The sequence below is a fragment of the Pan paniscus genome, chromosome 13 (genome assembly GCF_029289425.2).
Source record: "Pan paniscus chromosome 13, NHGRI_mPanPan1-v2.0_pri, whole genome shotgun sequence".
NCBI classification, from domain to species: domain Eukaryota; kingdom Metazoa; phylum Chordata; class Mammalia; order Primates; family Hominidae; genus Pan; species Pan paniscus.
In genome coordinates, this window is record NC_073262.2 from 36,904,009 (window position 1) to 36,964,956 (window position 60,948).

The 60,948-nt window shown below is 37.1% G+C and overlaps 1 protein-coding gene across 3 annotated transcripts; it reads right to left on the bottom strand.

Moving 5' to 3' along the window:
- Positions 1-7,133: 7,133 nt before the first annotated feature.
- HNMT (histamine N-methyltransferase) lies at positions 7,134-57,636 on the bottom strand. Of its 3 annotated transcripts, XM_003822822.5 has the most exons (6): positions 57,054-57,636; positions 51,437-51,489; positions 20,761-20,868; positions 19,588-19,718; positions 16,559-16,652; positions 7,134-8,008 (listed from the first exon to the last, which is right to left on the bottom strand). In XM_003822822.5, the coding sequence occupies exons 1-6, from the start codon at positions 57,188-57,190 to the stop codon at positions 7,653-7,655; spliced, it is 879 nt and encodes a 292-aa protein (XP_003822870.1). In that variant the 5' UTR covers positions 57,191-57,636; the 3' UTR covers positions 7,134-7,652. The 3 variants fall into 3 exon arrangements, with proteins under 3 accessions (XP_003822870.1, XP_063451227.1, XP_008974663.1); XM_063595157.1 differs by lacking the exons at positions 7,134-8,008; positions 16,559-16,652 and adding an exon at positions 19,428-19,499 and having other exon boundaries at positions 57,054-57,498; XM_008976415.5 differs by lacking the exons at positions 7,134-8,008; positions 16,559-16,652; positions 19,588-19,718; positions 20,761-20,868 and adding an exon at positions 40,268-40,571 and having other exon boundaries at positions 57,054-57,536.
- Positions 57,637-60,948: the final 3,312 nt, after the last annotated feature.

Consider the following 60,948-nt stretch of genomic DNA (forward strand, 5'->3'; position numbering starts at 1 on the left):
ATGAAATAACATGTTAAGAATTTTATATAGTCCCTGGCAAATATAAGTACTCAATTCACTGTGGATAATATTATTATTAATTGCAGCAATTCAATAAATACTGGTCGAGATAGGTAAGAGTATGATTTTAATGTTTCTATAATTATTACTATTTTTTATTGTTATAATATTCTTTCCAAACCTCAATATATTGCAGGTTTAGGTGTTTTGGTGAGCCAGAAAATCACCTGGTCAGTTCACAAAGACAGATTCCTGAACTGCACACATGGTTCAGATTTGGGACGGAACCAAGAAATTTACATATCTAAAAAGCCACCCAGGTCATTCTTCAGTCCACAGAAATTTTAAAAGCAGTGCATGGGCACCATTCATAGAATCTGTTAATGTTCATATTTTTGTATTTTATTGAAATCTAACTAAATACCATGATGAATGACTAAGTCATCTGCTCATCTTTTGGGTATTTGACATAATGCAGATTAAATATCTAGGACTCAGGTGATTGATAAGATGAGTGCACTTCTCATCTTGGTATTTTGGCCCCATTTGAAAAAATGTTTTTCTTCCAATGCAGTCATCCACTTTCCTACCCTCAATATAACTTATGTTATATTTTCCAAGGTTTTTTTTTTTTTTTTTTTTTACCATTTTCATAATATTTCTTGTGGCTTCCTTTGCAGATTAAAAAAAAGATTCTGAAACAGATGGGAAATACATGGGTCAAATTAAGCTACCTATGGTAGTTTGGGCATGGTTTCAGTTGCTATTACTCTAAAAAAGTTAACATTGTACGTACAAGGTAGAATGTCCTTTCTCTCTCAGGTGACACTCAGAGGGTAGGTAGTCCACCCCAAAATGGCAACTCTGCTCCATCAGGTCCAGGGATGTGGCTCCTTCTACCTTGTTTCTCCACATTTCCTAGGGTGTTGCTGTCCTTGTCTGCATGGTCTGGCATAGCTGACTACCACATTCCAGCCATCCAGAAGGAAAAAAAGTAGAAGAGGAGAATATATCTCTTTCTTTGTCATCATGTTCCACAAATTGTGTTATTTCTTCTCACATTCTATTGCCTAGAACTTAGTCATATGGCTATATCAAACTCCAAGGGCGTATAAGAAATGTAGTCTTATCTGGGCAGGCTTGTACGTAGTTAAAAATTAGACATTCTATTACCATAGAAGGAAGGCAGAGGGGGCTAGTCTCTGCCACCTCACCTCACGACTCTGTCCAGCTGGAGCCACACTGGGCTCAATGTTTGCTGTTAAAAAGCCTTTTGTTATCAGATGCTCAGTAACTGAGGATATGTTTATACAAGGTCAAAATAATGGATCAGTTCACTGGGATTGTTCTCTCTTGCCCAAGAGACCAAGCCACAATCATACAGGAGTAGCCTCTTGAAGATAATGTATTTTGCCTCTTGAAGATAATATATTTTGGGCCAAAGTTGATCAAGTCAAACAGGTACTATCTTTATGCTAGAGTCACCAGGTGAGATCCGTCCCTGGGAAATAGGATAAAAATTAAGAAGCTAGGAGATAATTCCTATATGAAACTTAAAGAGGAAGTAAAGGGACAGAGAGTCAATGAAGGTCAACATTAAAGACAGCAAGATGTAGTGGTTATGAACATGGTCCCTGGGGTTAATTCGTGTGTATTAGAATTCTGGCTCCACCAGATGTAAGAATGAGGTACACATTATATAATTTAATATATAATTTAAACCTCAGTTTCTTTCTTTGTGAAATTGGAATAGAAATTGTAACTAACTCACTCATAAGCTTGTTATGAGGATTAGGTTGTATAATGCCTATAAACACTTAACATGAGCACAACACGTAATAAGCCCTCAAGAAATGTTAACTATTATTAAAATGGGGTCTTTTAAATCCCCTATGGTCTGTTTTATTTAGCAAAGAATCTTCCTCCATGATTAACTCTTTTTCAAGCTGGAAACTGTGAATTAGAATGGCCAAAGAAAACAGAGGGAAGCAGCCAAGCTGAAGAGCCAGTTTTTGCTCCACCATTCCTAGGACACACAGATGGGAAACTCATAAGTTGCCAACCTTGCCTAAACAAATCCATCCCATGAGGCTTCTACTGATGCAGTAAGCCCGGGCTAATTTCCTTGCCTGGGTGACTTATACAATGAAGAATAAGTCCAAACTCTTCTCCCAGTCAGTCCTGGAGAAATAAAAGTAATTATAAAAAAAACACAAGGAGGGTAAAGCACCTTCCATTAAAGGCTATTGTGGGGTAGATGAAGTCTGTTGGGAAATGTGTGGCATGAAGCAGCAATATCTTGATAAATAAGCTAAGGCTGCAATGTGCTCCTGCTGATAATAAGCAGCATGGAGCAACTGCCTCTTCTACAAAACCCTGGGATTTATGTCCAGTCTGCCTGCATTGAAAACCAGAGAATTAACTCATGAAACCCATATATCAACACATGCAGAAAAAGGAATCACAGTATAGAAATGAAATTAGCATGAAATTAGTTAGCTGTAGAACATAAATAAAGGTACTGACGCTTTTCTGCATCTTCTATAGCAAATGTCTTTGGAGAACTCACCAAGGTTGGACTATACGTCATGGCCCCTGTGATTTATTTCAACATTTTCTATCCTAAGCAGGTTGTTTGCAAAGTCCTTCAAGTATCATTAAGACAAACCAGGAAACAGATAATTCTTCAAGAGAAGAATATGATCATGGAAAGACACTGCTTATACAGAGTATCCCCATGTGTCAGTGCAGCCTCCAGAACAGTGTCTTGCTGTATTTATTAATCCATTGCCACAGAGATTACTACGATCTGACTCAGAGCCCTAATTAATTTTTGGCACATCTAGAAATTGTGACTGTCGTTACCCAGAGAGCCCTTAAATCAACCCCCCTTTTACTGCAGTTGCCTTTTTATGGTATATATCACACTGAGAAATGGATTACATGATCCTTAGCTTTAACTATCCTGCATTAGTTGATCGTGTACTATGGATGTGTATTGCACAGTTTATGAATCATAGGGGAGCTAGGGTATGGATGACAGATAATTTAAACATGAAATTGGTGATGTCTGGGACCTGGTAGGAGGTGAGGCAGAGAAATACAGGCAAAAGTTAAGGCAATGGGATGGAAAAATCAGATATTTATGACAAGCTTAAAATGAACTTGTTAGTGAAGTGTAGTATTTAGAAAGAGTACTATCTCATTATTCAAGGAGGTGATTTTTTCATAGTACTCTGATCCTCTGATTGCTTCTTCTTCCCTTTTATAATCAGATCCCCTTCAATGTACAAATGGATATTTGGGGGCAAAGGTGATTTAGTTCTATGAAGTCATACTCTGCATCTAAGATGAATGAAGATCACATATTTAACTTGCCCAATATGCAGACATACAGTGTGAGTCGGCAGGTATAGGGTTTGGCTAACTTCCTGTTATCAACTTGCTTTGGGAGCTGGGTTAAATTATTCAGTGTATTAGTATCTCAGTTTCCTCACCTATGAAATAGGATAATAATAAATAATCTTTCTAATTCATGAGGTAAGAATCAAATAAGATCTTCTATTTTGCTCTACCTAAGACATTTGGGAGGCAAGAAGCAGACACCCACAAGGATACCTGGAGTAAAATGGTATTTGTTTTCAGGTTAGACACAGATGGGAATAGAAATTGCAAGAACCCTTCCTTGAGACAGCCAAAGCTCATCTCCCATTCAAAGGCCACGTGGTCTTACACTCCTGGCATCTCTCAATCTCTCTGCAAGTTGGTTCCATGCCTCACCTTCAAACCATGGCATCCCAGTGAGGTCCTCCCACATGTGGCCCACAGTGGCAACTCTAGACTTGAATCTATCTTAGGACCTTTCAGCTCAGCTACTATAGAAAGCCACCTCGCCTTCTGATTGTCCTTTAGATATGTAAAGCTTATTTCCACATCAGGGCCTTTGTATTTGTACTTCTTCAAATGCTTTTCTCCCAACTCTATGCATGGTTTGCTCCTTCACTGCATTTCAATCTCTGTTCAAATCTTGTTCTTTTAAAGAGAGCTTCCCTGATCACTCCACTTAATATTTCCCCATCTGGTACTCTTTTCCCCTTATTTACTTTTATTTTCTTAATACCACCTATCATTCTCTGGCATATATTTATTTTTTGCCTATTTCACCCGCTAGAAATCAGGTCACTGAGGTCTGGAACTTCGTTGTTGTTGTTGTTGTTATTGTTTTGCTGTGATATGTCCTTTGCTTAGAAAACTCCCTCACACCAAAGAGGTACTCAATAAATATTGATTAATTGTATATATCACGAATAAGTGAATGAATGTCTCATTGCCCCAGATTTGTAATTTCACATTTTTAAGAGAATTTTTGATGGATGCATTTCATAATTTTCAGAAAGACTGTTTCATCAATTTCTGCCTATAGGTTTCTATCCATGTGCCAGCTGGATAGTCTCATCAGGCAGGATTGAGATGGGGCCATTTAACATAGTACTGAGCACAGGCACTTAGAACATGGATAGCTCAGGAAGGCAGATCCCTTAAGGTGGGGCTTGGATGGTGGAATCCTGATGGCACCTTGAGTCTCTTGGAGGACCAGCTTAGCTCTGAAAGACACAGAGGCCATCTTCCTGTGGCTAAGAATCACAAGGTCAGAAACTAGGTCGGCTCCTACAAGTACTAGCTCTCTGGCCTTAGTTGTAATTTTCCTTAAACTTTTTATTTACTCTGCATTTTGTATTGAGTTTCCATGAGTAACTAATAACAATGGTGGTTAATATTTTTGAGTATTCCTGATGAGTCTAATACTTTACGTGCATATTTATGAAGCTTAACTCCTGGGCTTCTCGTAACCATCTTCTGAGGTAGATACTATGATTCACTTCATTGTGCAGATGAAGAAATATGAGAATAGAGAGAAAATAAGTTACCTAATGTCACTTGGTGAGTAATTAATACAACCGGAATTTGTACCCAGTAAGTCTGGCTCTACAGCTTTATTTAACAAGGTTATTTTAATCCACTCACTCCACTGTGGGACTTCGCAAGGAGCTCACATTTTCTTAGAAGTAACATTCTGATGAGGTGACATATAAATATGATTTCAATAATAAAGTATTATGTGCCAGCTATTCTCATTAAACAAACATTTAAAATACATTAAATATACATTTGGGTCTGTGCAGTTCCACAGACTTAAGATCTAGTATTCTCCTATGGCCCTTGCATCTCTTTTTATGGATGTGCATTAGAAATTACTTAACTTTTATGGCCCAGAATGGCAGGGCCATAAAAAAGTCACCAATTTTTATAATAAGCAAATATCAAGCCCTAAAATGCTGTGCTCCACATCACGCTTTCTCTTTGGGTTTTGGCAATATGCCCCAACAATACATGCAAAAAAGTGTCTGAAAGAGTCCTAAATAAGTTAAGGTTTACACTGGCAACACATAACTTTATTGGGTTTCTTGAGCTCTGTTTATAATAATAATATGAACACACAAGGTATAAGATAAATGTTTGAGAAGGAAATAATTAATTGATCCCCCTTTACTTAGCATTTACCATATGCAAGGCACCATGTTAAACACTGAGAGATCCACAACGATACATAAAACAACATTCCAAATTCATGCTGGGCACTTTTTTCTGAAATACAAGAACAAATCTGAAAAGTTAGTATGTGACTGTCCCAAATTTTGGTATTATCATACAGTGCAAGAATAAAACAGGGATAGGTTTATCCCTTGAATTTATACAACTTCCCATTGCTAACTAGTAGGTTTTCATGGGAATTTCTCTCTTTAAAAAGGCTTGTGTGTTTCAATTGCACTAAAATTAAGCAGGTGAGAATTTATTTATCCTTGTATACTAAGGGTTTAATAAGGACGAGAAAAAGGCCATATTTACAAACACCAATCTATGGACTGCAATTCTTTTGTATCTTTCAATAGCATTGTTAGTTCTAATTTTGTTTGTTTTTGCATGTGTGCTTTATACAAAAGACTCTGTAAAGTCTTGATTTCCATACTTCTGGTGAAGCTCTTCAAGGTCTTCATGGCCCCATACCCATCAATCATGTGTGCCTCACAGATTTCCTTTGTCAGCAGTACATATCAGTATGATTAATGGTTCAGTGTTCATGTTCAGGAATCTGATTGGATAACTGTCGTTTCATTTGTTGAAACATATAATTCAAAAAGCATTGATGAAGTTGTCCAAAAAAGAGAGCAATGCAAGTCCATTTTACTTATTATGAACAACAAAGCTTGGTAGTTTATTAGCGTAAATAGGCTCTCTATGCCGGTGTATTCCCTGGGGATAAACTAGGTGATTGAGATGGGTCGTTTAACTTTTTAAAGTGATTATACAGCAACATTACATGGAAGCCCTATTGCATGAAAGAGTGAGTATCACACGGGGTTGAAGGCTTCCTCACTGGCAGAATGAGGGCTCATGAGCTGTTTAGTAAAACCTTACTTTTGCTTTGTTTGTGACAGGGAGTACTAATTATTTACATACTTAAAATATTTATTTATTAATTATTAAATGTACTGTTTATGTCAAAAATAACAGAGGGTTATTATTAAAAATAAGAAACATCAAATTTGTTTTCAAAACCCCCCTGAAATCCTACAGTCCAAAGATGAGTCTTGGTCTTATAGGAGGTCTTGAGAGTGACATAAGAAACTATAAAGTATCAAAATGCATTGAAGGTTTTCTAGAACCTTGCATTTACCCAATTCCTAGAAATCTGGTAAAAGGTGCATTTTAAGCTAGAACAGGTTTAGTTTTGTGTTTTTTTGTTCTTCAATAAATTTTGTTTATACATCTGGCTATTATTTTGAGGGGAAACAGTTTGTTCTCACTGTTTATACTTGTCTAAATTTCAAACATATTAAAGATTTCATTTTTTAAAAAAAGCAAAACTATAATATTATTTTGATAAAATGTTAGTATTCTAAAACCTTGGTTTTAGAAGGTCTTTTAAAATGTATCAGAAGCCCAGACTTAAAAAAAAAATCTGGCTGAATATAATAGAAAACTTCAGGATATCAAAAAGACAAACAAAAAGCTATTAATTCACAGATAAAATTACAAGAGAAAACACAATGGGAAGAAATGACAACACGTGATAAAGAATTAATTTTTAATATTCTAAAGGTGCTTACTCTTACAAATTAATAAAAATAAGATAGCACAATAGAAGAACGTACAAAGATAAATGTTTCTTCACAAAACGGCCAAATCAGTAACACAGGCTTTGTTTTCAAAGTATTGATTAGTGCATACTTCACTAATAAAGAATCTATAGTATGTATTTTATTAGTATTCTAGAAAATTTCAGACAATCAGCAAATGGAATGAATTTTATTATCAATATGCCATAGAAATTCAGTCGTCTAATTTTTCTAGCTTATGTTATGTTGAGCCTGCATGTGGTCTCTCTACCTGGAGGAAGAACAGGGTAAGACCAGCAGTATCCCATATGATTCCAAATGGAAGTCCAATAATGTCTTGGAATTTGCTACATCTCATATCCAAACAGTGCTTTATCTACATTAATGGATGAATTTGTGATTTTAATATGGAAATAAATGAGTGATTCAAGTTGTTCAAAATATAATTTTTGAATATACTTTTGTGATTGATAGTTATGCCTCAACCACTATGAAACTCAGAGTATTATTAAAAAGAACCTTCCCCTCTTTCTTAGCACTAAATTCAGGCTCTTGTAGATCTTTCCCAAGCTCTGCTCTGAGATCAGGTGGTGCTGTGGCATTAAAGTTGCAGGTTTCAGTCAAAAAATCCCAAAGCAGGTCTCCATTTTCATTACCATCAATAAAGCAGTCAGATATATCCATGGTGGACAAAAGGTCATAGCACTCATACTTAAGCCCTAGGTTGTCCAGCATCTGAGTGAGGTCATCTGATGTGACATACTGGCAGAGGTCATCCTGGGGAAAGCGTGATCCGTACTTTTTCCACAGCTTGTCCCAGCCACTGCTTCCTGTGCAATAAAACACAAGTCAGGCTTTCATTTATTCTTTCTTTCATTTGCAATCTGCCAGAAAGTACACTAGATGCTTAGAATAGAACAAAATAATAATCTTGTCCTTTGTGCAGCTCATATTTCAAGGAGTACAGGAGAGAGAAAAATAAGTAAATATATGGTGATAAATGCTAAATGAAAAAGTAATCTGAGTAAATGCTAAGAGGGTTAAAGACTTTGATGGGCTGCTGTTTTAACTAGGGTGGTCGCAGTCTGTCTAATAACCTGACATTTGAGCAGAGACCTGACAGCAAGACATGGAGATATCAGGGGGAAGATGACTCCAGGAGAGAGATGAGCAGCTGCAAAGGACCTGAATACAGGATGATACTTGGCCCGTTAAAGAATTAGCCAGGAAGCCAGTGAAATTGGAGCTGAATGAGTGAGGGCAGAGGGGAAAGAGATGAGGTTGGAAAGATTAGGGGTGGGGAGTGGATGAAGGAACCAGATCACTTGGGGCCCAATGGGAAACCACTGTAATGCTGTCTGATAGAATTTTCTGAACCAATGGACACGTTCGATATCTGCATTGTCCAGCAGGATTGTCACTCACCACTTGTTGCTATGGAGCACTTGAAAGGTGGCTTAGGACTTGAGTTTCAAGTGTTACTGAAGACCTGAATTTTAAGTTTCATTCATTTAAATTAATTTCAGTTTCAACTTCACTACTAAAACATGGTTTCTGTATGTAACAGCACATTAGAATGACTCAATATACATTTAATAAGGTCACCCTGGCCTCACCGATGGGAAGAGAGTACTGGAGCATAAGGGCAGAGGTGGGGAGAACAGCGAGAAGGCTACTGTAATCACCTGGGGGATAGGTGGGGGTGGGTCCCACAGACCAGTGAGCTGGGAGGTGAAGAGAAGTGATGGGAGTTTTTATGTGTTATACTCCGAGATCCAACAGGGCTCGCCAACAATTTGGATGTAGGATATGGGTAAAAAGAAAGAATCAGTGATGACCCCAGTAATTTCTGTGAGGGCACCTGAGAAGACAGAATTGCCATTGTTGGAGAGAAGAATGAAGACGAGCAGTTTTGTATCATCAGGCCTCTGGTTTCAGGAATATAAATTTGAGATACCTACTGGACATTCAGGTGGTGATATGAGGAAGGTAGTTGTTAGTCTGGAATTCAGACAAGAATCTTTAACAGTGAAAATTAAAATGGAAAGAAAGAGCACAGTAAATGGTGATTTACTCAAATCAATGATTTTTTACTCTCATCTCTATATAAAAAAAGATGCTGCCTTGGACTGACAATAACTAGGTGGATTTCTATAAATCTTGTCCCCAAGTTTAGAAGACCTTTTAGCAATGTTTGTAGTATTAAATTGAAATTCTAGCCCTGCAGAGAAGCTACGGAATACCTTATCTGAGGGAGACAGACATGAGCTGAACTCTTCTTCTGATGCTTTATGAATGAGATGAGGCTTGTTATCTAGCCTCTCAGAACTTAAATTTCCTCATCTGTAAAATGGGGATTATCAAACTTACCTTGAATGCAACTACAAGCATTACATGAGATAATTTAAGTGAATTATTGCGTAATGGTACGCACATGAAAGATGTGTAGTAAGTGCTTATAAAATACATGAATTAGTTTGCTAGTGTATTTCCACTGATTGCATTCTTGAGACTAAAAAAGCAAGCCTGCTATTCAGAAATCTATAATAATAATAATGAGTTTCTATTTATGGGCCTTCTAATACATGCATATTACATATATAGTCAGTACAGGGCAGTAATAAAGACCATGGTCTCTAAAACCCAACTGCCTGAGTATGAAGCCTGGGTTTCCTTCTTACCAACTTTATGAACCTGTGTCTCAGTTTTATCATCTGTAAAACAGGGGTGATAATATAATCCATTTATAGACTGCTACAAGGATTCACTGAGTTAATAAAGTAAAGACCCTTAGAACCATGACACAATAGTTAACGTTACTGAAGTGTTAAACTGGATTTGGCAAAAGCAATATAAGAGACAACTTATACTTCCTTTGTGCTTCTAGGATTAAATGTCTTGAGATACTTTTGGTTCCCAAGTCCCCTTTATGATCTAGTGAGAGTAACTGACTCTCCAGAAAAATACACAAACAATACATACCCACACAGTTCTGCATAAGATTATAGAATGCTCAAAGACCCTTGGCTCTCATGCATGGATTAAGCTAAAGTTCGTAGATTTAATTTAACTCAAGAGATGAACCAAGACAAATAATAGGCTAAATAATAAATAGCCTAGGATAATTGATGTTCTACTTATATTTCAGAAGAGGGAGAGGTAACTGCAGGATATGCTCTAGGAGAAGGTGGAATTGGAATGAAGCAGAAAGAATAAAACCTCTGTTCAATGAAAATAAATGAGGGTTGTGAGTATTTATTTAAAAATCTTTTATTCCAAAGACAGTGGATTGTCTTCCTAAATAAGAGTTTGCCGGCAAACAAGACATTACAAGAAAATCAGCATTTCAGTGGTTGAAGAGAGGCTCTGTTATCATCATTATTATTATTTTTAACCTGGCAGAGAAAAAAGAACCAAACACTAATTGCAGAAAATTTGCTGGTGTCAGTGCTGTGACTCGGTGCCATTTCTGAGCTGAGCAATTATGCACTTCCCGACTAATGCATTATCATAATGGCTCTCGGTGGGCACAACATATGGTGTTACTTTTGTTTTCAACATGATATAAACCAGATTTTCTTTTTCTCACTGCACTAAAAATAACACACAATGATTTGCCTCCTTCCTTACTCAGGTAAGGAGAGGACAGACAGAAAGCTTCAGTGATCTCCTTCTGGCTCATCTCCCTTAACTAGACAGGCTGCCTTTTAAACAGCAACCCTCCCAATTGATGCTTGGCTATCACATTTGCAGAAAAAAACTTTTCTTTGATACCATTTTAGTGTGGGATACTCCACATTTTTTAAAGAAATCCAACTCTCTTGTTCTTATGTCTCTTCTTTTTTATCCCCAAATCAAATTTATTTCATCTCCATTATCAGGAACTTCTACTAGTTATCACTAAATGACTGTCTCTTGAGTTGGGGTAATTCTGTAATGGATATTTAGAAACACAGAGGAAAGGTTGATTTCCATCAAGCAAAATATATTTCCATAAGCTGACCAGTAAATGTTGTCATTTAATTCTGATTTCAATTTCTTTTTCTTTCCCTAAAAATACACAAATAGTTTTAGTTGTTTGCTCTTTATTGCTTTTGTCTGGCTGCTTCCATTTGCTCTGTGTGTGTGTGTGTGTGTGTGTGTGTGTGTGTGTGTGTGTGTGTGTGTCTTTTTCATTGAGCCTTTTATTCCTATTTATTAAACTCCATCTGCAAATATCCAGAACTTCCTGTGTTCTCTGATTTCGTCAAGTCAGTTTTAGCTGAAATATATTCTCTTTTTTTGGATGTATATTCAGAGCTTATTGTAGTTCTGATATCATAAGGCAGAAATAATAAACAATTATTCAGTTCAATTAAAACATATTTACTGAGTATTGTCTCTGTGCCAAAGTCTTTACAAAGATCTAGGAACAGAGATGAATCTCCCTATATGCCTCCCTATATACCATGAGTACTCAGTTTTGTGCATTGGAGAGCAGCTATGGATGACAATATTACCCTGAAACAAATGAACATACACAGAAGCATCTTCCCTTTTAGGTAATTATGAGGCAAATTCCATTGAGAAAGTGACCCAAAGAATCTTAATAAAAACAGAACTTAGTGTAAACCAATGTGGTATAGACATTCCAAGTTCTGGGTCAATATTCAACTTTAGGAAATGTTTCAATCTGTTGAGTAAATGAAAAATGGGGTTTAAAGAATTATAGCTCTGGTGGAGAAGGCAAGCTAGGCAATGGTTCCTAAACAGGGGTAAGGAGGGATGTAGATGGAACACCTTGGCTGATGAGGTTTCTCAAACTTGTTTTCTTTCCACTGACTAGTCTATCAGATAGGGATTTGAAGCTACATCATTGAAAGAAAACAATGAGTAGTAACTTTGTGGATCATTCCTATGTGTGTTCACTGACATCAATATGAAAATGTCTGATTGGAAATTTCTTGTGATCAAATTTGTTTCCAATGTTGGAAACTAGACTTGATCTATTTTTCCAAAAGCTGACCAATATATTTCTATTGGGTATGTTAATACAACAAAGCAACTATTGCTATTTTTTTTAAATAGGAAACTACCATCACCCTCATCATACCCTGAGGGGGGCAAAACAATTTATCTCAGGGAAATGTGTTGTTGTTAAGACAAGTTCATGTGTGCACAGGTTTATCTAGGTGATAGAAATAGAACAAAAGGGATTTAAACTACTCTATAAGAGGGTTGCTGGGTCAACTGGTAGTTCTGCTTTTAGCTCTCTAAGAAATTGCCATACTGCTTTCCACAGTGGTTGAACTACTTTACACTCTCACCAACAATGTATGTGTTCCTTTTACTCCACAACCTCATCAGCATCTGTTATTTTTTGTCTTTTTAATAAATAGTCATTCTGACTGGTATGAGATGGTATCTCATTGTGGTTTTGATTTTCATTTCACTAATGATCAGTGATGTTGAGCTTTTTTTCAAATGCTTCTTGGCCACATCTCTGTCTTCTTTTGAGAATTGTTTATTCATGTCCTTTGCCCATGTTTTAATGGGGTTGTTTCTCTCTTGTAAATTTAAGTTCCTTATAGATGATGGATATTAGACCTTTGTCAAATGCATACTATGCAAATATTTTCTACCATTCCGTAGGTTGTCTGTTTATTCTATTGATAGTTTCTTTTGCTGTACAGAAGCTCTTAAGTTTAATGAGATGCCATTTGCCAATGTTTTTATTGATTTTAGTGTCTTTGTCACAGAATCTTTGCCTGTTCCTATATGCAGGATGGTATTGCCTAGGTTGTCTTCCAGGTTTTTATAGTTTTAGGTAGTCTTTAAGCCACATTGAGTTGATTTTTGTATATAGTATAAGGAAGGAGACTGGCTTCAATCTTCTGCATATGGCTAGCCAGTTATCCCACCACCATTTATTGAATAGGAAGTCTTTTCCCCATTGCTTGTTTTTGTCAGCTTTGTCAAAGATCAGATGGTCGTAGGTGTGCGGCCTTATTTCTGGTCTCTCTATTCTGTTTCATTGGTCTATGTGCTTGTTTTTGTACCAGTACCGTGCTGTTTGGTTATTGTACCCCCCTATAGTATAGTTTGGAAACCCATTACTGGGTATATACCTAGAGGAATATTAATCATTCTGTCATAAAGACACATGCACATAAATGTTCATTGCAGGATTATTCACAATAGCAAAGACATGGAATCAACCTAAAAACCCTTCAGTGACAGAGTGGTTAAAGAAAATGTGATACATATACACTATGGAATACTATGCAGCCATAAAAAATAAAGAGATCATGTCTTTTCTGGGGACATGGATGGAGCCAGAAGCTATTGGCCTAAAAAACTAATGCAGAAACAGAAAACCAAATACCGTATGTTCTCAATTATAAGTGGGAGCTAAATGATGAGAACTGATGAACACAAAGAAGGAAACAACAGACACTGAGGTCTACTTGAGGATGGAGGGTGGAGGGAGAAAGAGGAGCAGAAAAAATTATTATTGGGTAGTGGGTTTAATACCTGGGTGATGAAATAATCTGTTTAACAACCCCCACCGGACACATTTACCTATGTGACAAACCTTCAGATGTACCCCTGAACTTAAAATAAAAGTTAAAAAAGAGGGTTGCAATAGAAAATGAGGAGGTGGCATCTTAGCACTGAATTAAGAGGATATGAGGGAAGACTGAGAGAAGTTATGAGAGCAGGTTCAACGGAAGTGTGTCCAGATTGAGCAAGAGAAACGTGAGAAAAAGAGTCACAGTGGGACCTTAATGCTGAATTCTGTTCTTTGTTCCTCTTTCTCCCCCACAGGTCTCAAAATCTGTCAAAAGCAAGAATGGTGTTTTGGAGAAGGAAGGAGGTAGGACTATGTCCATGTTTAAGACAATGTGAAACAAGATGAGAAAGGGCGGCTGCAGCACATGCAAGATTTGGAGAGAAGAAATCAAAAGTTGAACTTGGGGCACCCAGTGGATGGCAATCACCAGGAACATTTAAGTCTGACCCCCAGGAACCCTCAGGAGTAAAGGAGTGATGATGAGGGGATGAATTACCCAAGTTACTGGAAATGAGAACTCCGTCATTTATTCTGGATGTTTAAGAGTTAAGTATGACATGCCAATAGGACTGGAGAATCTGGGGACATTCCAGTTCTACTAAATTGATGACAATGATCAACATATTTCACAATTCTATTTCTCTTTTCAGGTAGAATTATTTTTCACTGCAAAGTATTCATTATTGGGAAAAGTAGGTTTTTTAAAAAATTAACTTATATTTAATTTATTTATTTTCTTAGCATTCTGACAAATAGAGGCAAAAAAAGCCAAGACATTCTTAGGCTTAGGAGAGAGAGACGTAGAAAGCCCCAAATAAAATATCGAAATCTTTCTTCTACTTTTGCGAAGTGGTTTTTCTTTTAGGAAGAAATAGATGGCTATAGCTGTGTAAATCTCTTCTCAGAAGAAGTGATATGGTAAAGGAAGGAGATCATCAGAATCTCTTTAATAATCTGTCAAATGTTATGCGTTGCATTCTATTAACAATGTTTTCCTCTTTGGAACAGCTGTCTCCTGTGCTATAAGCAGTAATGAAGAATTGTTAACTGCATATTGAGAAAGTGAGTAAAACATTTCCATCATCAAATACTTCGGTTAAATAATTTTTGACTAAAAATACTTTTCAAAAAAAGCTAACTGATTGTTGAGTCTTTACTCCCTTTCTTTTGATTTTTTTATGATGAATGCTTATTTACAGATGGTACTTATGAGCCACATATATGAAAAGATGTAATATAATGCAGAGAAGGTTGTCCAGAAATAGCCCTTGAATAAACTGAGATGCAGAGACCAAATTCACATAGCTAGAAGTGCCTCAGTATTCTTGCACCATGTATTAACATACAACACATTTCATTGGGTTTATTTTGGTCTTCAAATTTCTTGATGCCAATAATCATCAATTAATTCATTCATGATACAGCCAGCAGAATACTGTAGCCATAAGGGCACTTAATCAGTTCTCAGTTACTTGTGGACTATTCATGTTCCCTTCTAAACTTCAGGCTGGCTTTGTCTTATTGGTAATATATACTCATAGAAAGCTAACTTCTGGGTGCTCAGATACTTAATTTCTGAAAATATGTTAGAATAAACCAAATATAAATAAGAGATTAGACCTACCATTGAGATGAAATATATTCTAAGATAAAAAATACATGACTTCCCAATGAATTGTTATTTCTGTCTACAATACTTTTTCTGTATGATTGATGAATATCATCAAGAATAGGCTGCCTACAATGTTGATAACTAAGTTTACTTTGCAATTCTAAATGCAGTTTATAGTGCTTTACTAGCTCAGAGAGAGGTTAGTAGGATGAGTCCAGTTTCCATAAGCCCTTCTAAATGGGAAATGAGACCTCTCCCACATAAATGAGTATTTTTAACTAACTAGAGATAAAAATAGTATATCTAAATGTTCCCTTGCAGGAGAGGTTGTGTACAGGAGCTCTCTATTGCCAAACTTTCACATAAGGTCAAACCCAGGATTACAAGCTATAACCATGCTTGCCATCTTTAAAGCAATTCTTCATATTTAAGAACAAGTCAATTTTGTGACATATGGTGGTCAAATATGGGGTCTGGTGTAACCTTAGGAAGACAGAGTCTGCTGTGTATCTAAAATCAACCTGTAAGTACTGGTAGAAAATCCATAAAGATTGCTGAATGAAAGAAGTAATAAATACTGTCCTCAACAATGTCAATGTTTCATTATCTAAAAATGTTTACTTGGGTTCTCTGTGTGATACTTACTAAATCCCTGGCAGCAACTGGACATGCTCACATGCCTCCTTGGAAAATAAAACACCAACACAAAACAAAACAAATGAACTGTTTTTGATAGGCATTTGAAAAAACCTATAGCAAGCAGTGTTGATCATGGCTCTAAGACTGCAAGTCAATTAAAAATGATGACATCTGAAATAGTTTAACCTTTATTTATTAATAAACATCATAGAGGGAAAAGAAACACTCAATGACACAAAGTAGGTAAAATAAATGTTTACTATTTTTAGTCTCATTTAAAATCTTTTGTCAGTTGAATTTACTCTAAGCTATATAAAAAGGATTCATATATAGAAGACAAAGACATATTTTCCCAAAAGAAAGAAGTAAACAGATGTTTAATTCCACTATACCTTCTAAATTGAGAACTGTTGTGAATGACTTCCCTAATACTGTGAAAATTAATTGGCTATGATTAGAAGCCAAGGCAAGAATTTCATAATGAAGACAAAATATATAAGCCTCTTTAAACACAGGAATCCATGCATACGTATATTATTGCTGTTTTAAAATTCAGGCTCAATGAAAATAACTTACCTGACACAACAATAATGAGCATCTTAGCATTGGTACCTAAGAGACTATGGAAGAATTTCAGGGTAGCTGGGATGTCTTTTACATAATACAGCATCTAGAAAGGAGGAAAAAGAGAAATGAGCTGCTTCTCTATGTTGAAGTCTTATTGCTTGGGCTAGATACTCCTACAAAGTTTGATTTTCTAGTTGAGTGAATTTTTACCCAAGAAAACACTTAAGAAATTTAAAGATTAAAGACGTTGCATGAAGACATAGAACAATAATGTGAGAAAATATTTGGGGAAATGGAAAAGTATGGTATTTGTTCGACTAGAGTCAAATGGTTTTAAATTTACTCTTTCTGGCTTCCATAGCACAGACATTTATAGCTGGAGACACTTAGTCACCATTCCACATGGGGACATGAATCCTATGCCTATTCTATAATTCGTGAATTGCAGTTCTTCTGGGAGAAAATGGTTCCGGCACCATAAAAACAGACCCCATTTCATGGAACGTTACTTTACAATTAAGCCCTTTGCACTAGCTTCTCCATATGCTCACAGATGCTTTTTTAAAATCACAGAAAATGTGACAGCCTCTGATGATGACAGATTCTGTAGGAAGTTGGACTAAATAAAGCATGAGGTTATCTGCTTGGTCACAGGGTGTTTAGGGGTCAGGAAACCCATTTTTAATAATTCTGGATCAATCTCTAGTGAAGTACAGGCCTTTCCATCCAGCACAGAGCTTGGACTTATGCATTGACAGTGGGAAATTTTTCCCCATGGCTTGCATCTTTGGACCCCACCCCCATAGACACTTCTTATATCTCATCTTCATCTTTGTTGGACAAGAATTCAATATTCCATATAGCCTGTCCTTAGAGAATTCATTGCACAAAGGAAAAGTACTTTAGCTGTGCCTCTTTCATATGAATGAATGAAATAAAATGGACCTGACCTGTGCATGGCTCATGGTGCCTTAGGGGCCACACTCCACATTTTCCACCACAGGGACCATAGGCAGGTACCCAAATATAGTGGATCAATATGATGGCTAACAATCTACGATATGACCTGTCTAGAAATGTGGAAGTGGGCCATAGAAGATACCTTAAATTTTTCTCAAAGACAGTGAAATTTTCTGAATTGACAGTGAGGTTGTAAAAGTATCATGAGAGTGTGAGGACTATAATGAGTAATAGAGAGGCAGAGACGCTGCACAGAAAAATGGGGCATAGACAGAGATGGAGAGAGGGGAACAGGATAGAGATGCAGAGGGAAACAGAGTTGTTATAAGAAAGAAGGAACAAACATGGAAGTTTTAAGAGAAATAGGAAAGAGAAGCTGATTCCTGAAATCACAACATTTATAACAGAGAAAAGAATGGGATCCAGGGTTAAACAGAGGGAGTGGTTTTTGATAAGAGGAGGTTTTTGCAATAAGATGGAAGAAGGAGATGATGCACAAATGCAGTTATGTTTGCAAAGTTAGAGGGTAAAAAATGAGTTTCTATCTGGTAGTTTCTATTTTCTCTATACATTATGAAGTGAGGTCATTGGCTCGGAATGAATGGTCTGGGAGAGATTGCAGGAGTAGTAAGGAGACAGGGGAGTTATGAAATAGTTATGTGAGGAAGTGGGAACAAAAGCAAGTCTGGTAGAGAAATATCTAGGCATCCTGGACAGTGATAAGTACTACCTGAGAGGCAAAAGATTTCATCAGCTAAAGAAGCAGAGACATAGAATTGCCTGCATATGACAAAATTGGAGTATTTCTTCCTTTGACTTCTTGTAAGTTTATTCTTTTGGGGTGACTATCATTGTAGACCAGGAAGAAAAATAGTGTTTTGTCATTAATCAAGTGGTATTGCCAAAATACGTACATTTCCCAATGGTAACCAACTTCCAAAACCCATACATCCCTTATGCTATTCAGAAATATTAGTTATCTCTGGAAATCCAGCCCCATGCTATCTACTCAATAGTCACTCCCTTTCTTTTTTTTTTTATTATTATACTTTAAGTTTTAGGGTACATGTGCACAATGTGCAGGTTAGTTACATATGTATACATGTGCCATGCTGGTGCGCTGCACCCACTAACTCGTCATCTAGCATTAGGTATATCTCCCAATGCTATCCCCCCACCACCCCCACCCCACAACAGGCCCCAGAGCGTGATGTTCCCCTTCCTGTGTCCATGTGTTCTCATTGTTCAATTCCCACCTATGAGTGAGAATATGTGGTGTTTGGTTTTTTGTTCTTGCATCACTCCCTTTCTATAACATGTATGAGTCAGTTTGTTGGATCTGGATGATGGAAGTAAAAATTTATTGAACTGAGGCATCATTTAACCTGCCCCTTCGACCATATGTCCACTACAGAAACACTCTGGGACATTGGTCCACCCAAACCATTAGAGCCACTAGAGAATATGTTATGATGCTATCATTCTCAAATCTCTATATAAACATTCAATGATATAAAAATAAATTAAAGACTGGGTGCAGTGGCTCACACCTGTAATTCCAACACTTTTGGAGGTTGAAGAGGGAAGATCACTTGAGCCCAGGATTTCAAGACCAGCCTGGGCAGCATAGTATGACCCCATCGCTATAAAAAATAAAAAATTAGTTGGGTGTGGTGGTGCACACCTGTGGTCTCAACTAACCAGGAAGCTGCAGTGGGAGGATTGCTTAAGCTCAGGAGGTTGAGGCTAGAGTGAGCTAAGATCATGCCACTGCACTCCAGCCTGGATGGCACAGCGAGACTCCCATCTCAAAAAAGAAATAAGAATTAAGCCAACATTTTTTAAAATGGATAACTGTAGAGATATTTTGATTAGAGAAAACTGGTTTTTTGAATGTTAAAGAGAATCTTAGTATAATAAACATCTTTATCTTTTATTTGAGCAGATCATGGTCACTTGTAAAATTAGAAATCAGAAGATTTTCATTTACCTTTTAAAAATTAGAATAGTAGATATTCATTATGTATATATTCTGAAAAGTCTTCTTTCTGAGTATATATTATAATACAATTTCTTACTTGAATCATATGAATAAAGTCCCACTTTTGAAGCTCCTTTTTCTCCAACATTTTACTTTGATATTCAGATGATGTCTCCTTATGCCAAGCAAACTTTACGTTCTCGAGGTTCGATGTCTTGGCTACAAGCTCTAAAATACAGAGAAGGGGTGACACACCATCAATTTTAATTGCAAATGTGGAAACCATTTCCATTTAGAATTTTAATGCAATCAATGTTATATACAAACAGATAGAAAGAACATTTTTCTTTCTTATGTCTGGGAGACCAGAGAGTTCATACTGCTTTTTTTGTTTTCTAGTATTTAATGAAATTAGAGGTGAAAGAAAGAGTCAGGAATAAATAATTACAAGAACCCTGGGCAGACATAGGTTATATTGTCTTAGTATTAATGAAGAATCAACTGGTGAATTTTATCAATGGAAAGTGAATTGGAAACAGATGATATATTTGTATAATTCAGGAGAAGACAAACTACAGTCCAGGGACTATATCTAGCCTGCTACTTATTTTTGTATGAACCGCAAGCTAAAAACATATATCGTTCTACTTCCTGACTTTGTGTCACTGCCATTCATGTTTCACATCATTATATTTTTGAATGATTTAAAAAAACAAAAGAAGGATGCTAATTCATATGTGAAAATGATATGAAATTCAAATTTTAGTGTTTACAAATAAAGTTTTATTCAAACACACCCATGCTTGTTAGTTTACCTATTTTTCTTTTTGGCTGCCTTTGTGGCACATGGCAGGTTGATTAGTTATGACAGAGACTGAATTGACCTTCTGAATCTAAAATATTTACTATTTGGCCTTTGCCAGGAAAAGTTTGTGAACTTTTACTGTAACCCACTAAACATAAGCTCTTTAAGGTTGGTTTAAATAATTCTGGATCAATGAATGAATCTGTACTTAAGCATAAACATCAAAAGGTAATCATTGATGACAACTGGGGAATGGATGAAGTGTTAATAGAAAAGGGAGTTTATTATTCACTGTTCACATTTTGAGATGTTTAGTCATGCCTGCCAAGAACTAATTCAGTTCTTCTCCCAATAAGCTTGTGAAAAGCATACCACAGTAACTATATTTTTAATCATTCAAGGGAACAATTTGAGTTAAGTCTTTTGGGATAGGATCTGGTGTAGAGGACCAGGAGTTACAGGTACCTTTGTATTTGGCAATTTGTTCAGCACTTGGCTCAACAACTTCATTGTTGATACAAACTCCTGGGTATTGAGCCTGAACTTTGGAGAGAATTTGAAGATCAATTTCACCTAGAAGATAAACATATGGGACAGGTCACATCATTCCAGCAAGAAATGATTAAAAACAATTTTAGCTGATTTATTATCTGCCCTACCTTTACTAGGAAAGCCTAACATAAATAAAGAATAATGTTCAACTGCTGCCCTGCCATGATGCAGGGCAGCTAGGTTCTAAGTAGGCATAGTAATGTGACTCAAGGAGGGCTGTGAGTGCCATCCATTCGTTTATATGATCTTTAACATCTATCACTATATTTCATCAAATCAAAGATGCTGTTGATTGTAGAAGGAAATTAACCCTTATTTTTGTTTCACCAAGTTAGAAAAAAGCCACTGTCAATTATAATTTTAAGATTTTATCAACTGGAGAGCATAACAATATCAGAGGTATTAAAATACGAAAAAAAAAATGCACCTCAGAACTGGCAGAGTAGGCTAGGCCAGAAGAGTACAAAAAGAAAATGTCAGATTAAAAAGAGGGTACAAGCATATGTCAGGTAAAATAAAGAAGAAAAACATGTCAGATATCTGCCCTCATAAACACTATTACCTGTGACACAGACACAGAAATAGCCCTGGCTCGGTTGAATCAAGGTAGGAAGAGGGAAGAGAACATATGGGGAGAGGACGAGAGATGATGCCAGAGTGATGATGCTTCATGGGGGAAGATCACTCATGAACTCTGTCACTCCCAGGGTAAGTGGGAGTTAGCCCAGAACCTGTGGGGAAGTGAGGGATTGCAGGTACAGGGGACAAGATGACAGATGCACACACAGAAAATAGAAGAGTATATTTGGAACTACTAGCAGTCTAGATTTCTTAGAATATTGAGCAAGGCAGGACTTCCAAGCAAGAATCCCTGCCCTGGTGAAAATTCAGCCTCTAAGGGATAGTGTAAGAGAGATGACAATAAGTCAGATGGACTTGAGTTTTAAACCTGTCTTCTTCACTTACTCGGCGTATACGACTTTGGGCAATTTGCTTTACCTCTCCAAGCTTCTTTTTTTTTAATTAGAAAAATAAAAATAATAATAGTACTTAATTTATTAGTTGTGAGGGTTAAATGAAGTAATGCATATAATGCACAGTGCAAAATAAAGTTGGCAGTGAATAAATGTTAGCTGTTCATTATTTTTATTGTTATCTTGAGTACATCTATTTGAAAATATCTCTTCTCTCCCTATTGCTGATGCCTCCAACTTATGTTTTGCACTTTTATTCACTTAGGTTATGATGTTGACCTTCATTAAAATGGAAATACCTCCTGGCAAGATTAGCATAGGAAAATGATGTTAGTCTTTAACATTTGGCATAAATGACATTAGCAGAAACTTTCCAAGGCTGCACATAGCAGGAAGCAAAAGCAGAGGTCATAAGACTTGGAGGTCTGGAAGGAAAGAGATGAGGAAGATAAACCAGGATGCTAGACTAGGAAAATGCTAGACTAGGAAAAGACAGTGGTCCAGGTGCATATGAGAGTCCCAAGTACTGACAATAGGAGATGGTGTACATGGTGTGTGTGGAGGGAAGGAGGGAGAGTGGGAAGGAAGCTGAAATAGAGTATGAAGTCACTTATGTGACAATTTTCTTCACAGCCAGCCCTACCTACTTGAAATCATGTATTTCTTCACTGATGACTATAGCTGCCATTTATTATTGGCCACCTACTACTTGCCAAACACTGTGCTAGGCTTTTTACCTGGAACATCTCATTAATCCTGACAGCAAGTTCCATGATATTATTAATATTCCCAACTGGATTAGGTGATTTGAGTATGTTGACATTCAAGGGATATTGATATACCTGAAGTTTAAGTCACATTTGTCTAAATCTACAATGTTTGTTCTTCTAACTCATTCAACTAAGAAGTAGAAAGATCACAAATGCTAAAAAGACATGAAAAGCCTTTTATTCTTCTGTTCAGCAACTATTTTGAAGGGAAAAAAAGATAACTAAGACAAAAGGCTGGTAAGAATAGCTGTGGGCTAATGGGAAATAGATTCCAGCTTGCCCCCAAGAGACTAGAGACCAAAATTTTCTGTTCTTGCCTCATATTAACCTAGCGATACATTTTAAATGAAAAATTATCAATTATGAGGATCTCAAATTCGACATTTTGAAAAAGATAACTGAAATGCAATTATATCCTCTCAGGGCTTGATGAGCTCTCCTCCAAAGATGGACCTTGACATTTCAGGTTGGCCTGGTTGGCAAAATATATCTAGCACAGTCTGGGACATGTTCAGAGCCAGACAGTCCCTCTCCCTGGGGCACTGATAGAGGACACAATGCTAGAATCACAATTGACATATGGAAACCATTGGTTTGCATAACAGCCTCTAGAGTATAAGCTCATGTGTGCTGGATTCCTGGCAAAAATAAATTAAGTTTAAGAAGAGGTGATAATGCAACTATTTCCTTAAGAGTCAATTAGAACGTAAAATCTATTTCTGACCTCATAAGTAGGGTGACCATACTTGTTTGTCAGGGACATTTCCATTTTATACCTGTTGTCTTAGTGTCCATCTGCTTTTGTTTTTTGGTCCTAACTTGTTCATTTTTAATAAAATATCATTAGCAGAATTTTAGTTTTGGAAGTAGTTTTTAAAAAAGAACATTTCATAAATTTACTAATATGAGAAATTTGTTCAATGCATACAAATTTCAAAAATTATAATAATTTTAATTATTTTACCTACTCTCTCCAACTAACTCTCTAAAGTACCCTACATTGGACAATAAATAATACCACTGTGCTCATAGGCACTTACATTCTGTGCTTTTTTTTTATTTCTTCTGAGAAAGAATGGAATATATGTGCAGAATGTACAGGTTTGTTACATAGGTATACATGCACCATGGTGGTTTGCTGCACCTATTGACCTGTCTTCTATGTTCCCTCCCCTCAACCCCAACCCCCAACAGGCCCTGGTGTCTGTTGTTCCCCCCTCTGTGTCCATGTGCTCTCATCGTTCAACTGCCACTTATGAATGAGAACATGCAGTATTTGGTTTTCTGTTCCTGTTAGTTTGCTGAGGATGATGGCTCCCAGCGTCATCCATGTCCCTGCGAAGGACATGAACTCATTCTTTTTTATGGCTTCATAGTATAACATGGTGTATATGCACATTTTCTTTATCCAGTCTATCACCGATGGGCATTTGGGTTGGTTCCATGACTTTGCTATTGTAAATAGTGCTGCAGTGAGCATACATATGCATGTGTCTTTATAGTAGAATGATTTATATTCCTTTGGGTATATACCCAGCAATCCCATTGCTGGGTCAAATGGTATTTCTGGTTCTAAATTCTTGAGGAATCTCCATACTGTCTTCCACAATGGTTGAAATAATTGACATTCCCACCAACAATGTAAAAGTGCTCCTATCTCTCCACAGCTTTGCCAGCATCTATTGTTTCCTGATGTTTTAATAATTGCCATTCTGACTGGCATGAGATGGTATCTCATGGTGGTTTTGATTTTCATTTCTCGGATGATCAGCGATATTGAGCTTTTTTTCATGTTTGTTGGCCACATAAATGTCTTCTTTTGAGAAGTGTCTGTTCATATCTTTTGTCCAGTTTTTGATGGGGTGGTTTTTTTTTTTTTCTTATAAATTCGTTTAAGTTCCTTGTAAATTCTGGATATTAGATCTTTGTCAGATGGGTAGAGCACAGAAATTTTATCCCATTCTGTAGGTTGCCTGTTCACTCTGATGATAGTTTCTTTTGCTGTGCAGAAGTTCTTTAGTTTAATTAGATCCCATTTGTAAATTTTGGCTTTTGTTGCAATTGCTTTTGGCATTTTTGTTATGAAGTCTTTGCCCATGCCTATGTCCTGAATGGTATTGCCTAGGTTGTCTTCTAGGGTTTTTATGGTTTTGGGTTTTACATTTAAGTCTTTAATCCATCTTGGGTTAATTTTTGTTATAAGGTGTAAGGAAGGGGTCCAGTTTCAGTTTTCTGCATATGGCTAGCCAGTTTTCCCAGCACCATTTACTGAATAGGAGATCCTTTCCCTGTTGCTTGTTTTTGTCAGGTTTGTTGAAGATCAGATGGTTGTAGGTGTGTGGTGTTATTTCTGAGGTCTCTGTTCTGTTCCATTGGTCTATATATCTGTTTTGGTACCAGTACCATGCTGTTTTGGTTACTGTAGACTTTTAGTATAGTTTGAAGTCAGGTGGCATGATGCCTCCAGCTTTCTTCCTTTTGCTTAGGATTGTCTTGGCTATATGTGGTCTTCTTTGACTACATATGAAATTTAAAATAGCTTTTTCTAATTCTGTGAAGAATGTCAATGGTAGTTTGATGGGAATAGCATTGAATCTATAAATCAATTTGGGCAGTATGGTCATTTTCATAATATTGATTCTTCTTATCCATGAGGATGGAATGTTTTTCCATTTGATTGCATCCTCTCTTATATCCTTGAACAATGCTTTGTAGATCTCCTTGAAGAGGTCCTTTGCATCCCTTGTTAGCTGTATTCCTAGGTATTTTATTCTCTTTGTAGCAATTGTGATTTGGAGTTTATTCATGATTTGGCTCTGTGTTTGTCTATTGTTGGTGTAAAGGAATGCTTGTGATTTTTGCACATTGATTTTGTATCCTAAGACTTTGCTGAAGTTGCTTATCAGTTTAAGAAGTTTTTAGGCTGAGATGATGGGGTTTTCTAAATATACAATCATGTTGTCTACAAACAGAGACAATTTGACTTCCTCTCTTCCTATTTGAATACCTTTTATTTGTTTCTATTGCCTGATTGCCCTGGCAAGAACTTCCAATACTATGTTGAATAGGAGTGGTGAGAGAGGGCATCCTTGTCTTGTACTGGTTTTCAACAGGAATGCTTCCAGCTTTTGCCTATTCAATATGATATTGGTTGGGTAAGTTTGTCATACATAGCTTTTATTATTTTGAGATATGTTCCATTAATATCTAGTTTATTGAGAGTTTTTAACAAGAAGAGAAGTTTAATTTTATCAAAGGCCTTTTCTGCATCTATTGAGATAATAATGTGGTTTTTGTCTTTCGCTCTGTTTATGTGATAGATTATGATTTTTGATTTGTGTATGTTGAACCAGACTTGCATCCCAGGAATGAAGCTGACTTGATTGTGGTGGATAATTTTTTTTAATGTGCTGCTGAATTTGGTTTGCCAGTATTTTATTGAGGTTTTTCCCATCGATATTCATCAGAGATACTGGCCTGAAGTTTCCTTTTTTTTGTTGTGTCTCTTCTTGATTTTGTTATCAGGAAGATGCTGGCTTCATAAAATGAGTTAGGGAAGAGTCCCACCTTTTCAATCATTTGTAATAGTATCTGAAGGAATGGTACCAGCTCCTCTTTGTATTTCTGGTGGGACTCAGCTGTGAATCCATCTGGTCCTGGGCTTTCTTTGGTTGGTAGGCTATTAACTACTGCCTTAATTTCAGAACTTGTTATTGGTCTATTCAGGGATTCAACTTCTTCTTGGTCTAGTCTTAGTAGGGTGTATGTGCCCAGGAATTTAACCATTTCTTCTAGAGTTTCTAGTTTATTTGTGTAGAGGTGTTTATAGTATTCTCTGATGGTAGTTTGTATTTCTGTGGGGTCAGTGGTGATATCCCCTTTATCATTTTTTATTGTGTCTATTTGATCCTTCTCTCTTTTCTCCTTTATTAGTCTAGCTAGCAATCTATTTTGTTAATTTTTTCAAAAAACCAGCTCCTGGACCCACTGATTTTTTTTTGGAGGGTTTTTGGGTCTCTATCTCCTTTAATTCTTCTCTGATCATAGTTATTTCTAGTCTTCTGCCAGCTTTTGGATTCATTTGTTCTTGCCTCTATAACTCTTTTAATTGTGATGTTAGGGTGTCAACTTGAGATCTTCAGGCTTTCTGATGGGGGCATTTAAGTGCTATAAATTTCCCTCTTAACACTGCTTTAGTTGTGTCCCAGAGATTCTGGTATGTTGTCTCTTTGTTCTTGTTGGTTTCAAAGAACTTCTTGATCTCTGCTTTAATTTCATTATTTACCCAGGAGTCATTCAGGAGCAGGTTGTTCAATTTCCATGTAATTATGTGGTTTTGAGTGAGTTTCTTAATCCTGAGTTCTAATTTGATTGCACTGTGGTCTGAGAGACTGTTATGATTTCAGTTCTTTTGCATTTGCTAAGGAGTGTTTTATTTCCAATTATGTCGTAGATTTTAGAATAAGTGCCAAGTGGCATTGCGAAGAATGTATATTCTGTTGATTTGGGGTACAGAGGTTTGTAGATGTCTACTAGGTCCACTTGATCCAGAGCTGAGTTCAAGTCCTGAATATCCTTATTAATTTTCTGTCTCATTGATCTAATACTGACAGTGGGGTGTTAAAGTCTCCCACTATTATTGTCTGGGAGTATACCTCTCTTTGTAGGTCTCTAAAAACTTGTTTTATGAATCTGGGTGCTCTTGTATGGGGTGCATATATATTTAGAATAGTTAGCTCTTCTTGTTGAATTGTTCCCTTTACCTTATGTAATGCCCTTGTCTTTTTTGATCTTTGTTGGTTTAAAGTCTGTTTTGCCAGAGACTAGGATTTCAACCCCTGCTTATTTTTTGCTTTCCATTTGCTTGGTAAATTTTCCTCCATCCCCTTATTTTGAGCCTATGTGTGTCTTTGCACATGAGATGGGTCTCCTGAATACAGCACACTGATGGGTCTTGACTCTTTATCCGATTTGTCAGACTGTGTCTTTTAATTGGGACATTTAGTTCATTTACATTTAAGGTTAGTATCATTATGTGTGAATTTGACCCTACCATCATGCTGCTATTTGTTTATTTTGTACACTAGTTGTTGCAGTTTCTTCATAGTGTCATTGGTCTTTATATTTTGATGTGTTTTTGCAGTGGCTGCTACTGGCTTTTCCTTTCCATCTTTAGTGCTTCCTTCAGGAGCTCTTGCAGGGCAGGCCTGGTAACAACAAAATTCCTCAGCATTTGCTTGTCTGGAAAGGATTTTATTTCTCCTTTGCTTATGAAGCTAGTTTGGCTGGATATGAAATTCTAGGTTGAATTTTTTTTTTTTCTTTAAGAATGTTGAATATTGGCCCCCAATCTTTTCTGGCTTGTAGAGTTTCTGCTGAGAGGTCTGTCAGTCTGATGGGTTTCCCTTTGTAGGTGACCTGGCTTTTCTCTTTGGCTGCCCTTAACAATTTTCTTTCATTTCAATCTTCAATCTGATGATTATGTGTCTTGGGGTTGAATTTCTTGTGGAGTATCTTAATGATGTTCTCTGTATTTCCTGAATTTGCATGTTGGCAGTCTTGCTAGATTGAGGAAGTTCTCCTGGATAATATCCTGAAGTGTGTTTTCCAGCTTGTTTCCATTCTCTCCATCTCCTTCTTGTACTCCAAGCAATTGTAGGTTTGGTCTTCTTATGAAGTCCCATATTTCTTGGAAGCTTTGTTCATTCCTTTTCATTCTTTTTTCTCTAGTCTTGTCTTCAGACTCTGATATCCTTTCTTCCACTTGGTTGATTCATCAGTTGATACTTGTGTATGCTTCAGGAAGTTCTCATGCTGTGTTTTTCAGCTCCATCATGTTGTTTATGCTCCTCTCTAAACTGGTTATTCTAGTTAGCAATTCCTCTAACCTTTTATCAAGGTTCTTAGCTTCTTTGCATTGGGTTAGAACATGCTCCTTTAGATCAGTGTAGTTTTTTATTACTCATATTTTGAAGCCTACTTCTGTCAATTTGTCCATCTGATCCTCTCTCCAGTTCTATTACCCCGATGGAGAAAGGTTGAAATCATTTGGAGGAGAAAAGGCACTCTGACCTTTTGGGTTTTCAGCATTGTTTCATTGATTCTTTCTTGACTTCATGAGTTTGTCTAGTTTTGGTCTTTGAGGCTGCTGACCCTTGGATGGAGTTTTTGTGGAGACTTTTTGTTGTTCTTGTTGTTGATGCTGTTGTTGTTGCTTTCTGCTTGTTTTTTTTCTTTCAATGGTTAGGTCCCTCTTCTGTAGGGCTGCTGCAGTTTGCTGGGGGTTCACTTCAGGACCTATTTATCTGATTCACTGCTGTACCTGGAGATGTCACTCAAAGAGGCTGGAGAACAGCAAAGATGAGTGCCTGCTTCTTCTTCTGGGACTTCTGACCTTGAGGGGCACCAGCCTGATGCCAGTAGGAGCACTCCTGTATAGGGTGTCTGACAACCTCTATTGGAGGGTCTCACCCAGTTGGGTGGCATGGGGAACAGAACCTGTTTAACACAGTGCCTCACTTGCGGGGAACCCACTTGTCTGGGCTGCCTGGATTCCTCAGAACTACCAGGAGGAAAGGCTAAGTCTGCTGGTCCACAGAGACTGCAGCCATCCCTCCCCCTAGGGACACAGGACCAGGGAGATGCATGTTCTGTCCCTGAGCCTCTGGCTGGTGTTACTGGAGTTGGTGGGGGAAGCCTCACCCAATGAGGAAGGATGGGTCAGGGTCAGGCCTGAAGAGGCACTCTGGCCACAGACTGCAAGCAGGTGTGTTGGACTGTGAGGGACAAGTCTTGGGACCAAGCCGTCCAGCCTCCCTGTCTCCAACAGAGGAAAAGCACAGCCTGGGGCTATAGAGATGGATGCCTCCCTTCCCCTGCCCAGGGAGCTTTGTGTTAGGCAGATGCAAATCGCAGTACTGGCTGCTGATCCTCCCACAGGGAGCTCAAATAGTTTTGACAGCAGGCAGCCACACCCAGTTCTGGTCACCCCTCCCTCCAGGAGTTCTGTAGGCTTAAGCAGATTCCTTCCAACCGAGAAGCTAAGAGTCTGTGCATTCCTGGGTTGGGACGCTAGTCCCTGGTGGTGTGGGTTCGCGAGTGGGATCTTCCAATCTGTGGGTTGCACAATTCTGTGGAAAAAGCACGCTCACCCATTGCCTCCCTTGGCTGGGGGGGAGGGGGCTCCCCCACTCCATGTGGCTCTCATGTGGGCTGCCACACCACACTGTTCTTCTTTCTCTCCGTGGGTCACACCAACCTCCTAGTCAGTTCTGATGAGAAAACCTGGATGCCTTGGTTGCTGGTGAAGTATTCACAAGCTTATTATGTTTTTTTCCAATGGGGGCCTCCAAACGCTGCTGTTTCTAGTCGGCCATCTTGGCCCCACCCTGTGTTATTTTTATAATAAGTATAGTATTTCTTATTGTGATATATATGTAAGAAATAATACAATTATCTACATCTATATCTAGCTATATAAATATCTACTTCTATCTATTTACATACATATATGTATCTTTATAGAAATGCGTGTATATGCATAGATCGATATATGTGTGTGATATTATTTTATATATATATATATGTTTTTATCTATGGCTCCTGGCTTATGATTCCCATAGCCCTTGTTAATAGTCTTTTATTATAATTTTATGGTGCTTTTGGCCTCAGGAGCAGACCTCAGAAAACCTTTCACCTACACAAGGCAGGACTATAACATGTTTCCACCTTTGTGATTGAGGGTCATAAGACCTCATTTCAGAGGAGGTCCTGTCCCATATCCTAGAGGAATTAATGCTGCACAGAGAGGTCAAGAAGAATCTGAACAGATAGGCCTCACTGGGTTTTCCCACTCAGCCTATCAGCATTAGATTATAACCTTTTCGTCCAATCACATTACTACATGGTTGTCCATGCTTCAGTCATGCCTATCCAATGAAGTTTTCATAAAAGGCCCAAGAGAACAGGATTTGAAGAGCTTCCAGATAGTGAACATGTGTAGGATCCTGGCAGGTGGCATATCCAGGCAGAGCATGAAAGCTCTGTGTACCTTCTCTCATACCTTACCCTATGCATCTCTTCATCTGTAGCCTTTGTAACATCCTTTATCATAAACCAGCAAATTAAGCCAGTTTCCCTGAGTTCTGTGAACCACTTTAGTAAATTAATCAAACCCAAAGAGGGGTTGTGGAAACCTCAACTTGAAGCTGGCTACTGAGAAATTCTGGAGGCCCAAACTTGCAACTGGTGTCTGAAAGGGGACAGTCTTGTGGGACTGAGCCCTCAACCTGTGGGATCTGACATTATTTTCAGGGAGACAGCATCAGAATTGAATTGAATTGGAAGATACCTGGAGGTATCTGCTGGTTGGTGTTGGGTGAAAAAAAAAACTCATGCATTTGGTCACAGAAGTCTTCTGTGTTGATTATTGTGGTGTGAGAGCAGAGGAAAAAGTTTGAGTTTTTCCCTCAGAATATATACATATGTATGTACATATAAATATGTGTGTGTATATATACATATCCATAAGATATAAAATCATAAAATAAAATATTCCTTGACATTGTATTCTACATGATTTGCTTTTCAGTATCCCTCAGAAATAGGAGACATGTATTTTTAAAAAATAATTTATACCCATAATCTCCAATATAATATTGAAAGAGAAGAATAAAGTTGGAGAACCGACACTATCTGACTTCAAGACTTACTATAAAGCTATATGAATCAAAACAGCCTGGTAATGGCAAAAGAATAGACAGATAGATCAGTGGAACAGAATAGAGAGACCAGAAATAGACCCACATAAATATAGTCAATTGATCTTTGACAAGGGAGCAAAGGCAATACAATGGAGCAAAGATAGTCTTTTCAACAGATGGTGCTGCAACAACTGGATACCTACCTGCAAAAAAATGAATCTAGACAAGGACCTTACATCCTTCACAAAAATTAACTCAAAATGAATCATAGAACTATGTGTAAAACATAAAACTGTAAAATTCCTAAAATATAACACAGAGGAAAACCTAGATGACCTTGGGTACGGCAATGACTTTTTAAATAGAAACCAAAGGCATAATCTATGAAATAAGTAATTAATAAGCTGAACTTTATTAAAATTAAAAACTTCTGCTCTACAAAAGAAAATGTCAAGAGAATGAGATGACAAGCATGAAAGAAAATAATTGAAAAGACCATATCTGATAAAGGATTATTATCCAAAATATACAAAGAACTCTTAAAGCTCAACGATAAGAAAACAACCAGCCCAATTAACAATTGGGCCAAAGACCTAAACACCTCACCAAAGAAGATATACAGATGACAGATAAATATATAAAGAGATATTTCATATCATATGCCATCAATGAAATGCAAATTAAAACATTAACAAAATACCATTACACACCTGGAAGGGCCAAAATCCAGAGCACTAATGACAACAAATGCTGGGAAAGATATGGAGCAACAGGAACTCTCATTCGCTGCTGGTGGGAAAGGTAACTTTGGGTCCACTTTGGAATACAGTTTGGCAGTTTCTTAAAAGATGAAGCATAATCTTACCATATGATTCAGTAATCAAGCTCCTTGGTTTCTACCCAAAGGAGTTGAAAACTTATAGTCACACACAAATCTGCACATAGATGTTTATTAGCTTTATTCATAATTGCCAAAGCTTGGAAGTAACCAAGATGTGTCCTTCAGCATATAAACTGATAAGTAAAAGAACAAACAAACAAAGAATCTGTGGTACATGCAGACAATAGAATATCATTCAGTACAAGAAAGAAATGAGTTACTAAGCCATGAAAAGACATGGAAGAAACTTAAATGCATATTACTATCTGAACGGAGCCAATATGAAAAGGTTACATGCTGTATGATTTCAACTAGATGACATTCTGGAAAAGACAAAATTATGGAAACAGTGAAAAGATCAGTGGTTGCCAGGGGTTGAGGGGTGGATGTGAAGGGGTGGAGCATAGATGATTTCGGGTGCAGTAAAACTACTCTGTATAATACTGTAATGGTGGATACATGTCATTATACATTTGTTTAAACCCGTGGAATACAACATCAAAAGTAAACCCTAAAGTAAACTATGAGCTTCTAGTAATTATATGTCAATGGATGTTTATAAATTGTAGCAGATTGTAATTCTGGGAGGGAATATATATATAATGGGGAGATAATGCATGCTTGAGAGCAGGGGTTGTATGGAAAATCTCTGTACCTTGCTGTCAATTTATCTGCAAACCCTAAACTTCCTTTAAAAAAACCTTTCTTTAAAATAAAACAACAATGACAAAAATATTTATTTTTATTTTTTTGAAACAGTCTTGCTCTGTTGCCCAGGCTGGAGTGCAGTGGTGCAATCTCGGCTCACTACAACCTCTGCCTCCCAGGTTCAAGCGATTCTCCTGCCTCACCCTCCCAAGTAGCTGGGATTACAGACACGTACCACCATGCCAGGCTAATTTTCATATTTTTAGTAGAGACGGGGTTTCACCATATTGGCCAGGCTGGTCTCGAACTCTTGACCTCAAGTGATCTGCCTACCTTGGCCTCCCAAAGTGCTGGGATTACAGGCGTGAGTAACCACGTCCGGCCAACAAAAAGATGTATATAATCCTCTTGCCTGTTTAAAAAAACGGGGGGTCAGTAGTTCAGATCTGTCATATTATAGTCTTGTTTAACCATTTAACATTTAGTTTTAAAGTATTATCTTTTCTTGAAACATTCACCCATGCTGTTTGCTATCCATCATCACTCAAAGTTTCTTCTTCCTTTATCTTCCTTTCCTGGCCATCAAGAAGTTTACTTTCTCAATTCTGTCCCTACTAGCAGTGCTCTTATTCAGGTCAAGATTATTCACATTTGGAATACTGCAATAATATCCTAAAAGGTCAGCCTACCTCTGGTCTTGTATTCCTCAAAGCACTTACCATGATAACCATTTTAAACCCTGCTAAGCAAACCCATCACTTCCCTGCTTAAAATCTTCTAGTGACTATAAAATGGATGAAGGTCAAGCTTCTCCACTAAACATAGACTATCTGGCCTGGTCCTTATTCTCATCACTCACAGTTTTATATTCTGAATTTTGCGGCTCCAGGAGCCCTGAATTGCTTGCATTCTACCCTCTTTCCTTTATGTACCATCCTCTCCCATGCTTTCTCCTCTGCCTAAAAGGTCTCCCTCACTTCTTCACTTCAGCTGGCTAACTCCTACACATCTAAAACTCTACCACTCATAGCTGGTAATCTTAGTGGTCTTTCCCACAGAGCCCAGAAGCAGCATGAGAATCCTCCAGACACTAACTACCCATCAATTGACTGGAGTTGGCAACACAGATGAAACACACTTGTCTTTCCTGATCTAAATTATTGCTCTTCTTCATTTATATGATATACTAGCAAAGGCTTGCTTCCAACAAGTTTGTTAAAAAGAACTAAGGATACTTAAATGCTGGATTGAATAACTGAGCTGATTTGATCATTAATCTTTGCAGGCATATGAGGGGTTATTATACCCTATAGAACCATAAGCCATTGGTATAAGAGATTCAAAGTAAAAAAAAAAAAAAAGTGGCCATTGTCCTTTCTAACTGAATCCTTCAGAGCAGGACCCACAATGTTATGACTATTTTCCAGAATCAGGTATGAAATGCCTTACAAATGCTTTCAGAGAGAACACAAGCCAAACGAATGTGTCAAAATAATGGCAGAAAGTAAACTAGACTTGAGTCAAATAATTCAGAAGTTCTCAACAAATTCAGGGGTAAGTGAAAAAAATGTGGAAGGCAGCAATCTACTTTTATTGTACATTGCAAAACTTTCTAGGAATCTTAAACTTGAGATCCAGAAAATGGCATTTAAGGGGAGTAGGGCTCCCTCATGCTCAGTTTATAGTCAGTCTCTTCCCACATGTGACCTCTCATGACCATTGCTTGGTCATAACTCTGATGATTGAAGGCTACTTATTTTTGACCTCCCTAAGGCCTTTAGATACATACACACCAACAGCTGTTTGGGTTAACAAAAGCCCTATTAAGAAATGACATTAAATGTTTCTCCCTAAAGAAACAAAGGCTACAGCATTTTCTGTGACAAATAGAGAAATAATTTTGATGATTAAACAAACTCTACTCAAACATATCATAGTATTTTCTTTCTTTTTTTCTTTTCTTCCCTTCTGTGAATAGCAAGGCAAATTAATGATTTTTCAGTCTTGCTTGTGATGATGATGAAACTGATTTTCTCAACTGATCCCTTGTGTGTAATTTTAGCAAAGCTGGGCAAATCCAAGTATGTATCAGCATAAATCAATGGGATACACAGCACTTCATTTCAATATACAATGTTTAGAAAGATATGCACCAAATTCAAATCAAGAGTTATCTAATGGTGATAGAATTATAGGTTATTTTTAATTCTCTTTTTTTATCTATAATTTGAAATGTTTCTATAAAAATTTATTCAAATTAATTATTTTCGAAGTGTTTATCTTCCAATTAGAAAATCTTTCTGTGATGGTTACTTTTATGTGTCATCTCCACTGGGCCATGGAGTGCTCAGACATTTGGATAAACATGATTCTGGGTGTGTCTGTCAGGGCATTTTTGGATGAGATTAATGTTTGAATTGGTAGACTGAGTAAAGCAGACTGCCCTCCCTCATCCAATCAATCCAAGACCAGAAGAGAACAGCTTGAGCTGGAACTGGTCATTTCTGGCCTTCAGACTCAGACTGAAATATCAGCCTTTGTTGAGTCTCAAGCCTTCAGGCCTGCTGGCTTTGAGACTAGAAATTACACCATGGGCTCTCCTGGGTCTCCAGCCTACTGACTGCAGATCTTGGGACTTGTCAGCCTTCATAATCATATGAGCTAATTCCTTATTTTACATATTAAGGTATATATATATAAATTGTATTTATATTATATATATATAATCTTGTTGGTTCTGTTTCTCTAGAGAACCCTGACTAATTACTACAGGTCTAAATTTTTTCTTTTATTATTTTGTATGCAAGTGACTATTCCAAGGCATTTATCAACATATATAAAACAACTCAAATTAACAACAATTTGGCCTTTAGCTTACTGTAATCATTTAACCTCTCTACGCTAATTACCATATTTACCACTAACACTAGTACCACATTTACCATTATGTATCTAATTAAACATCTTTATTTAATTTTAATTTTTTTTTTTTTTTTGAGATGGAGTCTCGCTCTGTCGCCCAGGCTGGAGTGCAGTGGCGCGATTTTGGCTCACTGCAAGCTCTGCCTCCTGGGTTCAAGGATACTTTATAATGCAAGTTGTTCTCTTACATCCTGGAGGCTTACATTTGGTTTTGTAAAATCACGTGTATTTGATTTTAAAAGGCATTGCTGTATTATAGTAAATGTTAGTATATTGAAGATGTGACTATACCTTATATCATATATGAACTTTATCTGGTGACTCAAAGAACTGGTCTTCTGAGTGGGAGACTTTCTGTTCTGGGCAAGTGCACTAGTAAAAGAGTCTACAAAATGAAATTTTTATTGCTTAAAAAATATGGATAAGTAGGTAGACAGCTGGTTAGACGGATGCGTGAATGCATAGACAGACTCACAGACTGCTACTAGTAAGATAGTTACTTGGATGACTAGAAGAATAAAAGTATGTAGGAGAGAAGTCACAACTTGGAAAAATAGGTTTTCTAGGTGCTCTGCTGTTACATTTTAAAAAGCATGTTTAAAGGGTAAGATGTGAAGATAGGCTGGAAGGAAATCCCTAACAAAAGCTCTACCAACCCTCTACTCTTTAGCTAGCGCATTATGTGAAATCCTATTCTTAGGACACGGCTTTAAATTAGACATACACTTCCACTTGCATTGTTGATGGACATACATTTCTGCTATTTGAGATCCCAAGGCAGTCAAGGGATGGAGTTAGAGCGGTTTTATACATTCTTAATCTTTTTTTTTTTTTTAGTTTCGGTTCCTGTGGCACTGCCTTTAGCACACACCAATTTTGTCCATGCACGTTTCAGGCAGATAGTGAGAAGCTGAGAGTCTTACGTGTCATGTCTCTTCTATCTTAAACTGGTCTGTCATTATAAAATTATAATCCTAGTTTGCTACTATTCAAAGGCAGAGAATAGAACTTCATGACATGATTGCTGGTATATCAAATGTTTTATTAATCACATAATGACTATAATTAACTCATGCCAGCCCTAGCCAAATGGCCCAATCTTTTTATTTATCCTTATAGTGCTACCAGAATTCTGCATGCTTTTCATAAGGTATTTAAATCTCTCCGAACTCATTTGCTCATCTACAAAATGGGAAAATATAACTCACAGTCACTCCTTACATCATATGGTAACTTTTAAAAAATGTTATTTTTATGATTTTTTTAAGTTTAATTTCCCTATGTCAAACTTATCAACAATCTTCGACTGTAAAATCAGGACAACTGATTAATGTAGTTAATTACCTCAAAAACTTAATTCCAATATTTACTTATTGTTCAGATTTCGAGATAACCAACAAGTATCAAAAATCAAAGCCTGAGACGAATTTGGGAATTTTGCATGCTATAATGTCTTTCTTTCAATCATACATCCACTGAGGATTCATTATATGCCAGGAAATGCCCACTGTTGGGCTTATAGATATAATTTCTTAAAAAGTTAATAGGCACATTGACATTGCTCAAACTCATTAATAATCAAAGAGATGAAAATTAAAATAGCAATACAATATCACCTGATGCTTGTTGGACTTGCAAAACATCAGAAAGCTAAAGAATGCTAAGTGATGTCAGGGATATTCAGATAGAGAAACTTCATCCAGGCCACTGAGAATATAGACTGGAGCAGCCGCTATGGGGACTAATTTGGTAATACTTATTCGTATTAAATATATGCATAACCTACGACCCAGGAGTTCTGAATTGAGAATGTAATGAAAATGCATAATCCTAAGAAATTCTCACATGGGTGGATACGGAGATACTGAACCACGTTCACTACAGCATTGCTTGGGATAGAAGGGGGTTAGATGGAAAGTTATAAGGCAGAAAAATTGTGGTGGATGCACAACACTCAGTATTCTGTAACAGTCAGAATCCATAGATCAGATCAATACTTAGCAATACGGTAATCTTCAGGGTATAGTACTCCATGACAATGCAAGAAAGATTAATATATTGAGGGAAACCAGAACAGGTCACCTCGACATCTGCCTCTTTGACAAGAAAATTGTTTTTGAGCTAAAGGCAATTAAGAAGCAGCAAATGGAAGGAAAATTTTCCCTATCCTCCTGCTCTTCTGCCTAAGGGCAGGTTATAAATTCTCCTTTACTGGAGACAACTCTAAACTCTTACCGTCCCAGAGACAGCACCAGAGGAATCTGCAAACAAACTTACTCATATTTTCCACCCATATATTTACCTTCCCACAGTTTCCCTCCCTTGGAAGCCTAAAATAATTTTCCTTTGTCCTGTCATTTCCCCACAAATTTATTGTTTTTTGTTGAAGATGCTCTATGAGCCAGAGTTCCAAACCACTACTTCGAGTTACTTTTCCTTGGAGTGTATCCTGTATGATGAGCACTGCACGTTAATAAACGTGTTTGTTTCCCTCTTATTAATCTATCTTTTGTTACAGGGACCCATCCCAGCTAAGAATTCATGAGGGTTGAGGGGGAATTTTTTTTTGTTCCCTACGATATATATTGTATACACTATATGTATATTGTATAAAAATATACAATAGGAGAATAAAAATGTACAGATTGGTAATGGGAAACATAAAACACATTAAGTGCAATAAATTATAACAATGGTATAATGGAATTATTCAGGGCAAACAGTGAAAATACAAAGGCAGAGTTAGTGACTGTAGTGAGGACAGGGGAGGCTGAGTCCAAGAAGAAGAGCAGGAAATACTTTGTGGAGGATGTGGAGGATATACCCCTTGGGCAAGTCTGTGTATTCTACTGTTAGCTCTCTTCCTGGTTTTGGGTCACTTACTTTGCACTACTTTAGGCTCTAGAACTTTCTCTATAATGAGCAACTACATAGGTTCTGCATGATATTTATGGATGAGGCTTTGTGGTAATAGGAAAAAATCATGTGCTTCAGGAAAAATCCAACCTGGGCTTGGAGATCGGCTCCACCATCTATTACTTGATGAAATGCATCTTAAACCATCTGAGCCTCAAAATATCTGAACCTCAGCTCTTTCATTTTTAAAGGAAGTCCCCACAGAGTTTCCATTAGAATAAAATGTGATTACATATGTCAAGTGGCTAGCAAAGTGTCTGGAAAATAATAAGCCTTCATAACACTTAGCCCCTCTATGATTCAGCTTCCAAAATAGATAGCACTTAGGCAGTTTATGTTATTACAGCATATAAAGGGAAAGAAAACACTTTTTATTAAGCAATATCGATGAGCAAATTTTTGGAAGCTAGCTGGCTATAAATTTCTTAAAAATTTAATAAATTTTAGTTTAATGAAAACTTGTTTTCTAATCAGCTGAACTGTGGATTTTTTTTTTTTTCACTCCTGTGTAATTTCCTACCAAACAGAATATGCTGGCTTTTTGATTTGGGAAGTTAATGAAAACTGAATTATTAAAAATCTCCTTCTCTGTAAATCTCAATTTTTGGTAACACCCTGTCCCTCAGATCTGCCACAGCTATAGAATTAATTCCCATGTTTCCATTCTGGGCTATGTTGAGTATTTGACTTAATTTTAAAGTCAGATATTTTTGCGGTTATAATATCCTGCTTTCACACAAGCTGTATGTTAAATGCATCATACTTACATTCAATGAAGGGCATGTAATTGAGATCTCTGAATGTGGAACTTGTTAAGTTCAAAAACAAAGAAAAGCAGTGTCTCATTTTCCAGACAACTATTCTCCACTCCCTGAAGTTCAAGGATACGTTTAATAAGATAGCAGAGGAATGTTGCATTTTTTAAAATCCAAAGGCATTTAATTTAAAATGGAAAAAAATCGTGAAAAGAAAAAATTAAGGCTGGGCGCAGTGGCTCCTGCCTGTAATCCCGGTACTTCGGGAGGCCTAGGCTGGTGGATCACTTGAGGCCAGGAGTTCGTGACCAGCCTGGCCAACATGGTGAAATCTCTACTAAAAATACAAAAATTATCTGGGCGTGGTGGCGTGAGCCTGTAATCTCAGCTACTCGGGTAGCTGAGGCACGAGAATCACGTGAGCCTGAGAGACAGAGGTTGCAGTGAGCCTAGATCGCGGCACTGCACTCCAACCTGGGTGACAGAGAAAGACTCTGTTTCAAAATAGTGATAATAATAATAAGAAGAAGCCTATAGAGAGACAAAACAACCCAAATTTCTTATTCACTAGAATTATCCTATGCAAATGTGTGGGTCTCTCTGTCCTTTAAATTGCATATGTGTAAAATGGGTATAACATGGTTTATGTTATAGGGTTAGAGGTGTTGTAAAGATTACAGGCATTACATGGAGATAATTTACCACAGTTCATGATATATAGTAATTACTCAAGAAAGTGAAGTTATTATACATTACTTCAACAAATATTATTGAGCACCCACTAAATGTCAGGTTCTAACCATTGGAGATGTAGCAGTGAATAAAACAGGCAAAAACACCTAATTTTACGGATGGTGGGAAGTCCCACGGAGAAAACCAAAGCAACAAAGAAAGGGGAAGCTGCGGTGTGAAGACTTTGCAATTTTCAACTGTGTGATCAAGTAGGCTTCATGGAAAAGATGACACTTAAAAGAGGATGAAGGAAACTAGGAATGAGGGAAATGCAGATTTGCTTTCTAAACGGGCAGCTCCAAATGGCAACTCAGAAGAGCGCTCATCATGGATCCTCATGCCTGGCTTGTCTTTCTGACGGGTGCTACACAAAATGAAACACGAATTCCGCTTGAGAACCCTGGAGCTTCCCCGAATGAGACAATCTGCAGGTCAAGAAAATAGGGGATTAAAGACTGTGGCCATATCTCCTGCCATTCGATTTCAGCCTATCCCTGCTTCATTTCTCATATCAAAATATATATTATCAGCAGGAAAAATTTAATTCTATTACATGTTGCATTAAGATTATTATCATTTTTGTTCCCTCTACTAGAATATCAGGCAGAAAAAAAATGGTTTCTAGAAAGAGCGATTGCTCATATAACTCCGTGCTTGGAGATGAAAAATAATTTCAGGTGTGGGTTTGCAGCCAGAGAAAGAACAATCTGATTGTGAACTGCAATATGAAAGACAGAAGATTCCTGACAAGATCCTTTCTTTACTTCTCTTTTTCTCTCTCTATCTCCCTCCAACACCCTGGGTACCTCAGTATTAAAGCAGTTCTGTCTATATGAAAATATGAGTATAAAATATTAAAATAGCTGTAGAGTTTCAAGAAGGGGGTTATAAATATAAATTCTTAGTCAAAAGGGTGTTGCCATTTGTTTTCATGTGTCTTCTGGCCCTTGGCCCAGGAAATCTACTGCCTGAGGGTTTTGCAACATCAGGAAGTCTAAGAAAAGTCATGCAACCAAAATGTTCTACAAAACACAAACTTAGAGAAAATGCTTCAAAGGGTGCTGAAGACTGAAATGTACAGATATTTGATGGAAAACTCAGAAAAGATACAACAAATACCTCAAGAAACAGAGGATAGCCACCATTCTCTTGATCAGCATCATCCTCACTGTCCTCAGAGCTGAAGTATACTCGGTGCTAGGCACTGAGAATCTATAGGCTCTGAAGAAAAGCTCTGCTAATCTACAACATAGCTGGGATTGCTCTTTAAATATTTGCACAGGTATAAAACTGTTACAGGACCGGGCGTGGTGGCTCACGCCTGTAATCCCAGCACTTGGGAGGCCGAGATGGGAGGATCATGAGGTCAGGAGATCGAGACCATCCTGGCTAACACAGTGAAACCCCGTCTCTACTAAAAAATATTTAAAAATTAGCTGGGCGTGGTGGCTGACGCCTGTAGTCCCAGCTACTGGGGAGGGCGAGGCAGGAGAATGGCATGAACCTGGGTGGTGGAGCTTGCAGTGAGCTGAGATCGTGCCACTGCACTCCAGCCTGGGTGACAGAGGGAGACTCTGTCTCAAAAAAAAAAAAAAAAAAAAAAAAACCTGTTACAGGTGAATCAAAATCTTCTGAAGAAAAACTGTCAGGAAAACACACTTGTGGGAGCAGTGCTTTGGGCTTCAGCTGTTTAGCTGAAGGAGATGAAGGAGAGGCCGGGGGTCTAGTCCTTACCATCATCTCTCGTATATAAAATTATAGTTTTGTTTTTTTCTCTCTCTGGCTAAAAATTAATAATGCAGAAAACTCAGGACATAGAGAAAGGTAAAAAGTAGAAAACAAACATCTCACTGCTTCCTAAACTTTTATTTTTCTCCATTGATCAAATCAATTTTTTTCTTAGTCTATCTAGGTGAGATTATTATGTATATAAATTATTTTGCCTTTCTCTTGAGTGTTAAACTATGAATATATCAAAATTTATTTTAATGTGTTATTTGTAGTGGCTATACTATATTCTCTTAAATGGACATGTGAAATAATTCATTTAATTATTAATCTTTCATATATAATATAAATAAAATAAAAGTATGGCCGGGCGTGGTGGCTCACGCCTATAATCCCAGCACTTTGGGAGGCCAAGGTGGGTGGATCACGAGGTCAGGAGATCGAGACCATCTTGGCTAACAGGGTGAAACCCCGTCTCTACTAAAAACGTGGTGATGGGCGCCTGTAATCCCAGCTACTCGGGAGGCTGAGGCAGGAGAATGGCGTGAACCCGGGAGGCGGAGCTTGCAGTGAGCCGAGATCGCACCACTGCACTCCAGCCTGGGCGACAGAGCAAGACTCCGTCTCAAAATAAATAAATAAATAAATAAAAGTATACATTTATGTAAAATTCATTTATATTTGTATTTATATATACTTTATATATGGAAATATATATGGATATATTTTATATGTGAATATATAATTTTACATATAGTTTGTCTTATATAACATAAATTATACTTTATATATTATGTACTATATATAACACATAATATATAACTATACTATATAACATATATGAACTATGCTATATATTATACAATTTACTATAATATAGTATGCCTATATAGTATATTATATAAGAATATTATATAATGTATTACCAATTATATATATTATATATTACTTATTATATGTAATATAATAGATTACCTATTTTATGTATACTACCTATTATAATTATGTAATATGGAGTATACTTTATACTATATATTATATAAGACTATTATATAATACTAAATTATATAATTATACTATATTACATAATTATAAAAAGTATTATATAATACTATATTACATAATTATAAAGTATTATATAATACTATATTATATAATCATATGTATTGTATAATACTATATTATATAATCATATGTATTGTATAATACTATATTATCTAATCATATGTATTGTATAATACTATATTATCTAATCATATGTATTGTATAATACTATATTATCTAATCATATGTATTGTATAATACTATATTATCTAATCATATGTATTGTATAATACTATATTATCTAATCATATGTATTGTATATAATACTATATTATCTAATCATATGTATTGTATAATACTATATTATCTAATCATATGTATTGTATAATACTATATTATATAATCATATGTTATATAATTATGTAATATTATATTACAGTTAATATATACATATATAACTATAGTATAGTTAATATATACGTATATAAATATACTTAAAATTCACTATTGTTGGTCTCATATATAGTTTTAGATATTTTGCTATTGTGAGGAGACTGACAATGAGCCATAAATTTTTGTGCAAAAATCTTACTTTTTTAAGTTAATTTCCATAATGGGAATTAATGATTGGAATAAGACTCTTGATCTGTGATGATATTTTTAAAAACAGTGATAAACAACAATAACAACCACCACAAAAAGCTCAAGTCCAAGGGTGGCAGGTGCTCAGAAAGGATGCAGGCTGAGGAACTGTAGCACAGTCCTAGCAGCCCTCCTGGACTGGCAAGGCCAGGCCAATTGCTGGAGCCCTGGAGATGGGGGGCGGGGAGGCAAGGTGGGATGTCCAGGAGAAAGCACTGAAGCAGTATCTGGGGCTGTGATAATATGGAAGAAGAGTAGCTGTTTATCAAGAATTTCAATATTTTTAACAACCAGCAGGGCCAGGCCAGGGCATATTAGATGAAAATCAGAACTGTTCTTGCTATATAATGCCAAATTACTTTCAGGGAAATTTTAATTTCATACCTTTACCTTTTGCACATGAAAACTTCCATATCACTGTAACCTCATCAGTATTATATGTTATTGGCTTTTTAAGTCTTTTTGAATTATTCTTAGCAAACATTTGAACTTTTCTTTAAATAAATTTTTTATATTTTGAATAAAATATATTATTAGCTAATTAACCAAATATTTTTTCGTCATTTCTCTCAGATTGTTATTGTTAATAGAGATCAAGCTGAAGGAGACCCAAGGAATTGATCTCAATCCCTGCAACCCCCCCAATCCCCTTCAGGCATATATTATTAGGTTCACTATCTATAAAATGAAGGTAACAACAAGTCACCTACACCAGAGTTGCATGACTGTGTATATTAAATTGCAAAGTTTTATACAGCGTGACTGTCAGGAGGAAACTTATTCACTGATTAAGAGACTGCAGACCAAAATGGCACAAAAACTGGCAAGATACAAAATTGCCCTTCAGCAAAATTACAGATAAACACATGCCATGGACTTTTATGTAGATTGTAAATAATCAAAATTGGGAATGGAAAACACTCAAACATTAACAACAACAAAACAAAATAAGAACCTACCATACTGCTTTTTTTCTATTTTACCTGTTTAAGCCCATTGCTGCATTCTTATTAATTATAAGGCTTTAGAACTAAGTTTATTTGCTTTTGTAAGTATACAGTCATTTAATCTGCAATGATAGTTTTGTCCTCACTTGGTTCATTATCCCTTGTTTTGCTGTTTCTAACCTTAGTGAATTAGCCAAAACAATCTTGTTTACTCTGCTTTTAATGACAATCATTCCAGTGTTCTAACACTATGCTCCCTTCTCTTGAATCTGTAACTTATCTGTCTTTAACAATAGCTCAATGCTCACTGAAAGTTTTAAATACAATACAATGGGGTAAGTTATTTTGGTAAAATTATTTATGAAGAATACTTTATTTTTTAATCATATATTTAACAAATGCCTTTAATAAAATGATGCCCCAAACTATAACTGTGTTTATGTAAAGTAGTTCTAAATCTTGTAGATTAGTTTATGATTATAATCTATATCCTTCTGGTAAAGGAGTTAACTGCTATGATGCTGCATATAAGTACTAGTTTTTACTCATTTTTAGTTATAAGCAATTAAAATCCATTCCCAAAGTTGTCTGCAGGTCTAGAAACCCCATTAGAATACCGCTTCCTCAATACAACAAACATGGTAATAGCCACACTACTCCGAAAAATATTCCTACCTCTTTTCTAGAAGGTGACTCATAAAACAAGATTTCAAGACTGAAAGCACGTTTGACGGCCCAAACACACAAGAAAATCAGTGCCTAAGTCCCTACCATAACATATCTGTAAAGTATTTCTCCAACCTGTGCTGACACCACTAGAATGACTTTTTATCTCCCAAGGAGTGGAAGTTATTTTCTATTTATAGACAGGTTTTTTTTTTTTTTTTTTTTTTTTGAGATGGAGTCTTGCTCTGTCCCCCAGGCTGGAGTGCAATGGCCGGATCTCGGCTCACTGCAACCTCCTCCTCCCAGGTTCAAGAGATTCTCCTGCATCAGCCTCCCGAGTATCTGGGATTGCAGGTGTGTGCCACCATGCCCAGCTAATTTTTGTGTTTTTAGAAAAGCCGGGTTTCACTATGTTGGCCAGGCTGGTCTCAAACTCCTGACCTCAGGTGATCGGCCCCAGTCAGCCTCCCAAAGTACTGGGATTACAGGCGTGAGCCACCAGGCCCAGCCAACAGGCTCTTACACTGAGCCAAGAAATCACTCTCTGAAGCTTTCAACCATTGGCACTTTGAGGGCAAATATTCTATTGTTTGCCCATCAGAAAATATACGAAAATGGCAATAAGCACAATCAAATTCTTTTTTCCAAGCAAAAAATACCTCAATTCCCTGTATTTTCTCACACATTTTAAGTTTGTTGATCTGTACTGTTGGCTTACTATGGATCATTGGTAAACATTATCCTTTGCTTCCTGCCACCTCCTAGTTTCTAAACCTGACACACTGGATCTTCCAGTTCCTACTTGAATTACATTAATTCTACTGCCATCCAATCAGCTTAAAGTATTAAGCTTCTGTGTTACCTTAACATGTTATTTATGAAAGGAGACAAGGTTAATAATCTGATAAGGTTAGATTTTCAAATATCTAGTCATTGCTAAGTACCTAATCTCTCCTGTGAAAGGAAAATAAAATCCTGGGACTCCAAACTCACTATGTTAAAAGGAAGAGTTACACTTGAGAACTGGATCACACAAAAACTGCCTTCCCTTTTGTACCTAAATAGATAGGTGCAATGACAGAAGGCCACTATTTCTCCATGTGGCCCCCCTCCTTTTACATATAACATGTGGATTCGGTGAGTACTGATCAAACCCTCACAAGAAAGTGACCACTTACCTTACTCCCTACCCTCCCATTTTTTTCTTTCCTCCTTCTCTCCTGCTGCTCTTCCCCCTTTAAATATTGAAGCCCTCAAACACCTCTTTGGAAAAAGCACAGATCACAGATGCTACTGCAACCTATGTCTCTTTTTCTCAGTTGCATCCTCAACCTTGGTAAAATAAACCTCTAAATTGATTGAGAGCTGTCTCAGACACTTTCTCCTTTACCAGGTTAAGAATTAACTATTAAATCTGTTTAGTACAATTTGTTGGACTGGACTAAAGTCAAGAGATCTGGGTTTTCTTCTGCCTTGATTGTCCCCAGGTTTCTTATTTGTGAAGTGAGAGTGTTGATGGTCTCTAAATTTTCTTCTAGGTTTTAACCTCTGTAGAAATGCTAGTGTCTATATGCTGCAGAACAGGAGACCCATCACACTGGTCTCAACATATGTCAGAAAAATTATTACAAAAAATATTATGAAGGTTGATAACACCTGTATTTCATATATGAGTTGCTTGAGTGGGTTAAAAAATTTATCTATAAATGTATATACAATTATTGGTATAGCAATGGTATAGTGGTTGAGTTAGTATACAATAGGTTAATGAAAATAGAAGTAGGAAGCTGGATTAAATGTGATTATTTGAGTTACAGCTCTGTCTAACTCTTAAAAAACTTTCTGGCATTTGAACATAAGAACCAAACAGTGGGACAGATAAAATGATTATCCTTTAAGCAGAGCCCAGAGCAAGGAGAACACATTGGCCGTGACTGCTTTTTGGAACATGTTTTCAGGTATAAATATATGCACTGTAAATTAATAGCATTCTCTCTTACCAAAAAGAATATGGGTTTCTTTTTTCCCACATACCATCTAGCATGAAGACAACACTCATTAGAAGTTGAATAATAATGAAAACCCCCATCAAGAGGTATAATTTAAGGAAGCACCAATGTTGATGGACCCAGAAGCATGTTCTATGAGATTTAGAATATATGCATTACTCTCAAAACCTAAAAACAATTGCAGAAATTAACAACATGAATACTTCAAGACCCTGAATAAAGCAATTCTGGCCACTCATTTTGTCTCATTAAAGCACACAAACTCATATACATGAACATACATGCATAACTTTACACTTCCAAGTTTGGTCTCTGTAAAAGCTACATGGTCTGTTTTTCTGTTCATGGTTTGTTTTCCTCTCTTTCTTCCTATTGGGTTCATATAATATTTATTTCATACATTTTCCTAACATTAGAATGTGTAATCTATGGATAACAGTGTTATTTACCAGTTATAATTTATTGATATGGTAGATGACTCAGAGTCATCTACCTTTCTTTTGAATTTCTCAGAGCCCTAATAATTGCTTGGCATCTAAACTGAAGTGCCAAGCACCTTTGCAAAAACCTCACATTCTCTCTTAAACTATGAAAACTCTTCCCATATAAACACCAGACTCAAGAGGAGAGGCTAATCGATAGGGCATATGTGCATCCCCTCCCTGCTCATGTTTCTGAAAAAAATCAAATAGACCACCCCCCCCAAAAAAAACATGAGAATTAAGTGGTATAAAAGTAGCAGTTTCATCTAGGAAGGCTTTTAGCTGGTTTGCTTTTGTGTGTTTTTGAAGCACGGTGGGAGAAGTGGTAGCACCATTATGAATGCTTAGAGAATATTTGCACCAAAGCCATGTGCCTATCTATCTGTGCGAACAAGGAAAGAAACTTGAGGTAATAAAACCTGTAAACTAAGACAGAAATGGGACCCTATGAGATACATTATAGGAGCTGAGCACAAAGGAGTGAACAGGATCAATGGCCTCATTTGCTAGGGACTGGAGTTTAATGAATGATTTGGAAGGATACTCAAGCCATGGGACAATACAAAACTCTCAGGCACCCTGTAGATCATAGAATATGTGGGGAGACCATTTCTCTAAGGCAAGGATAGAAAGTTCCTTGCTGTAGAGTAACGCGTTGTTCTGCCTGATGCTTATAGTCAGGCCATAATAGGTGATTAGATAACCATCTCCCAGTTGCTACATGAGCACTCAAACTAACTGAAGTAGAGTGTCCTTTCCCCTCAAAACACTGTTCTTTCAAGCAACAGACACCTAGACCTAGGGATTTTAAATGCATTGCTTTTGATTTCATATAACTTAGTTGGGTAGTGAAAGCTAAGTATATATAACTTGAATTTTTCTTGGGGTTTTTCTTACATTTCTGATTGATTTCTTACGAAAAGTGACCTTAAAGGGCACCCACATTTTCCCCAAGGTGGAGTTTGTTATTAATACATTATTAGGGCTCAGTCAGAAGAACTCCAAGAGTTGTTCCCTTTATTTTGTTAAGTTCTCTGTATTAGCTTCCATGTGCACCTTTATGTAAGGACTCACTGTGCAGGCCAAACGTTCCCTTCTCTAGATAGCTTATAAGCATCTGGATAAATTTGCATTAGAAATTCAATTAACTTTATATTAAAAGGTCAATTAACTTGGCCATGATAGAGATTGTTTTTAATTACTTTTTCTTGTAGGCCTTCTCTTCTTGTCCAAGCACAAGTGACACTATGAAATGATAGTCTCATTGCCTGTTGGTTGCCTGAAACTCATATCCAAAACACACAGGAAATAACTGTCTTGGTTAAATGAATTAATAAGACATTCTATAGACAATTCATAACTATTATAATTTTGGGGACTTAAAGTATAACCAATAATAAAGTATTTTAGCTTAAATACCCTCTATGGTATTGTTCATGACAATCCCCTTCATTGTCTGTCTTTGTTGGTTTCTATTTTCTTGGTGAAAGATGATAATAAAGTAAAATGATTTTAATGATTAGTTCTTATTACACTATATCACAGTGTATTTCATGAAAAATTAACAAATAATGACATTAAAAATTAGTGATCTCTGTCGGGCACGGTGGCTCATGCCTGTAATCTCAGCACTTTGGGAGGCCGAGGCAGGTGAATCACCTGAGGTCAGGAGTTCGAGACTAGCCTGGACAACATGGCGAAACCCTTCTCTACTAAAAAATACAAAAATTAGCCGGGTGTGGTGGCAGGTTCCTGTAATCCCAGCTACTAGGGAGGCTGAGGCAGGGAGAATTGCTTGAACCCAGGAGGCAGAGGTTGCAGTGAGCCAAGATCGTGCCACTGCACTCTAGCCTGGGCAACAGAGCGAGACTCCATCTCAAAAAACAAACAAAAAACAAAAACAAAAAATCAGTGATCTCATTTCATTAGAGAGCTCTTAGTTATCTTTGTGTTAATATGAGCCACAGTTCAACTCATTCATGGGGCACTAGAACACTTATACTTAAGAGGTTCAAGGGATTACCACTTGGCATTAAGTTACAAGTGACAATAGTGTCCACTTGATATCGAGTTGTAACCATTACTGAACTATCACTCAGACAAAAGAAAATAACTAAATATAAATATATAAATAATATATCTACATATTTTATATATTAATGCATTAACCCAAACTTCCAGATGACTTAAAAATAAAGCAAACACTCTTCAGGAGTTGATATGAGGAAAAGTCTTGAGATGAAACTTATTTTACTTTTGCAGAAGGGAATAGCCTTCACCCTCCAGGAGCAATAAGAATGTCCTAAGCACTTTGTAAATGTTACCTATATCACTCTCACTACAACCTTATGAGATAAAATTCATTGTTCCCATTTTACTGATGTTTCAGCCAAGATCATAAATTTCACTGGAGGCTGAGTTACCTGTGTCCATCTACCTTTCCAGACTTTAAATTTTCCCCTAGAATGAAAGCACTGGATCTAAAAGTAATGACACTATAAAATGCCTATAAAAGGATGCTTAGGGCTGGGCGTGTGACTCATGCCTATAATCCCAGCACTTTGGGAGGCCAAGGTGAGTGGATCACAAGGTCAGGAGTTTGAGACCAGCCTGGACAAGATGGTGAAACCCCGTCTCTATTAAAAATACAAAAATTAGCCAGATGCGGTGGTTGGTGCCTGTAATCCCAGCTACTCAGGATGCTGAGGGAGGAGAATTGCTTGAACCCTGGAGGTGGAGGTTGCAGTGAGCCAAGATTGCACCACTGCACACTTCAGCCTGGGCGACAGAGTGAGAATCCGCCAAAAAAAAAAAAAAAAAAAAAAAAAGGTGCTTAGGAGTTATCTGAATGCTAGAGGTAATTCTAAGCATTCAGTTTTGGAACTGAGTAAGAGGAAGGGAACAGATTAGGCCCATGCCACTCAAAGAATGAGTTCACAAGAATGTAAATTAACTCTGTCACTGAGCACATTTTTCCCCATGGTGAGACTTTCTCAATGAAAAAACCTGTGCATCAGTTTATATTCCAGTGCACATTTCTTTTTTCTTTCTTTCTTTTTTTTTTTTTGCGAGACGTAGTCTCGCTCTGTCACCCAGGCTGGAGTGCAGTGGCGCGATCTCCGCTCACTGCAAGCTCCGCCTCCAGGATTCACGCCATTCTCCTGCCTCAGCCTCCCGAGTAGCTGGAACTACAGGCGTCTGCCACCACGCTCGGCTAATTTTTTGTATTTTTAATAGAGACAGGGTTTCACCGCGTTAGCCAGGTGGTCTCGATCTCCTGACCTCGTGATCCGCCCACCTCAGCCTCCCAAAGTGCTGGGATTACAGGCGTGAGCCACCGCGCCCAGCCTCCAGTGCACATTTCAAATCTTCACATGGACCAATAACAGTTTGAAAAACAGTAACCAGTCCATGAACAAGGTTTTAAGTGGCACAAACTTAAGAAGCTTATTATGAGATTTTCCTTTTCTGTGAGTATTTTAATCATTTTGGATAAGAGTTATCCTTAAAGTTATCCTATTTGATTTTTCATCTATCAAAAGAACAAGTCACATCACTTATTCACGATAGAGATAGTAATGAAGGCTAATGTCCTAAACCCTGTAAATCTATGGGGGCATTGATGTTAGTTGAAGTAATATTGCTAGTTTTAATAAGCTGATCTCTTCCAAAAGCAAAAAAAAAAAAAAGTCTTCCTAAAAAATGAACAATATTGTCATCACACAGCATAATGTTTAAAGTGAAATATGAACTTTAAAAATATTATTCATACCTGCACCTCCGCCTATGCTTAGAATCTTAATTTCTGATTTTGTGTCTCCAATCCTGAAAGAAAAAAATTATGTAGTTTTAGAAAAATGTGTTAGGTGCTTTGTGAAATCTGATTATCTAGTCTAGTTGAAGAGAACAGACTAAAAATACAATGAATGAAAACTAGGCCAACATGAAATGTCCCAATTATATCAGTTATATTGCCATCTTTAGAGTATATTTCAAAATATAGGTTTTATTCATTAACAATCTTGAACTGGGAGACTTGGAAATGGCAGTATGTACATATCAGAGGTACAAAATGCCATTTGTTTGGTTATGGTTTGGAGAACAAGAACAGAAAAAGTGGAGTTTTAAGTCTAGTCATATAATAAGCCACTCATCGTAGATAAAGGAAAGGCTCAGCTGGTTCCCACTATCTATAATGTTTGCCTTCTTTCCTCCCCCTTTTTTTGACCTTCCTTTTAATGAACAAGTGTTTATTAAATATGCATTATGTGTATTCTATCCTAGGCATTAAAAAAACAGATATCACTTTGCTCTCAAAATGAAATGTGAGATAATAAAGCCCGAATTACGACTCAGGTACTAGAAATAGAGTGGAGTGGACAGATTGGGAAATAAGCCAGTAGGACTTGCTGTTAGATTGATGTGAAGAGGTCAGAAAAAAATATGAATGCACAGTGACTTCCCTGTTTCAGGCTTGGATGACTGGGCAAAGGGTGATGCCAAAAAGGAAGCTGAGAAATACAGTTTGGCAGCAAGCTTATGTTTTGTCAGGGCTTTTAAAAAAAATAAATATGAATTCAGCAGACATTTGGATTTGCAAGATTTAAGCTGGGAGGAGAGAAATCAGGGTCAATGATGTATTCTGGAGAATCATCATCATAAAGTAATGGTCAGTGCTAGAAAAGTAGATTCCATCACCCAAAGATATTGCAGAGTTATAGTAGTAGTGGATGGTGATGCAATACCAACTTCTAAAGATCACTGGATTGTGAAGAATATACAAAGAAGACAGAGAAGAAAAGAAATAAAGCACAGAGAGGTACCAGAGTAATTGGAGGCAGAGAAAGCCCGTCGTCATGGCAAAAGCAGCAGAGTGTACTACTTAAAAAAGGAAAAATCTCCATTGAATTTGGCAATACGAGTGTCTTTAGTAATAGCAGTTGTAAAAGAAGATTGAGGACTGAAGTCAGATGGCAATGGGATTAAAACTGAGCTCAAAAATGAGGAAGCAGATCTAAAGTCTGTTGAAACAGGGTGAAAGAGAGAAGGAAAAGAGATGACTGCTGTAGGAGAACCATGAAGGGAAAAGGATGGTGTTTGTTTCTTTGGACTTTGGGATGGCAAACAAAACTGTGTTTTGTCTACAGTGCAAAAGCCTGCTCAGTCACAGGATGGGAACAAAAATTGAAGTAAGGTTCTAAAGGAATCTTGCAAAGTCTAGGGTCGAGAACACCTATAAATGATTTGCCTTCTTCAGTTCTAATTATCCTCCAACTCATAATCCTGAGTCCTAACACATCCATTTCTATCTACACCTTTTGTTCATTCTTTAAAATGCTTACATCTAAGACAGCATAGGGAGGCTATGAAGCAGAGCACCCAAGTTGAAATCCCAGGTTACTGTTATGTTACCTTGAGCAAGTTATTTGACATCTCTGTGAAATAAGATAATAATATCATCTCTCTTGTAGGATTATTAATAACTGTTTCTAATTCATGGAGAAGTGAGGATTCAATGATTTAATTCATGTAAATCTCTTAGAAATGTATCTGCACATGACAAGCACTCCACATATATTAACAATTATTATGATTCTAGGTACATGTAAGTGATTTATGTGAATTAACTCTTTGAATCCTTGAAATTCCTCTATGAGTTAGATACTATTATTCATCCCATTTCACATATTATAATGACATCAAATAATTATTGAAAACTTACTATTTTCTAGCCAAGGATTTAAATGTTCTATATGCAACAACAATAACCAACTTTACTATTTATAGTTATTTACCATAATTTTTCCTGCCCCCAAGCCCTGCCCCACCATCTACCCTCAAATAGGGGATTGAAGAATTCCTCTATAGGGAAACAAATCATCTCAGTGATAAAGTTAACATGATTTTATATCTGAGGATCTCCCAGGAAAGAGCTGAGTCCACACTCAATTATTCAGTGAGCTACTCACTCAACAAACCCTGCCCTGACTTACACAAAGAGAATCTGACTACCTTTTAGTGCCTCATTATTTGATTGAATAGAAAACCAAGGCTCTTTAGGTGGTTGGGGAGCTGTCTAACATAAGAAACAGAGATGGAAAGAGGCAGAGAGAGCAGAGGAACATTTTGTAATGAATAAGAAGGTATTACATCTGGGAATGATGAAAAGAATGCTATAGAAAACATTCTTGGAAATTAAAAATATAATAGTAAAAAATTAATAGATGGGCTGAAAGAGGAAAGTTGTAGCAAACTGGAAATATAAGAAAATTAGGTAATCAATCCAGGAAGTATTTGATGAATAAAAGTTCCAGAAAAAGAAAACAGTGGTGAAGAATGATTACCAAAGTTCCTCATAACTGAAGGATCTGAATCTCAATTGAAATAGCCCAGGGAGTACCCATAAAATGGGTAAAAAGGAACCATTTCACAACTCAGTATTTTAAAATTTCAGAATACTAGACGTAAGAAGATTCTAAAAAGTTCAAAATAGGGAAAACAAAACACATAGCAATGTAAAAGTTATTCCACATGCCAAGGATGAGAATTTTGAATAGCATTTGATTTATTTTTTTCTCTTGTTTGAGACAGGGTCTCACTCTGTCATCCAGGCTGAGAGCAGTGTCTCAATCATATCTCACTGAAGCCTCGATCTCTCGGACTTAAGTGATCTTCCCACTTCAGTGTCTGGAGTAGCATGTGCATGCCGCATTGTTCAGCTAACTTTTTCACTTTTTTGTAGAGATGGGATCTTGCTATGTTGCCCAGGCTGGTCTCAAACTCCTAGGCTCAAGTAATCCTCCTGCCTCAGCCTCCCAAAGTGCTAGGATTACAGGCGTGAACCAACACATCTGACCAGTATTTTATTTGTTAACAGCAATTCTGGTATCTAAAAGACAGTGGAAAAGTACCTTTAGATCTATTATACAAAACCATTTTCAGTATAGAGTTCTATATCCAGTCAAACGATGAACATAGAACCAAGGGATTTTTAAACATACAAAGTCTCAAAAAGTTTACCTCTCGTTCACTCTTAAAGTTCTTAAAGAATTGTTCAGGAAACAAAGGACCGAGGAAACAAAGAAAAGAAAGGCATGAGATATAGAATCAGGGAATCAAATAATGGAGAAAGAAAATGATTCTCAGAAAGTGAAATAAATTCCCTCCTTAATAGTTGTATAGCAGGCCAAAGCAGATTTTCCTAAACTGAAAAAAAGAACAGAGGGCTTCAGAAAAGTTGTTCCCTTGGGGTAAAATAAACAGATTCCTTGATATGTTTGCATATATTGAGAGGAGATTAATATATCTGCTTGAGGATCAAAATAGTAATAGGTACATGGAGAACTAAGAAAAGAAACCAAAATCAAGGCAATAGTCAACTCTAGGGAAAACAAAAAGTTGTACGTAAAAGGAAATATAAGCATAGTCGAATATATTGCTCAATTATTAAGAATATGTACATAGGCAAAATAACATAAACACTCAAATTATTTAACCAAAATTTTGACTACATATAGTGACATGATAGGGTGGGAAATATACATGCTTACTTAGCTATTTTAATACAGTGAAATGAAGAAATAGAACAATAACATGTTATTTTGAATTATGAAAGAAAATTCCATAAATAACTAAAAGATTTCAAAGTGCTGAAAGTGGTTGTTTCCAGAGAGTGAGAATCAAGAATGGAGTGGGTGGGGTTTGTTATAGTCCCCACCCACTTTAGAACCATTTGACGGTTTTTAGAACCATTTGATGTTTTAAAATATGGCATGTCTTCCTTTAATAAAAATTTAATAGGCTCGCTCCACACTCAATTACCACAGTGAGCCACAAACTCAACAAACCCTGCCCTAACATACACAAAGAGTATCCTAATCACATTTTGGTACATCATAACTTGTAGACAACTCTAAGTAACAATTTTAAAAGTCCTTCAGCTAAATCTTATTTCAAACACTACCTTCAGGAAAAAAATTACTTTTTAAATAAATGACACTGAGTCTGAACATTCCTAACTATATACTACTGTTATAAGACAAACAGTGTGCCCTTAAAAATTCTTCAGTCTTTCACAGATTTTATAATATTTCCAGTTAGATTTAAACTTTGAAGATAAGGAAGGGGTCATTCATCATCGATTATGTTATCTCCATCCACGGTACCTCTTCAAACCAAACTGTGTATGGCTGAAGAAAACCAAGGATCTGGTAAGCTACAGACACGAGCAAATACTTTTAGTACTGAAAAAGAATTGAGAAATTAACTTATTACCTTTAACTTTAGAAATGAGCAAAGAAACCCAAAGAGGTTAACTATAATTAGTTCCTAGGTAAGAAGTTCTCTATATTTGCTATTTGCTTTGATGTTTGCATCCTTATCCTATTACATATTAATTTTTAATATATAATATCCTATTTTTTGAAAGCTAACATTTAAAATATGAATCATGTTAAATAGAAAAGGAAATAAAATTTTATGTACATCTAATAATGCCTGCTCTGGTCAGACATAGGTACTGCCCTGGTGAAAGAATTTCAGGCCTGCAATAGAGAAATTCAGCAAAAGATAAAATACCACTTTCCTTTGCTGTTTGCAAATTGGATCCATAGTCATTTCTTCCCAGTTTTCCATTATTATTTCCTGAAGTAGAAGGAGTTACAGCAAATCACCCCCAGATAGGTGATTTGATTATCTTTAGCATGTGGAATCTGTTACTCTCATAATGCTTATCAGCTCTGGCACAAATTGAACACATTAATCACCCAAAAAAAAGAACTCTGCAAGAAGGATAGGAACCAGTGAGTTTCACTGATAATGGGAAAATGGTTCTTTTTTTAAGGAACATATTGCTAATATTAAGCTGAAAGAAAAAGACAATTTTGGGGAAGAGAGTGATAACTATAACAATGGATAAGGAAAATTAATTTAAATGGATATTATGAGAACTGAGGCACTCAATCCTCAGGGCAAATCGTACTTTGGCAATTATTTATATTTGATTCTAATGAAAAGCATACCAGACTCCCTTTGGGACTTTTTTGGGATGTAAAATTTGGAGGAGGGCTGAAAAATCTGAGTTCGAAGATTAGCATCTTATCTTTTCCCAAATGAACATGGATTTGTGCCTTCAAATGGTTAACGCTTATCTCTATGCAGCTGGAAATACAACACAAATGGGAGCCTTTGAGTGTTCAAAGCAAACGTGGAACCAAAGCACTGCAGGAGAAAGGCAGGGCAGGGCAGTGAGGAGGGGACGAGGGGGAGCTGCTATCAGTAATTCGCCCTTATCCCTGTGCCCAGCCTGCGAGGCTGAGCGAGACCCATCTATCACTGACGCACAGCCAGTCTGAGGCTTGTCCCTTTGACAACAACGTCCCTTTTGTTACCTTGCTATTATGCCTGGCAGCTTCTTGTCCATGAATTCCTGCATGCACTGGTGTTCCGTGGAATGGTTGAGAAACCTCCGGAAAGATTCAACATATTTCCCGTGGTCAGAAAACAAGCTCCTCATGGAAGATGCCATATTTGGTTTTCTGAGAAAGACAGAGCAGGAAGCAAGGTTTAAGTTCCCCTCCTTCTCTTCCTAGTTCCCTCTTTCTTTCCCCACCCCCACCAGTTTCTATCCAAAAAAAAATGCTAAGCTTGTTTTGAATTTAACATGCCACAAAGGCTGGCATGCAGAGCTCATTACTGAGTCAGTATTTGAACAGGACTTTGCACTGATACTTTAACCCCTACACGGTTGTTTTGTAAGAAATAGAAGTATTAAGCAAGGCTGTAAATCCACTGCTAAAACTTTTCAAATTCCTGAGGTTGAAAGGTCATAAAAACAAACTGTATTCAAGTCACTTCCTGTTTTGTCAGCAGAGCCACAAGTAAGTTCCAAGTGGGAAAGTGACTGTTCGAAGTGGCAAACACCAGGATAAAGAGGACAGCTACACAGCACTCTCAGAAATCTACAGCAGTGAAATCTTTAACGAAAGACTGTCATCTGCCTCTGTGCTTTCTACGGGATTGTTTTGGGCCTTTACATTCCTCAGCACTTGAATTTTCAACTTATCTGCTGCATTTCTTCAAATGCTGATTTGTTGTAACTCAGAAATTATCTTAAAAGGAAGTCACGAAGGAGGAGCCCAAGAACTCATAGCTAGAAGGTGTCAGAAGCTGCATTTAGGGGAATGAGAGTGGTAAGAGAAGTCTTGGAGCAAGAATGCAGGACACCAGGGTAAAAGTGCAGTCCATAGAATCCTTCCCTAAGCGCGCTGAACACGACGAGGCCATAGATACTTCGCTTGGCTGGATGAGCCTTTGGAAACCCAGTGGTGTCCCCACCAGAAGAGCCAAAGCTTCAGAGTACCCACACACAGTCTTTTTCCTGGGAAGAGGTCTTTAAGAAGGTCATCCTTTATCTAATATTGGGTTGTTAATAATAGCATCCAACTCACGGAGGAGTGCTGAGGATCAAATGAGTTAACTCATATAAGTCTCTTGGAAATATGTCTGCTTAAACTGTCCCTTCTTCTAATTGAGTTCCCAAGCTGCCCTCTAAGCATTCAAAACACTTCCAAACTCTCTTTTTTTTTTTTGAGACAGAGTATCGCTCTGTCGCCCAGCCTGGAGTGCAATGGTGCGATCTCCATTCACTGCAACCTCCGCTTCCTGGACTCAAGTGATTCTCCTGTCTTAGCCTCCCGAATAACTGGGATTACAGGCACCCGCCACCACGCCTGGCTAATTTTTGTACTTTCAGTAGAGACAGGGTTTCACCATGTTGGACAGGCTGGTCTCGAACTCCTGATCTCAAGTGATCCACCCGCCTCGGCCTCCCAAAGTGCTGGAATTACAGGCGTGAGCCACCATGCCCAGCCCCCAACTCTCTTTTATAAGTATGTTTTGTTCTCACTATTCTTAGAGCCAGTGCTTTTACCCTGGGGGAAAGTGGAATATCTGGACAGGCAGATTGCCATGGATGACTCTGCCCTTAATGAACTGTCTGACTTTGGCTGAAACATAAGCTGCAGTTTGCTCATCAGTAAAATGGGAACGAATTTTATCTCATAGGGTTGTACTGAGAATAATATAACTAATGTTTAAAAAGTGCAAGCCAGTCCCTCTGCAAAAAAAATATATATATATAAAATGACAAAAACAGTCGTCGCTTTATTCACGGACATTGAAATTTGAGTTTCATATCATTTTCACATGTCATGAAATATTATCCTCCTTTGAATTTACTTTAACCATTTAAAAACATAAAAGTTATTGGTAGCTCATGGGCTGCACAAATCAGGTTGGTAGGGTTGGGTTTGGCCACAGGCCTTATTTGGCCAAGCCCTGATTTAGCTCCTGTGCCCTTCACTCATCCTTAGATAAGGTCTTTGCTAGTTCTTTACTCACATCTCTATCCAACCAGCCTTCCCTTTCCTCAGATTGGCTCTGACAAACTTTTGCTTCTATTACCATCTTCCATTTTTCTCTTTAGAGCTCAACCCAAATCATTCATTCATTCATGTGTACATCTATCTGTTTTTGTTTCACTTTAACCAAAACCAAAAATGGCCAATAATGTATTCATCTATTGAATAAAAGTTTAGTAAGAGTCACTGTTTGCTATTCTGCTGAGGAATACTCCTGACATGACTTTCTCTTGGAAACTGCTGTTAAGGCCTCCCTTAACTGAAACTTGGTCTTCTGAGACCATCACTTCCCTTGCCTGCTGTCAAATATTCTCCAACAGAGCCAGTTCTTCATGTGGATCCCAGTGAGGACTTCCTTTCCATCTCCACTTTTTCCACCTTACTTGAGATTCTCTTTATTTTTCACTTACTGTGCTTTTTAAAAAAAAAAAAAAAAATTTAAGTTCAAGAGTACATGCACATATTTGTTACATAGGCAAACATGTTTTATTGGGGCTTGTTTTACAGATTATGTCACCACCCAGGTATTAAGCCTAGTACCCATTAGTTATTTTTCCTGATTCTCTCCCTCTTCCCACACTCCACTTTCAATAGGCCCCAGTGTGTGTTGTTCCCATCTAATGTTTCCATATTTTCTCATTATTTAGCTCCCACTTATAAGTGATAATATGCAGTATTTGGTTTTCTGTTCCTGCATTAGTTTGCTAAGGATAATGGCCTCCAGTTCCATCCATGTCCCCACAAAAGACATGATCCCATATTTTTTATGGCTGCATAGTATTCCATGATATACATATGTCACATTTTCTTTGTCCAGACTATCACTGATGAGCATTTAGGTTGATTACATGTCTTTGTTATTGCATATAGTGCTGCAATAAACATTCACATGCATGTGTCTTTGTAACAGAACAATTTATATTCCTTTGGGTATGTACCCAGTAATGGGATTGCTGGGTTGAATGGGATTTCTGTCTTTTGGTCTTTGAGGAATCGCCACACTGTCTTCCACAATGGTTGAACTAATTTACACTCTGACCAACAGGGTATAAGTGTTTCCTTTTCTCCACAACCTTGCCAGCACCTGTTATTTTTTCACTTTTTCATAATAGCCACTGTGACTGGTGTGAGATGGTATCTCATTGTAGTTTTTATTTGCATTTCTCTAATGATCAGTGATGTTGAGCTTTTTTTCATATGATTGTTGGCTGCATGTATGTCTTCTTTTGAAAAGTGTCTATTCATGTCCTCTGTCCACTTTTTCATGTCTTTTTTTTATTCTTGTAAATTTGTTTAAGTTCCTTATAGATGATGGATACTAGATCTTTGTCAGGTGCATAGTTTGCAAAAATTTTCTCCCATTCTGTAGGTTATTTATTCTGTTCATAGTTTCTTTTGCTGTGGAGAAGATCCTTAGTGTAATTAGATCTCATTTGTCAACTTTTGCTTTTGTTGCAATTGCTTTTGGTGTCTTCGTCATGAAATCTTTGTCCATGTGTATGTCCTGCATGGTATTGCCTAGGTTGTCTTCCAGAGTTTCTATAGTTTTGGGTTTTATATTTAAGTCTTTAATCCATCTTGAGTTAATTTTTATATATGGTGTAAAGAAGCGATGCAGTTTCAACCTTCTGCATTTGGCTGGCCAGTTATCCTATAGTGTGTGTGTGTTTTTTTTTTACTGGCTTTCCTGCTTTAGGAATCACACAGATCCTAACCAATTTTATTGCCACTGTCAACTTCATGTTTTTTTTAAAGTAAGTTTGGATAAAGACACTCTTTTCTTTCTCTCATAATATTTAGTCTCCCCACTGACCCCCACGTCAAGTACAAGATCCATTCTGTAGCCCCCCCCCCAATAATTATC

Coding starts and splice junctions, on each gene's coding strand:
- HNMT (XM_003822822.5), bottom strand. CDS start 57,190: ATGGCATCTTCCATGAGGAGCTTGTTTTCTGACCACGGGAAATATGTT. Junction 51,490..57,053: donor CTGCCAGGCATAATAGCAAG/GTAACAAAAGGG, acceptor TTTTTCTTTCAG/GATTGGAGACACAAAATCAG. Junction 16,653..19,587: donor ACTTTATTCATATGATTCAA/GTAAGAAATTGT, acceptor CCTCCTTTCTAG/ATGCTGTATTATGTAAAAGA.